The sequence below is a fragment of the Loxodonta africana genome, chromosome 5 (genome assembly GCF_030014295.1).
Source record: "Loxodonta africana isolate mLoxAfr1 chromosome 5, mLoxAfr1.hap2, whole genome shotgun sequence".
In the NCBI taxonomy this organism is placed as follows: Eukaryota; Metazoa; Chordata; class Mammalia; order Proboscidea; family Elephantidae; genus Loxodonta; species Loxodonta africana.
The window spans coordinates 81,389,393-81,450,340 of NC_087346.1; the positions used below are offsets into that span (position 1 = coordinate 81,389,393).

The 60,948-nt window shown below is 38.6% G+C and overlaps 1 protein-coding gene across 1 annotated transcript; it reads left to right on the forward strand.

Moving 5' to 3' along the window:
• Positions 1-45,712: 45,712 nt before the first annotated feature.
• Positions 45,713-59,928, forward strand: LOC111751711 (afamin-like). Its single transcript, XM_064285706.1, has 7 exons — positions 45,713-45,953; positions 47,736-47,833; positions 49,919-50,051; positions 50,829-51,052; positions 51,873-52,005; positions 54,361-54,422; positions 55,125-59,928. Exons 2-6 carry the CDS (start codon positions 47,775-47,777, stop codon positions 54,403-54,405), a joined length of 594 nt encoding a protein of 197 aa, XP_064141776.1. The 5' UTR covers positions 45,713-45,953; positions 47,736-47,774; the 3' UTR covers positions 54,406-54,422; positions 55,125-59,928.
• The last annotated feature ends 1,020 nt before the right edge of the window (positions 59,929-60,948 follow it).

Below are 60,948 nucleotides of genomic sequence, written 5' to 3' on the forward strand. Positions count from 1 at the left end.
GTAAATCCTAACCCTTATAAAAAAAAAAAACCCTTATACTGTGGATGTAATCCCATTTGGGAAGAGAGTTTTCTTTGTTATGTTAATGAGCCCACATCTGTGTAGGGTGTGTTTTAAACCAATCACCTTTGAGATGTAAAGTGAGTAGATTAGGAACAGAGAAGCAAGCTGAGATGGGCAACAACAGATGCCACACCACATGACGATTACCAAGGACAGGGGGAACAGGAGCTGAAAAGAGCCAAGGCCCTTCCCCCAGAGCCAAAAGAGAAAGAATGTTTTTCTCTAGAGCTGGTGCTCGGAATTCAGACTTCCAGCCTTCTAAATGTGAGAAAATACACTTCTGTTTGTTAAAGCCACACACTTGTGGTATTTCTGTTATAGCAGCGCTAGATTACTGAGACAGAGTCTCTGAGGCCTTAACTTATACACTCTATTCTTCAATTATAGACACAGTTTTTACACAATTAGTTATCTAATTTTCTCCAAGGAAGGAACCAGAGCTTCGGGAAACAGATATCCTCACAGCAGCAAGAAATGACCCATAAACATCCTCAAAGTGAGGAAGAGAAGAAAGAGCTCTATCTGACTTAAAAGCATAGCAGCAGATTAAGAAAAAACTGTCTATATGCATCCAGTGGCCCCTGGAGGCACCTTTGAATACAGCACAGTTTGTAGAGCTGACACCACATTGTCAAGACACTTGTTCTTAGGTGCTATCAGTCAACTCATAGTATTTGCATTTAGTCTTAAGAAATTCATCAGAATAATTATCAAACTACCACTCTTTTTCAGCACAACCTTTGGAAAATCTATCTGGTAGCCTCCTCCAGTAAAGACAGTTATTTTATGCTGATATTTTGAAACTTTAATGAGCATTGCACAAAAAGTACTTTAATCATGAAACTAATCACTGATTTACACCTCTCCAACGAAGGAGAAAAGGCCACACCAGTAAAATTAAGTGTGGCAGATTGCATTTTCCAAAGTTGGCTACAACAATATCTCCCATCCTATGCTCTTCTTACAATGTGACTTTGACAATCCTCCCACCAAGAGGTGGGGTTTATATTACCCTCCCCTTCAAACTGGATGTGGTTTTATGGTGTTTCAACTAACCCAGTATGTCAGAAGTGACTCTATATAACTTCCGAGACTAGATCATAAAAGGCCACGCAACTTCCACGTTGCCCACTAGAATAGTTGTTCTTGAAGGCTTCAGCCACATGTAAGCCTTCCAACTGCCCTGAGGAATTGATGCTGTAAGGAATCAAACTAGCCAAGGCAGAGAGACCACATGGAGAGGTGCTAGGATAATATGAGAAGAAAGAGATATCAAATCAGTCCCAGATGCTCCAGCCGCCCAGTGTCCCACGTCTAACCATTGTCTCACTGGAACCCTATGAAAGACCATGATAAAGAACTGCTCAGATGGGCCCTTCCTGAATACCAGACCCACAGAAATCATGAGAGATAACCGTTGTTCAGACAGAACAAGGGAATACCTAATAGTTTAGAGTCAGGAAAGGTGTGCACCGGGGTTGTGTCTTTCACCATACCTATTCAATCTGTATGCTGAGCAAATAATCTGAGAAGCTGGACTCTATGAAGAAGAACAGGGCGTCAGGATTGGAGGGGGATTCATTAACAGCCTGCGTTATGCAGATGACACAACCTTGCTTGCTGAAAGTGAAGAGGCCTTGAAGCATTTACTGATGAAGATCAAAGACCACAGCCTTCAGTATGGATTACACCTCAACATAAAGAAAACAAAAATCCTCACAACCAGATCAATAAGCAACATCGGATAAATGGAGAAAATACTGAAGTTGTCAAGGATTTCATTTTACTTAGATTAATAACGTCCATGGAAAAAGCAGTCAAGAAATCAAACATTTGTATTGCATTATGCGACTCTGCTGCAAAAAGATCTCTTTAAAGTACTAAAAAGCAAAAATGTCACTTTGAGGACTAAGATGAGCCTGACCCAAGCCATGGTATTTCAATCACCACATATGTATGTGAATGCTGGACAATGAATAAGGAAGACCCAAGAAGAATTGATGCCTTTGAATTATGGTGTTGGCAAAGGATAATGAATATACCATAGACTGCCAGACAGAAAAAACAAATCTGTCTTGGCAGAGGTACCCCTAGAATGCTCCTTGGAAGTGAGGATGACAAGACCTCATCTCATATACTTTGAACATGTTACCAGGAGGGGCCAGCCCCTGGAGAAGGACATCATGCTCGGTAAAATACAGGGTCAGCAAAAAAGAGGCAAACCTTCAACAAGATGGATTGACACAGTGGCTGCAACAATGGGCTCAAGCATAACAACAATTGTGAAGATGGCGCAGGACTGGACAGTGTTTCATTCTGTTGTATATAGGGTCACTGTGAGTCAGAATCAACTGAAAAACACCCAATATAGAGCCTGAGCACCAAGAACAACAACAACAACATCTATTTATTATAAAGTCATATCTATGCTCTATAACACTTCTCAAACTTTAATTGGTATACAAACTACCTGGGGATCCTGCTAAAATGCAGAGTCTTAGTCTCTAAGTCTGAAGAAGAGCCTCCGAGTCTGCATTTCTAAGAATCTCCTGGATGATGTATGTGCTGCTGGTCCACAGCCCACATCTTGAGTGGCCAGATTCTAAATCACAGTTGAGATATGAATGTTATACCTGTATCCAGAGGCATTCAGTTTTATTTTCTTCTTGGCAGCATGACTGAATAGCTGTCTCATAACAAGCAGACAAGGTCAGAATAGTGGGTCCATACAAGAATGGATGTTTTCTAGAAGTTTCATACATGTATCTATAATTGGACAAACACAAAATTTTATAATTTGGAATTCAAGAACATTTGCTGACGCTGTTTTTAAACAATTTAGGATTCATTCAGTTTTGTTGACTTGAATCTTCTAGGACCTCATGGTGATGGAGATGAGGTAACACTATACTTAAATGCATCAAATGTTTACTCTGGACAGATCCCTGTGAGGTTGGTCAGACATTCCCAGAGTGCTCCTGAAGTGACTCACCGAACCTTCCCAGCTGGTGAGAAAGGAAAATCAGTAATTTAAATATTTCACTTTTATATGGAAGTGGGAGGAAGAATGTTGGACAGTCTCAGTGAATTGTAAATATAGGATTGTAGAGTTGGTGCAGGTGAGTTAAATTTTGAAAATATTGAAGGATAGAGAGAAACCTCTCCAGATCATGCAGAAGTTCTTTCTGTACTTAGTAATCACAACCCACAAACACCAGTAGAACCCTCATCTAAGGTAAGTTAATGCCACTGTCCTCCAAGATTCAATATTTTGGTTTAAATGACCAGTCTTTATTTCCCTCTCTCATTCATTCTTCATACTCAGCGTAGAGCCTGAGCACCAGACTCACCTTTCATTTGTAATCATCTCTCTGCATAGTCGTCTGCAAAGCTTGTTCAAACACTTACCCCCTACACGCACACACACACACACACACCTAACAACATTTTGCATTACTGACAGAGACTGACTTAGTGCTCACACCGATCCATTTTTTTCTTCCTTTCTGTGCAAGGAGACTATTTTCTCAGCATCCTTTGCAGTTAAGTCAGAAACATGTAACTGAATCTGAATTTAGGCTTAGACATACATTTCTTTGTACAATTCCCTACACTCTCTCTCTTTCTGCTCCACAGTGACTTTGGAAGAACATGCTTCAGATGGTATATCCCCAAGATACCTGTTGGAGAAGAGCCACCTAACAAAGCAAACCAACACATTTTAGACTGAGAAATGACAAAAAAAAAAATGTTTATTGAATTAAGTCACTGAAACTTTGGTGTTTACTTGTTACCACAACATAGCCTAGTCTATATGGACTAGTATAATTTATGGCTTATGAAGGTTTAGGATATAATGTCTACTAAGTAGGCCTATGTCACCAGAAAAATGATCCCCTAACCAGGGTCATTTTTATTTACTTACTAGACATTACAAGATTAGTGATAACAGGAAAGTGATAAAGAAGGACTTGGTTCTTGTTTTGAAAACTTCCTCCCACCTTAGTTTCTTGGATAATATATATACTCTTGATTGCTACAACTTCCCTAACTCCCATTGCTCTTGTGACACCAATTAAGGACACAGTTGTAGCAGTCCTTGAAGTTTGCCATGTTTCCTTGCCTTTAACAATTGAAGAAGAAATTGTATATCATGCAAACACTTGAATTGCTTGAAATATTTTAATAAGTTCCCTAGTTATACAGAATGTAAAAAACTGAACCACTGCAAATGAGCAAGCTACAGTTTCTGTGGTCAGGGGCTATGTTGATATGTAACTGCATCAAAAGGGTATTTCTTGCTGCTCTGTGGAGAGCCAGATACAGAACAATGGTGCCATATTGAAAGAATGGAGCTTTTCTAGGAGGCCTGAAGTGCTAACCAAACATCAGTAGAAACCTGACCTAACAACTGATGTGATAGCAATCCTATATAGATATTTCCTTTGTTTAAAAGAAACCTTTATTGTTGGTGGATGATTGACGCAGTGGCCTTTAAAGTGGTTTCCCAAATATTTCCAGTGCCTCTCCTTCCAGGCACATGGCAGGACTGCATGGTTCACCCTCTGAAGTGAGGCATGATAATGTGACTTGCTGTAGCTAATGGTACGTGAATGGAAATGATGAGTGTTACTTCCATATTGGAGCTTAAGAGCCCATGGATGATTTACCATCACCCCCTCCCTTTGCCACAGTAATCAGTAAGATAAATGTTGAGATGGGGTGAGTGATGAGCCTGGGTCCCTAAGTGACTGTGATGAGTGGACCTCCCACTGATGTAAATTGGACAGATAGCATAAGTACAAAATAAAACTTTTGTTATGATAAGCCAAAAAAGCCCATTGCTGTCGAGTTGATTCTGACTCATAGTCACCCTATAGGACAGTAGAACTGCCCCATATGGCTTCCAAGGAGCTCCTGGTGGGCTCGAACTGCAGACCTTTTCGTTAGCAGCCGTAGCTCTTAACCACTATGCTACCAGGGTTTCCTTGTTATGATAAGCCACTAAAAATTTGAGCTCATTTGCTACCATGGCATAACCTAACCTGTCTTGAACAATACACAATGGGGATTACTGTTTTTGCTTTTTTTACAAACCTATAAAGGGAAAAATCAGCCACAGACCTGGAGGGATAAAAATAGGTCAGATACTAGAACTGAAGCCTCACTCTTCAGCAGCTGGACAGGGCTGTACCTCTGCATAAAACCCATCTTAACTGACACCAAGGGAACCCAAACATTGCCCCTGGTAATTCAGTCAAAGGGTTGGTATCAGCAGAGTTTATCAAGCCCAACTTATATAAACCAAATAGCATCATCAACATCTACCTTCCTCCTAAGATAAGGCAAAATTCTTCGTCAATTTCAAATTTCATTGGAGCCGTTCTATACCTCTGCTTTCTATCAGGTACAATGATGAATTAGGCGTTCATTTTTTCTCTGAAGTAATTTCCTTAGAGAACATTCAAGAAGAGCCAATCTCATTTCAAATCTCCAAAGGCAGAATTTAACTTAATATAAGGAAAAGCTTTCTAATAAATAGAGCCATTTGAAAGTGGAATGTTCTTATGGTAAGGTAAAGTAGGGTCACACTTGGTTTGGATTCAGGTACCAGAGTCAGGATATAAAATAAAAACTTATAGTGATCAGAACTATTACTGAAAATTTCTTAAATAATTCAAAGATACAGTAACCATGGTTTTGTATATATGTGTACTACGCGATCTTCTGTTCAGTCGAAAATTGCCAGCATTTCCTCCAGCTTTGAAATAGGTTACTGTTTCCTTGGTTGAAAATTAAAGTTATTAGCCTATAATTATGAGGTAAGAAGTTACAAAAAACTTTTCCCCTGAGTGTTTATAGTTATATGCACATAATTTTAAAGTAGCATATACGATAACTCCCTAATATCATTATAAGTAGTCAAGAAGACATTGGATTCACTGACTCTTGGTAACATTTTGTAATCTCTAAACTTTCAACTTAAAAACTGATCTATAATACCCACCAAGAGAGAGTAGCACCATAGCAAGTGGGTAGGCAAACTCATATTTTGGTTCCCATTGGTTTCCCCTAATGTCAGACATGTTGGAATGATAGCGAGTACAGCCAGCAGCTGCTCAGCCACAATCAAGCAAGACCACAAACCTCCTATTCCATCATCATCAAGACCCTGAGTGCTGCCTGTAGTTCAGCTTCTGCCTTAAATTAGTTAAAATTAGTTCACTAGCCACAAAAGTGTACTAAAAGTAATCTAAGCCTCGTTATAATAGCAAAATCTCCACCCAGGGTGGGACTTACCCACCATTTTCTATACAAAAAAAAAAAAAAAAGTTGCCTTTGAGTTGATTCCAACTCATAGAGACCCTATAGGACAGAGTAAAACTGCCCCATAGAGTTTCCAAGGAGTGGCTGGTGGATTCCAAATGCCAACCTTTTAGTTAGCAGCTGGGCTCTTAACTACTGTAGCACCAGGGCTCCTTTTCTATGCATACTAAGAAAAAAAAAAAAAGTAATTTGTCTTACTGCATCTGTGTGCCATGAAAACCTATGTAATCGATGATGTTTATGTGTATTTCCTTGTGAGAGACTGTATAAAATGTTCTGCCTCCCTTTGCTCAGGAAGAAGAACTTGAGAAGCTTCCTCTCTGTTGCTTGCTCTTGCACTTGAAATAAATGCTCTTCCTCACTCCTCACCTCGGTCTGTCTTTATTGAGGAAAAGCCACACTGGACAGGAACTGCTTCAGGCAACAGGAATGTGCCTGGTTCCTTTTCACCTAGTCCTTTCTTCCAAGTGGCTGGGGCCACTTACCTCCTTTTTGAAAACTCAATAATCTCTGGGCAATTCTGCCCCTGTATGGGAGAATTAAAGGAGTTTAGGCAACTCAGCAACAAGTCACCCTGTCTGCTCATTGACCTGTGGTCTAGAGATTCATGTCTAAAATCTCTCAACTGACAGACTTCTCTTGTGCCAACTGGGAAAACAAAATATGAGTTCAGCTACCCATTTACTGCAGTGCTATCCACTCAAGGTGGGAATTGCAGAATTAGAGTTTTTGCATTGAAACTCATCTCTATCTGATCTCAATTATTGCTGGTTTCTAGGTTCTCAATGACAGACTATCTCCATGCTTATCAGATACCCTTCTTGCTATACCTTGATGAACCTCCCCAATACCAGCCCCTTGCCTGAACTATTACCTGCTATCTGACCCCAGTACTCTGTTTATCATGCTTTGCCTGCTTGACTGTACATTTCAACCTCATTTGCTACTCATCTGCCTCATCTAACCCTTAAGGAAATGGATTCCTTTACAGATGCTGGCCATTCCTAATCTGCCTTGTGGCACAGACATTCCCATGCCCTATTGGCTCGATAAGATGGTAACCATCGTTCTGAAGGAAAAGTAATATATTGTAGCCCAAATTTTCACTTTAATCCCATGCCAAAAAGCATTGTTTTCTCAGAGGCTCCTGTATAAATAAGACCTGTCTTCAAAATTGGAAAGCACTATTTCTTAACAACAATGGCAAGGAGAAATGGCTTACCTCTCCTTCACTGACACCTGATTCTCTTTGTCCATCTCACAGATCTCAGGATTTGGAATTTGGAATGTGTCTCTGCAACCTGCATCATCTTTTTTATGTGACAGGAAGCATTTGTGCCTTGCTGTGCTATTTTTATTGCAACAGTCAGAAAACCCATATTTGTCAGCCATTCCTTGGGTGCTACAAATACGTTCTAGGAAGGTAATCATCTGTAGGAGGAAAGGATAGCTTAAAGGGGAAGTATCTGCAGTCCACATTCCTTACCACAGGAAAGTTAAGACAACTGAGTACATACTGTTACATTTTAGACCCAGTAAGCCCCAGACATAGGCTTTTTGAGCAAAAGGCATCTAGGTTTTCATTTTAAATTCCCACATAGTAGGCCTCAACCATTTATCGTTTCTCCTCTTCTTCCATCTAATTACTTTATTTTCACACAGCTGAGGGTTATTAAAATACACATAAACCAGAATGTCCAGGGCCTAAAGAAATCAAGGTATTTGTAAAGAGAACTATCCACCAAAAAGTAGATGGTAATCTGTTTTTCTGCTTCCTAATTGTTTTTAGTTTGCTTTCCATGGGAACTTATTTTAAGAATTGAACTCTGAACCAACGCACATTCAGTGTCAAATACCCAAATGGAAATGTAATAACTCTGTTTTGAATACCTTTCAATGGCAATGAATGTGTGGAACACTGTAAACCCCAAATGACGTTTATGTCCAAATTTGGAGGATAAGACCAAAAACGAGTTCTTTTCTGAAAAGGAAATCAGTAAAAATCACTATAAAATAAGTGACACTGGCCATTGGCAGGACTTCATTTAAAATGTGTTTCTAATGAGACTGATGATTTTTCTGTATCTGCTCAGAGTCTAGTCAAAGGCAGCCAGATTTGAGTCCCAGGAAGGTGGAGTGCAAGAACTATAAATAAAGAAGAAAACTACTCATTGGTATTTTAAGTTGTTTGGTATGAGAATAATTGGTCCAAAAAATATGTGACTATAAGAATATGTTAGTGTTTATCAAGCATTTTCCAAAACAAACACTAGTTTTACTGCATTTTCTAATCAGGAGATAGATTTACTTTTTGACATAATAGCAATTTGCCATGATTTTCTACTGACTGGGAAAAATAGCCCATAATAATATTCACTTCTCTCTTTTTACTGGGTTTCTCTCTTTTCACCTTCTTTAAGAAACTATTTTAAATTCATAGTTCGATTTCCCTGGAACTTTTCTACAGGAGTGTCAGACAACAGCATTCTAGTGACAGAGACAGAGCAACCAACTTAAATTCACAAATTGGTGTTCTGGGTTATGATTCATTCTATTGAATGTTTGGATCTCAGAGCCTGATCTCCCAGAGATGAACTGATAAAATGTAGGTTTATAAACCTACAAAGATTACATCTCGGGTGTGATCCATCTACATCATTGCCTTTGAACTGTCTGCCTAATTTTTCAACCAGCCCCCCTTATAACAGCATGTTCTGGTTACAATTCAGTTCAAAAAAGAGAAAAAGGCAGAATACGATCCACCTACCAGTTGGTGAGAGCATGCAGAAGGTGGCTCATGTGGCTTGAGGCCCTTGCACTTCTCTGCAAGACCTAGCAGCTCTTTAACAATGGTTTCTACTTCCTCATAAGTTGCTTTCTGAAGAAACTGGGCAACCATAATGCTAGTACTGAAACATAACACTTGGAAGCATTAACCATAGAATCAAACCAGTTTTCTCCTTCATGTTTTGTTTGCATCACTGCCCTGTTCCCCTCCCCCAAAGTAACTCATTAGTATGATTTCAACTTTTAGATAAAAGAATATTAGTGATAAAACTCACATGTCTTTTAAGTTCTCCTCCAAATAATTCTGGCTATAAAGGTGCTGCATGGCTGAAAATAAAAGAGATTTTATTTGCATAAGAGGGAATTTTCCAAACAGAAATCCCCCTTTTTAATTCTGAAATCTGTATTTAATCACATATAAATTTCTAGGTCTATTTTTATCTACCACGAATAAATTATCTTCACTAGTATTTAAAATGTATTCTGTAAGGGACTAATTTTTATACTTAAATACATTGCTGTTGTTGAAATCTATCATTGGCCCACAGTAGCTGTATTTATTTATGTTGACACTTCCGAATTAATTAAGCCTGATGATTTGGTTATTTGTGGCTGTGTTGTTGTTAGCTGCTATTGAGTCAATTCGAACACATAGAGACCCCATGTGTGCATAGTACAACTGCTCCATAGGGTTTTCAAGGCTGTGACTTTTCAGAAACACATCACCAGACATGTCTTTCGAGGTACCTCTGTGGTGGGTTCCGACTGCCAACCTTTCACCCAGTAGTTAAGTGATTAATTGTTCGTGCAACCCACGGACTCTACCTATCAGCATGTCCAAGGAATACTAAGGAAACAAAAGTTAACCATTGGGAACAAAAGTTTAAATATTAACACTCTTTCCCAGACTTCATTTGGCAGAGACAGTATCTCACATATCTTAGACTGCTCATCACCTCTACCCACTCACCACAGACACACCAGAGCATTTATCAAAACCCATGGGAACAGAGAGATCAGGTGTGTTCCTTTTTATACCAATAGCTCTTAACGAGCTTAAGGGCTATCTATTAAAAAAGAAGGCATTATTATTCTCTATATCAACATAGGGAAAAGAGTCTTGGTTTTGGAGACAGCTATTCTGAGTTCAATTTCAGCTCTGGTTCTATATGTGACCTTGGGAGAATAACTTAGCCTCTCTGAATTTGTTTCTCTATCTGCAAAATTTAAATAAATTCTAACACATTAGGATTAAATGAAAGCATCTTTGTGTAGATCTGAGTACATTTCTAGCACATACAGGGACTGAATCATGTAGCTCACATAAAATTATTCCTACTATTATTTACACAGTTGCTGTATCTAAAAGCACGTATCCAATTTTGAATACAAATTTGAAATGTAATATTCCCTCAGCTAAAGTAGAAGTCACTCAACAAAAGTAAGATATTCCTATGTGTTGCTCTCTTTTTGTATTCGTTCCACAAGTTAATTTCTAGGGATTGACAATGACTCTATTGACCAAGGTCTCTGCTGAGAAAGACAAGCCTTTCATATACATTTCAGATGTGAGCCTGCCTTATCTCCTGGCACATGAGATTTACAGATTGTAAATAGCAGTGATTTCCTACCTGCATCTTGTAAACTTCTCTGAAGAGTTTTGCATTTAATGTAACTTGAAAAAACAAGAAAAGATAAGAGTCTCACAGTCTTCATTATTTCAGATGAACGTCTCAATCTTTTGAGAGAAGTGAACGATCCCTTTATAGTATTTCCAAGTAATTACTATTAACAATTAACCTTTCTCTGGTGATTTTTTTTTTTTCCAGGCCACGGTGACCCTGAAAAATTGAGAAATTCACAACAATGAAAAATTGAGGTGATTGATATTCATTAATGAATACTGGATTTAAAAACAAGCCATGTCAATCTAGTTGTTTTTTTCAAGATTACAACATACATGTCTTGTACTAATCAATAAACACATTGGGTAAATACTGGTCTGCAACATCTCATTTCCTAGAAAAATTTGTTGACATGTGCAAAGTTTTATAAGTAGCAAGGGAGAAGGTAAAGACTTACTACTACAGATCAAATAAATGGTCAGGGCCCAGGTTCCTGTGCTGGTCATATTTTCAAGGCCCTGAGGAGCATAGGGAGTTAAACCCAAAAGGAAAGGGACCTAATTTATTGACTTTATAAGACTTTTAGGTAGAGAGCAATGTTCTGATTTCTTAAATGAGAAATTAAGACCCAGGGACATGTAATTTACTCATGAACTTGGAGGCAGACAGCCAGATCTAACTTCAGAGGCCACACTGACCAAGAGTGAGTGTTAAAAATGAAATCCCTTAGGGGCATGTTGCTAAGTGAAAGATGCCAGTCTGAAAAAGCTACCTACTTGATGATTCCAACTAGATGACACTCTGGAAAAGGCAAAACTATAGAAACTGTAAAAAAGATTAGTGGTTTCCAGAGGTTCAAGGGGGGAGGAAGAAGGATGAATAGGTGGAGCACCGGGGATTTTTCTGGCAGTAAAATTGTTCTGTATGATACTGTAGAGGAAAAACCACTAAGAAAAAAACTTCTTCATTCTTTGCAGACTGCCTCTGGGCTAGGGCAATCCTAAGCAGGCTCACACTGAACCAGGAGATCCACGCAGGGAGTTTTGGATTTCTTCAGATTTTTCTGGGTTTGTGTGTGTGTCTCCAGATTAAACACTCGAGTACCTCTAAATGTCCCAGTTTCCCAAGTAAAACTTCTCTCTGGAGTTTTTATCCCAGCATCTCTATTACCCTCCATTTCCCCAGGCTGCCACAGGCTCTGTTGTTCACCTGTTAGAGTGTCCCAGGCTACGCTCACCACTCCTTTGTTCCAGCGAACTCCAAAATGGATGAAACAGAGGGAAGCACTGATTCAGTCAGTCAAACACCATTCTCCGTTAATGAAGTGTTCTCGCTCCCGTCATAAAGTAACGACGTGTGGTCTATTTAAAGTGAAATCAAGAGGGATTTATTGGAAGAAAAGACAACTCCAGTTGAGAGGTGCTGAGTCTCACAACGTGAAATCCAGCACATTCAGAGGAGTTACAGGCATCCAGGCAATATTTATATTGTTACACCAGGAACTAACAACATAATATCTGATTGGCTTACTACTGATTTGTAAAAGTCAAACGAAGGTTAACAAAAGTGGGGGCTTTACGGTCATTGGTTTAAAAGTCTTTGTTGAGAAAGTCACCAAGACATGTTATAATCGAGCTTGCCAAAACCAAAAATAAGGAGACAATTGTAAGAGCAGCGAGGTATAAAAGAAAAGTCACCTACAAAGGAGAGCCAATAAGAATAAGCTCGGATTACTCGGCAGAAACCATGCAGGCAAGAAGGCAATGGGATGACATGTTTAAAAAATTGAAGGAAAAAAATTGCCTGCCAAGAATCATATATCCAGCAAAACTGTTGCTTAAATATGAAGGTGAAATTAAGACATTTCCAGATAAACACAAGTTGAGGGAATTCATAAAACCAAACCAAAACTACAAGAAATACTAAAGGGAGTTCCTTGGCTAGAAAATCAATAATATCAGGTATCGACCCAAGACTAGAACACTGGGCAGAGCAACCAGAAGTCAACCCAGACAGGGAAAAAAAAAAAAAAAAGCCCAACACAGGGTAACGGCGACGTTATCATATAAAAGAAGACAACATTAAAATAATAAAGAGGGACTAAGAAATGTAATCTTACAACTTTCATATGGAGAGGAAGATATGGCGATACAAAGAAATAAAAGTTGGTTATAAATTTAGAAAAATAAGGGTAAATAATAAGGTAACCAAAAAGCAGACAAACTATCCTACTCATCAAAATAAAATACAAGGGAAAAAAACAGACTCAGCAGAAACAAAATTAACAACACCAAATGTGAAGAAAGGACAATATATAAAGAAAATCTACTCAGCACATAAAATCAAGGGGGAAAAAGAAGCTGTCAACACACAAAAAAAGACATCAAAACAATAGCACTAAAATCATACCTACCTATAATTACCCTGAATGTAAATGGACTAAATGTACCAATAAAGAGACAGAGAGTGGCAGAATGGATTAAAAAACAAGACCCGTCTATATGCTGCCTACAAGAGACACACCTTAGACTTAGAGACACAAACAAACTAAAACACAAAGGATGGAAAAAAATTTATCAAGCAAACAACAATCAAAGAGCAGAAGTGGCAATATTAATTTCTGACAAAATAGACTTTAAAGTTAAATCCATCAGAAAGGATAAGGAAGGACACTATATAATGATTAAAGGGACAATACACCAAGAAGATATAACCATATTAAATATTTATGCACCCAATGACAGGGCTGCAAGATACATAACACAAACTCTATCGGCATTAAAAAGTGAGATAGACAGCTCCACAGTAATAGTAGCAGACTTCAACACACCACTTTCAGTGAAGGACAGGACATCCAGAAAGAAGCTCAATAAAGACACGGAAGATCTAAACGCCACAATCAACCAACTTGACCTCGTAGACATATACAGAACACTCCACCCAACAGCAACCAACTATACTTTCTTTTTTAGTGCGCATGGAATATTCTCTAGAATAGACTACATATTAAGTCATAAAATAAGCTTTAGCAGAATCCAAAACATGGAAATATTACAAAGCATCTTCTCTGACCATAAGGCCATAAAAGTGCAAATCAATAACAGGAAAAGCAGGGAAAAGAAATCAAACACTTGGAAACTGAACAATACCCTGCTCAAAAAAGACTGGATTATAGAAGACATTAAGGATGGAATAAAGAAATTCAGAGAATCCAATGAGAATGAAAACACTTCCTATCAGAACCTTTGGGACAGAGCAAAAGCGGTGCTTAGAGGCCAATTTATATCAATAAATGCACACATCCAAAAAGAAGAAAGGGTCAAAATCAAAGAATTATCCCTACAACTTAAACAAATAGAAAGAGAGCAACAAAAGAAACCCACAGACACCGGAAGAAAACAAATAATAAAAATTAGAGCTGAACTAAATGAAATAGAAAACAGAAAAACAATTGAAAAAATTAACAAGACCAAAAGCTGTTTTTTTGAAAAACTCAACAAAATTGATAAACCATTGGCCAAACTGACAAAAGAAAAAGAGGAGAGGAAGCAAATAACCCGAATAAGAAATGAGTTGGGCGATATTACAACAGAACCAACTGAAATTAAAAGAATCATATCAGATTACTATGAAAAACTATACTGAAACAAATTCAAAAACCTAGAAGAAATGGATGAATTCCTAGAAACACACTACCTACCTAAGCTAACACAAACGGAGGTAGAACAACTAAATAGACTCATAACAAAAGAAAAGATTAAAAACGTAATCAAAAAACTCCCAACAAAAAAAAAAAACCCTGGTCCAGATGGCTTCACTGCAGAGTTCTACCAAACTTTCAAAGAAGAGATAACACCAGTACTACTAAAGGTATTTCAGAGCATAGAAAAGGATGGAATACTATCAAATTCATCCTATGAAGCCACCATATCCCTGATACCAAAACCAGGTAAAGACACCACAAGAAAAGAAAATTATAGACCTATATCCCTCATGACTGTAGATGCAAAAATCCTCAACAAAATTCTAGCCGATAGAATTCAACAACATATCAAAAAAAAATAATTCACCATGACCAAGTGGGATTCATACCAGGTATGCAGGGATGGTTCAACATTAGAAAAACAATTAATGTAATCCACCACGTAAATAAAACAAAAGACACGAACCACATGACTTTATCAACTGATGCAGAAAAGGCATTTGACAAAGTTCAACACTCATTCATGATTTTGTCTCAGCAAAATAGGAATAACAGGAAAATTTCTCAACATAATAAAGGGCATTTATACAAAGCCAACAGCCAACATCACCCTAAATGGAGAGAGCCTGAAAACATTCCCATTGAGATCGGGAACCAGGCAAGGATGCCCTTTATCACCACTCTTATTCAACATTGTGCTGGAAGTCCCAGCCAGAGCAATTAGGCTAGATAAAGAAATAAAGGGCATCCAGATTGGCAAGGAAGAAGTAAAAGTATCTCTATTTGCAGATGACATGACCTTTACACAGAAAACCCTAAGGAATCCTCCAGAAAACTACTGAAGCTAATAGTTCAGCAGAGTATCGGGATATGAGACAAACATACAAAAATCAGTTGGATTCCTCTACACCAATAAAAAAAACATCGAGGAGGAAATCACCAAATCAATGCCATTTACAGTAGCCCCCAAAAAGATAAAATACTTAGGAATAAATCTTACCAGAGATGTAAAAGACTTATACAAAGAAAACTACAGTACACTTCTGCAAGAAACCAAAAGAAACTTACATAAGTGGAAGAACATACCTTGCTCATGGATAGGAGGACTTAACATTATAAAAATGTCTGTTCTACCAAAAGCGATCTATACATTTAATGCAATTCCGATCCAAATCCCAATGACATTCTTTAATGAGATGGAGAAACAAACCACCATTTTCATACGGAGTGGAAAGAGGCCCCGGATAAATAAGGCATTACGGAAAAAGAAGAACAAAGTAGGAGGCCTTACTTTACCTGATTTTAGAACCTATTATACCGCCACAGTAGTCAGAACAGCCTGCTACTGGTACAACAACAGATACATGGACCAATGGAACAGAATTGAGAATCCAGACATAAATCCATCCACATATGAGCAGCTGATATTTGACAAAGGCCCCAAAACAGTTAAACGGGGAAAAGACAGTCTTTTTAACAAATGGTGCTAGCATAACTGGATATCCATCTGCAAAAAAATGAAACAAGACCCATACCTCACTCCAAGCACAAAAACTAACTCAAAATGGATCAAAGACCTAAATATAAAATCTAAAACGATAAAGATCATGGAAGAAAAAAGAGGGACAACCCTAGGAGCCCTAATACATGGCATAAACAGTATAGAAAACATTATAAAGAACGTAGAAGAAAAACTAGATAACTGGGAGCTCCTAAAAATCAAACACCTATGCTCATCCAAAGACTTCACCAAAAGAGTAAAAAGACTACCTACAGACTGGGAAAAAGTTTTTAGCTATGACATTTCTGATCAGCACCTGATCTCTAAAATCTGCATAATACTGCAAAAACTCAACTGCAAAAAGACAAATAACCCAATTAAAAAATGGGCAAAGGATATGAATAGACACTTCACTAAAGAAGACATTCAGGTAGCTAACAGATATATGAGGAAATGTTCACAATCATTAGCCATTAGAGAAATGCAGATCAAAACTACAATGAGATTTCATCTCACTCCAACAAGGCTGGCATTAATCCAAAAAACACAAAATAATAAATGTCGGAGAGGCTGTGGAGAGATTGGAACACTTGTACACTGCTGGTGGGAATGTCAAATGGTACAACCACTTTGGAAATCGATTTGGCACTTCCTTAAAAAGCTAGAAATAGAACTACCATATGATCCAGCAATCCCACTCCTTGGAATATATCCTAGAGAAATAAGAGCCTTTACACGAACAGATACATGCACACCCATGTTTATTGCACCACTATTTACAATAGCAAAAACATGGGAGCAACCAAGGTGCCCATCAACGGATGAATGGATAAATTATGGTATAGTCACACAATGGAATACTACGCATCGATAAAGAACAGTGAGGAATCTGTGCAGCATTTCATAACATGGAGGAACCTGGAAGGCATTATGCTGAGTGAAATTAGTCAGTTGCAAAAGGACAAATATTGTATAAGACCACTATTATAAGCACTTGAGAAATAGTTTAAACTGAGAGGAAAACATTCTTTTGTGGTTACGAGAGTGGGGAGGGAAGGAGGGCAGGAGAGGGGTATTCACTAATTAGATAGTAGATAAGAACTACTTTAGGTGAAGGGAAAGACAGCACACAGTACGGGGGAGGTCAACACAATTGGACTAAACCAAAAGCAAAGAAGTTTCCTGAATAAGCTGAATGCTTCAAAGGCCAGTGTAGCATGGGCAGGGGTCTGGGCAACATGGCTTCAGGGGACATCTAAGTCAATTGGCATAATAAAATCTATTAAGAACACATTCTGCATCCCACTTTGAAGAGTGGTGTCTGGGGTCTTAAATGCTAGCAAGCGGCCATCTAAGATGCATCAGTTGTTCTCAACCCACCTGGATCAAAGGAGAATGAAGAACAGCAAGGACATGAGGTGATTACGAGCCCAAGAGACAGAAAGGGCCACATGAACCAGCGACTACATCATCCTGAGACCAGAAGAACTAGATGGTGCCCAGCTACAACCGATGACTGCCGTGAGAGGGAACACAACAGAGAACCCCTGAGGGAGCAGGAGAGCAGTGGGATGCAGACCCCAAATTCTCATAAGACCAGACTTAATGGTCTGACTGAGACTGGAAGGACCCCGGGGGTCAGGGCCCCCAGACCTTCTGTTGCCCCAGGACAGGAACCATTCCCGAAGCCAACTCTTCAGACATGGATTGGACCGGACAGTGGGTTGGAGAGGGATGCTGGTGAGGAGTGAGCTTCTTGGATCAGGTGGACACTTGAGACTATGTTGGCATCTCCTGCCTGGAGGGGAGATGAGAGGGTGGAGGGGGTTAGAAGCTGGCGAAATGGACACGAAAAGAGAAAGTGGAGGGAGAGAGCGGGCTGTCTCATTAGGGGGAGAGTAACTGGGAGTGTGTAGCAAGGTGTATATGGGTTTTTGTGTGAGAGACTGACTTGATTTGTAAACTTAAAGCACAATAAAAATTATTAAAAAAAAAAAGTCTTTGTTGACTAGTTACTACTTGGTGATATGTGTGCTTTGTTGATTAGCTACTGCATGGTGACTCTAGGGGGTTTCTTGATTGGTTTGATATTGTTTGCATCAAGGCTCCTAGGAACAACCTGTAAACATTCTTTCTTAACTTGGCTACAAAGATAAATATTTCTGTAGATAGAAGATCAAGTCTCCACAAGATTAACTGTTGCTAAAGCAAAGGCAAAGGTTTGAAATGGGGTAGGGCCTAAACAAACCATTTAAGATATGCCAGACACCTCTATTTTAAAAGCCCCTATACGTCCCAGAACCAGAGGCCAATCTCCCAAGCTGAAAATGTGTCTGCCAGCAACATGATGCTTAAGCCAGGATTAAAAAAAAAAAAAAGGATTAAGAGAAAAAAAAAAGTCTCAAAGCCTTCCTACCATTCTGCAAATCTTTGTCCTGCTACCATGATCTCTTAGCTGTTCTCACCAGCATCTGACAGGGTGGGAGTTGCCATTTTCTGTTTGATTAAAAAAAAAAAAAAAAAAATTTTTTTTTTTTCTGTGGGAGGAGGGAAGTGTGGAGCTTCCTACTGCACCATCTTCCTTCTGGTATCTCCTGCAAATTAATATTGAAAGCAGCCTGTTCACATCTAGGAGTAATAACCCTATAAAATTCCTGCCTAAGCTGGCCTATTTTACGACCACATTCATGGGACCACCACATCCTGCTATATATTTATCCTCTTTTCTTGCCTTCTTGCCCTATATTCTTTACTCTGTCTGCAAAGAATCACTAGTACACACCTGCCCCTGTCTTGTTGTCTTCTTCCTCTCTCTTTTTCCTTTTTTTTTTTTTGGTCCCCACTCCCATTACGTTCTAGAAGACACAGCCCCAAAATGCCAATCTCATGGTAGGGCTGTGTTTCAGTAGTAAACTCAGGAGTAACAGCCTCTGGCAGAATCTTGCTTTGGCTCTTGGATGAGAATCCTAGACAAGAATGTGCTATAATTTATTTAGATAGCACTTGATTTTGAACTGGCAAAAGAATGCTACTGCCTTAGCAATTTGCAGAGCAAAGCATATTGTTACTAAATTGTCACCATTTAACCCCTAAAACTGCCAAACTTGCCTCAACGTAGACCAGAGGTGATTTTATTCCTTAGGCTAATTGGGGAAAAAGTGCCCTGGAGTGGTGGGGAAGAGAAGAGTCCATCGAAGTTTGAAGTGAAAATTCTATCCGATACTCTTTTTCTCTCTTTTTTTAAAACATATATTCTCCATTTACTTTAATGGTGAAGTCATGCAGTTCACAGACTTTGACCTGGTAAGTAAACAAGGCAATCTTAAAATTAAGCAAGAGTATTCAATATGCCAGGTACCAGAGCGTGAGTTTTCAAGGACTAGACACCTTCCCATGTCACTGGTGGGAAGTGAAAAGGACAAGGTTACCAATCATTCCACACAGTGCAAAATCCAGTAGTCAATTCTGTCTTTGTCTTACCTGAATTCTGTCAATAAAATTTGACACAACTGTTCACCTGCTTTTCTTTGAAAGGTTTTCCTCACTTGGCTTCTGAATTTTACTCCAATTTCAATTGTCTGCTTCACCTCAGTCTCCTTTGCTTCACCTACCTCAACAATCTCACCTCTAAACATTGGAGTCTCAAAGCAGCCCTTCCTGAATCTAAACTTCCTTTCTAGGTGATCTCATCCAGACTCAGTGCATTAAATACCTTGTAGAGTTTAAGAACACATACTTATATATCTAGCCTGGATTTCTTCCTTAATTTTTATACTCCTGTGTCAGCTTCCCTCCTGACATCTCTGTGGTGAGAATGCACGGACAACTTAAACTTAGCATATTCCAAACTGAGCAAAGCTTTCAAGCTACATCTAGAATTTTTTTCTCAAAATCTCTAGTATTGTTTTCAATTTTTTCCCCTTCTTTTAAGTTTTTTTTTTTTTTTTTTAATTTGTTAAATGTGTGATTCCAAAGCTAAACTCTGTAACAGATTCCGGCCAACATGGCGCCATAGACAAAAGCACCATGCCCTCCCTCCACAGCAAAGGCCCATAAAACTGAGTAAAACATAGGCAAACATCATTCCTGGAACCTGAAGTGCCAAATGAAGAGATAGAAAGCTCAGCCAACCGCGGAATGGAATAAGAAACTGACAGAGGACAGAGAGTGAGGAGAGATATGTGGGGAAGGCCCCATTAGCTAATGCAAAACGGATCTGCCATCTTGGACTCCATTCGGGAATTGGCAGACAGGGAGCATGGAAAAGCAGCTTTGTGAAACTCCCAGCAGGAGACAGAGCACCCAGTAACCATCGATACATGTTTTCCCACCCCCCATTCTCTCCCCGACTGCTCTACCTCCCAACTTCCTTGCTGGCTTCGGTGGCTTAGCCAGTCAGGAAGTGCAACATCCCTGCTGCTTGGATTCGCCCCACCCACGTTGGAGATCAGCAGACAGGGAGTAGGGGAGCGCAGCTTCAGGAAGTTCCCAGCAGGAGACAGACCACCCAGTAATGAGAGAGATGTACTTTCCTAGTCTCCTCCTTTTCCCCAACACCCTTGGCCTCCTCTGCTTCCCACCAGCCACAGTCTCTTGGCCCGGAGGCAACTGCTTTGACCTCAGGCTGCTTAGATTTGCCCTGCCCACATTGGCCAGGCTTCTGAGCTGGTATTGTTTCTTTTGGTTTCTTCTGTGCCTCCTACCACCTTCCTCTCCTTTCTCTGGAGCATCTGGCTCTGTGTGCCGTCTTTGCTTCTTCTTGAAAAGCTGTGAAGCCACACTTGACTGGGAAACCACTCCCCCAGCACACAACACCAGGCTGGTGGGATCCTTGGGACTTTTTTTTTTTTTTTTTTTTTGCCTTGTTTTGCTTTGTTCTTTTCTGTTTGTTTTCTTTTTCTTTTCTCAGCTTGGGAGCCTCTTCTAGTCCGGCTGCACTGCACAACTTAGGAGCCACTCCCCCAATCTGAGCAGCTGCAAAGGTGGGATCCCTAGGGGCATTTCTTTCTTTCTTTTTTTTTCCTTTTCTCTCTCTCTTTTTCCTCTTTCTGTCTGTCTTCGTTTCTCAGTTCTTGTCTTTCTACACTTATCTTCTTTTCCTATCTCCTGAATATCTGGTGCTGTGTGACATCTATACCCCTTCTAGCTAGGCTATACTGTGCAGCCTGGGAGCTACTTCCCTGGTCTCAGAGCTCCACCAGTGGGACTCCAGGACTCCTGGGGCCTTTTCTTTTCCAAATTTTTATCTAGGGTTTTTTTTTTTTTTTTTTGCTTTTCTCCATTTCTCATCTCTCCACTCCAACAGCACGCTCCCTTAGCACTCTTTTTTCTTCTTCTTTCTTTGTTTGCTTATTTGTTTTTGTCTTCTTTTTCTCTCCTCTCTCTCCTCTTTCCCATACCCCTATTAGCTCCACATATCACAACCTCCCCCCTCTTTCCTGCCTACCTGCACTGTGCACTAAACATCACACCTCCAAGCAGCATAGGCATGGCCCACTGGAACCTGCCCAGCACTGACTCCTGGTCTGCCCTGTCAGCCCTAGTAATGCCACAAACAACCCATTGCAGCCCCTCCCCTTCAGCTGGACCTGCTCTGCTGCACCATAGCTGAATGACTGGCCCTGCCCATTGGAAAAGGAGGTGAAAGGTATCGTGGCTACAGACGAGCAAATAATAAAGAATGCACAGCCCACCTGCTCGAACATAACCAAATAAAGCAAAAAATCAGGATGAAACAAACAAATCTATAATCAAGAAATGAAGAAAATACTGAATGTCTCGAAGACAGCAGACAGTATCAAAACATATATAAAAAAAAACAGGACAGCATGGGTCCAGTAAGCACCCAAAATAAAACACCATATGACTTTCCAGTAGAAGAAAAGGCACTAGAACTACCTGACAGGGAATTCAAATCTCTAAAATTCAGAACAATCCAAGAGTTGAAGCAAAAAGCAGACAAAAATGAGGAGAAAATAGACGAATTTTTGGAAAAGGTAGACAAATTCATGGAAAACACAGACAAAAAAAGTGGAACAATTCAAGAAAGTAATACAAGAACAAAATGCCAAAATAAATTCACAACTAGAAATCACACAAAAACTACAATTAGAAATCCAAAATATAAACAACAATTAGAAATCCAAAATATAAACAACAAGGTCTCAGAAATGGACAGTGCCATAGAAGGGCTGAGGAGCAGGTTTGCAATGAAGACAGAATCAGCAAAACTGAAGACAAACACTTGGATACAACTCTGAGGAAAAATTAGAAAAAAGAATGAAGAAAAATGAAGAAACCCTGAGAATTATGTGGTATACAATTAAAAGCAAACATTTGCAAGTGATTGGAGTTCCAGACCAGAGAGAGAAAATGGAAGACACAGAGAGGATCATTGAAGAATTGCTGACAGAAAACTTACCTAATATCGTGAATGATGAAAAGCTGACCAGCCACAAGAAGCTCAATGAACCCCAGATAGGGTAGGCCCCAAAAGAAAAACACCAAGACATATCATAGTCACACTTGCTAAAACCAAAAATAAAGAAAAAATCCTGTGAGAAGCTCGAGAAAAACAAAAAGCCACATACAGAGGAGAAACAATAAGACTAGTTCTGATTATTCAGCAGAAACCATGCAGGCAAGAAGGCAATGGGATGATGTATATAAAACCTTGAAAGGAAAAAAATTGCCAACCAAGAATAACATATCCTGCAAAACTTTTGTTCAAATATGGTGGTGAAATTAGGAATTTCCAGATAAACAGAAATTAAGGGAATATGTAAAAACCAAACCAAACTTACAAGAATTATTAAAGGAAGTCCTTTGGTCTGAGAACAAACAACATCAGACCACAGCCTGAATCTAGGACTCAAGATTATACCAGCCAGATACCAACCTAGGAAATGAACTCTCAAGGACTATCCAAAACCAAAACAATTGCAACAAGGAACTAGAGAGGTTAATCTGTAAATGATAACAATGTCAGAACAATAAAAGAGGAAATAAATGGTATAGCTATAGAACTTTCTAATGGAAAGGAAAGCAAAGTGATACCAAGTTATAATAGGCTGGTTCAAACCTAAGAAGTTTAGGGTAAATTTCAAGGTAACCACAAGAAAATTAAAAAACCTACTCATTGAAATAAAGAAGAAAAACATAAAGCCTCAATAAAAACAGAACCTACAAAAAATAAACTCTAACAAAGTGTATTTAGAGAAGTCTCACTTCATTCCTATCTACTCCACCCTATCCCCCATTTCTCCTATAGACAACAGCTTTTCTTGGCTCTTTTTTTTACACACTCTTTTTTTCACACACTCTTTTTTTCATTTTTAAAATCTATGTAAATGTATATACACCCATTCCTCACTTATTGACATGGTTAAGTTCCAAAGACTGGGTAGTTATGTGAAAACTGACATTATGTAAAAGTAGAGGATGACCATATAAGATCACAAAATGGAGGATGACTACATCATTACATAACTGCCAAATTACATCATCATATAACTGCCAGATTGCATCATTACATAACTGCCAAACCATTAAGAATCATGGCCCAGCCAAATTAACACTTAACCGTAACCATCTCAACCACCGTCACTCTTACCTTGCACCTCAGCATGAATTATTGCCAGACGTATGTCATTAATGCACAAAATAATTGGATAGTAGATTTTTTACTGTTATCATAAATGCAAAATGTCAGATAATGAGATAGTCAATAAGTGAGGAGTAGGCGTAATCCTTTTATACCATCATAACGTTACCACACAAGAATTTGTATATTATATATATTATTCTATATCTTGCTTTTTTGCTGAACAATACGTCTTGAAGATCATATCATATCCTCCACATATTTTTCCTCAGTTCTTAAAAAAAAAAAAAAAATTTTTTTTTCAATAGTTTCAAAGAATTGTCTTGTGTGGAGGTGCCATAATTTATTCAACCAATCTTCTATTGATGATCATTTGAATTATTTCCAGCCTTTTGCTAACGTAAATAATGTCACAGTGAATAATCTAGTGCTGAAGTCATTTTCTAATAGTGGCAGTGTATTTTTAGGGTACATATCTATTAGAGGGTTCATTAGTTTAAAGGAAAAATGCATACTTTTTTTAGATCTTAAAAAATTCCTATACATAGATACTGTACCATTTTGCTTTCCCACCAGCAACAGTTGAGAGGACCCATTTGCCCATAGTTTTGTCTTACCTGTATGTAGTTGAACTTTTACATTGTTGCCAATCAGCTGAGAACTCGTGATGTGGTACTGTTTAGATGTGTTTTACGAGCATAGTTTCTTATGCACAAGGCTCATTTATTTTTTTTTATGCCCAATTTTGAATCAGATTGTTGGTCTTTTTTTTCTCTTCAGTATTTCAGGAGCTCTTTTGTATATTATAATATAGCTTGCAGATACCTTTTCTCAGCTTTTTGTGTTTTGACTTTGCTTATGGCATTTTTCCTATACAAAATCCTTAAATATGTTTTTATGTTATCGAATTTATTACTGCTGCTGTATTTTGCATCATAATTAGGAAAGTTTTCCCCATTTCAAGCTTACAGAGAAGTATATTAGTCTCCTATATTTGCCATAATAAATTACCACAACCGTGTGGCTTAACACAACAGAATTATTCTTTCACATTGCTGGAAGCCAGGATGTGAAATTAAGGTGTTGGCAGGTTGGTTCCTTCTGGAAACTCAGAGGGGTAACTTGTTCCATGCCTGTTTCCTAACTCCTAGTAGCTGCCAGTAATCCTTTGTTTATAACTATATAACCTCAATCTCTGCCTCTGTCTTCACATGACCTTCTCCTCTATGTCTTCTTCCCTTTTCTTTTCTCATAAGAGCACTTGTTATTGAATGTAGGATGATCTCATCTCAAGATCCTTAACTTGATTACATCTACAAAGACCTCTTTTCCAAATTAATATTCACAGGTTCTGGAGGACACATGGAAACCCTGGTGGTGTAGTGGTTAAGAGTTTGGCTGCTAACCAAATGGTCGGCAGTTCGAATCCAACAGGCTCTCCTTGGAAACCCTATGGGGCAGTTCTCCTCTGTCCTATAGGGTTGTTATGAGTCAGAATCGACTTGACTGCAAGAACAGGTTTGGTTTCTTTTTTTTTTTTTTTTTTTGGAGTACACATGAGATTGCCATGAGTCAGAATTGACTTGATGTCTTTTGGAGGGGGCATATCTTTATATGGGGCCACCACTCAACCTACTACAAGGAGTCTACCTTTGTTTTCTTGTAGTACTTTTATGGTTTCTTTTTTACATGTGGGTATCAAAAAAAAAAATTTTTTTTTTTTTAATCTGATCTATTAGGAATTATTCTAGTGTGTGGGCATATGCATTTGAGTCTAATTTTGAACTTTTTATCAAAAAAAAAAAATTTTTTTTTTTTTAATCTGATCTATTAGGAATTATTCTAGTGTGTGGGCATATGCATTTGAGTCTAATTTTGAACTTCTAGTCTGTTGTATTGGTCTGCCTATTGATTGCCAATACCACACTGTTTTGATTATGATATTATCGTGCTGCACTAGCCCTTTGTTCTCTCCCCCACCCCAGTAGTTTTTTTTTTTTTTCCCCCTTCAGGGTTTTCAGGTTGTTCTTCTTTCTCATGTATATACTGCGGTCATTGGGTAAATGCCTCTAGCTTCCCAGTCCTGTGGTGGGACAATTCTAGAGCTTCTTCCACACAGTTTCTCAGACAGTTCCTAACAGGATTAAGCCCCAGTTGCCTACAGTGTTACCCTACTCACCAGCAGTGGCTCTGTTGGCTCTTTGCCCTGCTGTCTCATTTCCTCCCTTGTGACTCCTAGAATTCCCTTTCAGATAGATTACCTGCATCCAAGTCTTTGTCTGGAGGTCTGCTTTTGGGGAACCCAAACTAAGAGAGTCACTTTTGGATTTTGACCTGGAGTCGCAAGACCCACTGTGTGGTGCTGTTGGGAAGCGCCAGCGGTGTCCGCTTCTAATTCAGGTGTTATTTCCCCATGGCCCAAGCCTGTTCTTTATATTCTTTAGGCTTAGAGCTTCTCTGGGATGTTCTTTGGAAGAACTGATCTCTTCCATGGTTTGAGCTGAAGTTTCCCTTTATCTATTTTCCCCACCAATTTAATTCCATCTGCTTTAGTTTCCAGGATTTTCTCAGAGTTTCAAGCATACCACTGGCCTTTCATTTTTCAGTGTTGTGTGTGTTGAAGCAAAATCTGTCAGGCATACTTATCTGAGCAAGTCTCAGAATTCATTACTCGTTAATGGGAGAGGTAGCAGTCAAATTAATTCCAGACAAATTGAAAGTGACAAGGAAGAAAACCAGTTTAAGCGCATAAAGCTTTAAACTAGGCATGGACTGCTTTTTGAATTCATATGGTCATTAAAATACTAAAATTTTTTCAGTAGTAAGGAAAGTTAAATTTGTGAAATGGGTGAATTGGAGCCATCTCATAACTGCCAAGTATGAACCAGTAATCAGAAATAATAAGTAACACAGCTGAGAAGAAAATAAAAAGCAAGTTGATCTCTGACTAATAATTAAATCTGTCTCACAACATTGGTTTTACCCACCAATAAAAAGACAATTAGGTCAAATAGAGGTCAGCTAGCAGAAGCCCCGAATCACGAGTTCTCCGGTACTGGGTCAGTAACATTTGCACAGCTGCAAGCAAACTTGTTGCTGACCACGTAGTCGCATAATTCTCAGTTTGGGGATAAAATCCATCTCTCTCTCTGCTTTTGGTTTGATGGATTGTTCAGCCTTCCATTTTCTACATCTAGCATAAAAAATTTGAGATTCTGCTCTTTCACTAAATATTCTAAGTATGTCCTCCTGTTATTATATACTCTTCATATTCATTCACCTTAAAGACAATAACCCACAGAGTGACTATATCACTATTCACTTACTTATTTCCTCTAGATAGATACTTAGCTTATTTAATATACTGTCATTTTCCTCAATGTTTTTGTTTGGAAATATTTCCAAACTTCATAAAGTTACAAGAATAGTAAAATGAACATCCACATAAATTTCACACCAATTTTCTAATTATTAGCATGTTGTCACGTTCGGGCTCTCTTTCTCTCTCTCTGTATATATATACATACACACACATATATGTATATATATTTTTTCTGCACTTTTTGAGAGTTTGGGAAACCCTGGTGGTGTAGTGGTTAAGCGCTATAGCTGTTAACTAAAAGGTTGGCAGTTCAAATCCGCCAGGCGCTCCTTGGAAACTCTATGGGGCAGTTCTACTCTGTCCTATAGGGTCACTATGAGTCGAATCGACTCGACAGCAGTGGGTTTGGGTTTTTTTGGGTTATTCGAGAGTTTGTGGCAGGAATTATGACACATAAATACATGAGCATGTATCTTTCAAGAACACAATATTGTCTACATAACCACATACAAATATCATACATGAGTAATTTATCAGTGACACAAAATCTAATACACAGTCCAAACTACAGATTTCTCAAATTGTCCCAATAATCCTTTATAGTTATTTTTAATTTCAGTTCAGGGTCTAACTAAAGACCACTTATTACATTTAGTTGTTAGGTCCTGTTGGCAATGTTCTTTAATCTAGAATATTTCTCCAGCTTCCTTTCCTTTGTTCCTTCTTTTGTTTCTTTCTTTTTTGCCTTTCAAGACATTTTGGAGCCACCTAGGGCACTTGTTTTACAGAATGTACCACATTTTGGATTGGTCTGATTGTTTCCTCACGATTAGATTCAGGTAAAACATTTTTGGTATATGCATTATGTAAGAAATATTGTAGCCTTTTTCATGCATAATGTCAGGGGCATCCAATACCACTTTTTCCATTACTAATGATGAAAAATTTGATCATTTGGTTATGGTGGTGTTCACAGCATTCTCCACTGTAAAGATGTCTTTTTCTCTTTATAACTAATAAGTGATCTGTGAGGTAATACTTGGACACCATAACTATCCTGTTGCCCAAAAATCTTTCACCCAGCAATTTTAGCATCCATTCATGAAACTGACCTAAATTGGTTATTACTATGGGGGCAATATATTCGCTATGAGTCAGTATCGACTTGACGGCACTGGGGTTTGTTCATGGGGGCAATGGTGGCTCGGTGGAATAATTCTTTTTTTTTTTTTTTTTTATTGTGCTTTAAGTGAAAGTTTACAAATCAGGTCAGTCTCTCACAAAAAACTTGTATGCACCTTGCTACATACTCCCAATTGCTCTCCCCCTACTAAGACAGCCTGCTTCCTCCCTCCACTCTCTCTTTTTGTGACCATTTCGCCAGCTTCTAAACCCCTCTACCTTCTCATCTCCCCTCCAGACAGGAGATGCCAACTCAGTGGAATAATTCTTGCCTTTCATGAGGGAGACTCGGGTTTGACTCACGGATAAATTTACCTCATGTGCAGCAACCACCCTTTCGTCAATGGAAGCTTATGTGGTTTGAATAGGTTTCAGCAGAGCATCCAGACTAAGACAAACCAGAAAGAAAGGCTTGGTGGTCTACTTCCAGTATCAGCAATGATAACCCTGTGAATCAAAATGGTTCGTTCCACACCTGGTGATGGGGCTGGCACAGGACCAGGAAGCATTTTGTTTTGTTGTGCATGGGGTCACCATGAGTTGGAGCCCAACTCAATAAAAACTAATAGACTCAACAACATCGTAGTTACAATTATGTTTTATTTTTAACTATATTTTATTCAAAACATTTATTTAAATCAATACCTTATTTAAAATAAGGCTCCAGGAATTGACAGAATACTAATTGAGGTGTTTGAACAAACAGTTGCAACGTTGAAGCACTCACTCACCTATGCAAGAAATTTGGAAGACAGCTATCTGGCCAACCAACTGGAAGAGATCCCTATTTGTGCCCATTCCAAAGAAAGGTGACCCAACAGAATGCAGAAATTATCCGATAATATCGTTAACATGCCACGCAAGTAAAATTTTGCTGAAGATAATTCAAAAGTGGTTGCGGCAGTACATCAAAAGGGAGTTACTAGAAGTTCAAGCCAGATTCAGAAGAGGCCATAGAAAGAGAGATATCATTGCTGATGTCAAATGGATCTTGGTTGAAAGCAAAGAATACCAGAAAGATGTTGATCTGTGTTTTATTGACTATACAAAGGCATTCAACTGTGTGGATCGTAACAAATTATGGATAACATTGCAAAGAATGGGGATTCCAGAACACTTAAATTGTGCTTGTAAGAAACTTGTACATAGACCAAGAGGCAGCCTTTCGAACAGAACAAGGGAATACTGCATGGTTTAAAATCAAGAAAGGTGTACATTAGGATTATATCCTTTCACCATACCTATTCAATCTGTATGCCAAGCAAATAACTCGAGAAACTGGGCTACATGAAAAGAATGCGGAATCAGGATTGGAGGCAGACTGATTAACAGCCTAGGATATGCAGATGACACAACCTTGCTTGCTGAAAGCAAAGAGGACTTGAAGCACTTATGGATGAAGATCAAACACTACAGCCTTCAGTATGAATGACACCCCAACATAAAGAAAACAAAAATCCTCACACCTGGACCAATAAGCAACATCATAATAAACAGAGAAAAGATTGCAGTTGTCAAGGATTTCGTTTTACTTGGATACACAATCAAGACCCATGAAAGCAGAAGTCTGGAAATAAAACAACATATGGCAGTGGGTAAATCTGCTGCCAAAAAAAAAAAAAAAAAAACCTCGTTTAACGTGTTAAAAAGCAACAATGTCACTTTGAGGAGTAAGGTGCGCCTGACCCAAGCTGTGGTATTTTCAATTGCATAATATGCATATGAAAGCTATGCAATGAATAAGAAAGACCAGAGAAGAAACGATTCCTGTGAATTACAATGTTTGCAAAGAATATTGAGTATACCATGGACTGCCAGAAGAACGAACAAATTTGTCATAGAAGTACAGCCAGAGTGCTTCTTATAAGGATGGCGAGACTTTGTCTCAGTACTTTGGACATATTATCAGAAGGGACCAGTCACTGGAGAAGGACATCATGGTTGATAAAGTAGCAAAAGAGTCAGCAAAAAAGAAAACCCTCAACGAGATAGATTGACACAGTGAATGGAAAAACGGGCCCAAACGCAGCAACAATTGTGAGGATGGTTCAGGACCAGGCAGTGTTTGTTCTGTTGTACATAGACAGGGTCGCTATGAGTCGAAACCAACTCAACGGCACCCAACGACAACATAGACTATGACCTTTTTTTTAATTTAATGGGTACATTCCATTCCTGTCATTGTTTATTTTAATTATCAAATTGGCCCACTGGTTTCTCTCTCCTTTTGACATGCCCACGTCTGTTTTTGAGAGCTTCCATATTTTCTGTACAGATATTCTAGGCTCACTTTATACTTTTCTTGTCCCAGCCCTGAAATCATTCATTTGTCTAAGAAGCCCAGGCTCTTTTTAGTAGAGAATACTGTTCAGAGATGTGGGCCCTAACTGTGCTCTTTGCTACTGAGTTGTTACTGCTTTTAGGGCCTTTCAGTGTCCAGAGCTAGGAAATATATATCTTCTTTTATCATATAATTAAAATATTTTTGTATTTAAAATTATGTTTTTAGTATCAAAAACAAACCAGTTGCTATGGAGTCAGTTTCAACTTACGACGATCCTATGTGTTTGCAGAACGGTGTGCCATAGGATTTTCAATGGCTGTAACCTTTCAGAAGTACATCACCAGGCCTTTCTTTCAAGGTGCCTCTGGGTAGATTTGAACCCCCAACCTTTCGGTTAGTGTATCTATTCCCAGAATTTAAGTGATTTGTCCACAGGAAATGAATATTTTTTGAGACTATTGATCTTTATTATAAACTTGTTTTCCAAAAGCTTTGATTTTATGAGGGTACCTGTTTTGCTATATGTTTACCAGAATTAGATATTCTCTTTTTTTTCTTTTTGAAATTTTAATAGCATTATTTTGAAATTTGAATTCCTTATTCCTTTTATTACCAGTGAAATTTAAAATCCTTCCTTTTTTTTTTTTTTTTTTTGGTGAATTAGCTATTGTAGTCTTCTTTTCTTTAGCGTTTGCAGTATTTCAAGATTTTTTTCCCCTTTTGTTGTCTATTTGATTAGGCATTGTGCATACTTAACCTGTATACTCTTTGTTTTTAACTCAATAGATTTTTTCAGTGAAACAGTAGCAATTTTTTCCAAGTTAATAACTAGCCAAAGACTCTACTGTGTAATCAAATAAAAATCAGATATGCAGTACATCAGAGATAGATTAAACAAGTTACTGTTTTACTATTAGTGTCAAAGCCTAGTATAAAGCTCCAAGCACACTACTCTCTTTGTGAATGTAATTTCTATAAAAATGAAACAGTTAAAACTTATAGGTTTTTTTATTTTCTTGTTCTTTTTGACTGAATCCCTATCAGTGCCCACAAAGCCTCCAGATACAGGTAAGGGATTTTCTTGTACGTTAGCTAAAGTATGACTAAAGTTGGAATAACTTTTCTTTTTTTAATCTTGTTTTCTCTCAGTTCTTCACTTGTTTTTTCTTTCTCCATCTAGTTTGTATATAATGGTCAGGTATTTCAAAATAACCTTCCCAGAATTTGTGTCTTGGTGGTCATATTGCCCATTGTGACCACATTACCAGTGACACAATGTGTATGGTTTATGTAACAGTGAGAAATATATATGAGTTGGGATCTTTCTGGATTCTTTGGTTGTATTTCCCAACTAGATGGTAAACACCTTGAGGGTATGCAGGACTCACTTCCTTCTTCTGTGTGAATAGACACCTCCTCAAGCCTGGCTGAGGCATTGTCAGCCTGGAAGAAAGGGTGACTTTTATATTTCTTCCATCTAAAGAAGGTATCTTTTCGCCCTCCCTCTCTCTTGGAAGGGCAGCTTTTTGTAACTTGAACAAAAGTCCTATAAGCATCACAGTGGCCCTGAAGATGGGGATTGTGTCTTACTCAGTTTGTCATCCCCCACAGTGCCTGTTAGTGAGACCAGTCACAGGGCTTGAAGAAGAGTGGTCGTTCCTGAGTTCTCCATATCCTTTGCCGCTTACAACGAACTTGTAAAACTATTGATTTTTGTCCCTTTGGTGTCTTTTGCATCTGTGTTTTCCTCTTCATGCCCATTACCCCTGCCAAAATTCAGATCCTTCCGATTTCTCAAGCAGGATAATTGCAAAAGTTTCTTAATGGTGTTCTTGCTTTTTTTTCATCCATCTGTGGGACAAATAATTATTGTCACTTTTTATTTGTCAGGCACTGTGAGATTCCTGATATATTAGATATACCACTACCTGACTGATATTTTTTAATCCATAGAAATGATCATATTCCTATCCTCTGTAAACATTTTCAACGGCTCTCCATGGCTTCCAATTGAAGCCCAAACTCCTTGGCTTTATATTCAGGTCCCTCATAATCTGGCCCAGGATCTTTCCATATTTAGGTCCCATTATTCTTCTTTATGACCCAATTTCCAATCAAAATGGATTAATCATCTTTCCCCAAACAGATTCCAAGATTTCTTACCTTTGTATTTTTAATCACTTAATTATCTCCACATAGAGAGACATTTCTTATTTCTCTGCTAGGTGAAATCTTACACATTCTTTCAGACTTGACTCATATGCCACTCCTACTGTAATTCTTTTCTGATCACTCACCCAGGGATCATAAAACATTCCTGTCATATACTTCCAGTTGCAGTTGACTCTGACTCATGGTGGCCTACGTGTGTGAGAGTAGAACTGTGCTCTATAGGGTTTCAATGGCTGGTTGTTTGGAAGTAGATCACTTAAAGGCTTCCCAAGACACCTCTGGGTAGACTGGAACCTCCAATGTTTCTGTTAACAGCTGAGTATGTTAACCATTCGCACTACATAGGGACTCCGTCTTATACTGCCTCCATTCTAAATTGGATTATAGTCATGTACACAAGTTGTTTCTACTCTAAGAGTGCTTAGCAACCTGAGGTTCAGGGGAGATATCTTAGTCATCATTGATTGCCTCGTAGTGTCCAGCACAACACATTGCAAAAAGTAGGGAGTCCATAAATGCAGTCTATGTAGATAAGTGTAAATCACTCTGATTAGTATATACTCACTGGGGAAAAATCAATGATTTTAGGCTAGTCCAAAGATTACCAAAGTATCCGCGTCTGGCTAGCACTGTAAATTATGCTCACCACCAGCATGCTATGACATCTTCCATCAGGCCCTGTCATGCCATTCCATCCAGTATCAGCAAATTTTCATATTACTTCTCTGATCGTAAATGATAGATACCTAGCCTGGAACTAAACCACAATCACTTGCCATCAAGTCAATTCTGACTCATGGCAACTCCATGTGTTGCAGAGTAGAACTGCACCCCATAGGGCTTTCACAGTTGCGGACTTTCAGAGGCACATCACCATGTCTTTCTTCCAAAGTTCCTCTGGGTGGATTCAAACTGCTAACATTTTGGTTAATAGTCGAGCTCTTACCTGTTTGTGCGACCCAGAGATCTGGTAATGGTGCTTGTATTTGACATTTGTGCCTTCAATGACAAATCTGAAATCTGTTCAATTTGAGATTACCAAAACCCAAAACTAAGCCCATTGCCATCATGTCGATTCTGACTTATAGTGACCCTACGGGACAGAGTAGAACTGCCCCATAGGGTTTTGAAGGAGCATCAGGTAGATTGAACTGCCAACCTTTTGGTTAGCAGCCAAACTCTTAACCACTGTGCTACCAGAACTCTAATTGGAGATTACTGCATGTCAGTTCAACCTAGTGAGTATTTCTTGAGCACATAATCAGCTGTAATTAAGATTACATGTGGTTCATATGACTTCTTTCCTTCTTATGAAATATGCCAAATTATTTTCTACCATCAGTTTTCTATTTTTTGAACACTTAGAAGTCATCAATAGCTATTTATTGGGAAAATGTTAAAATATCAGGAAATTAATAACCTAAATATTGTTGTTTTTCAGACAATTTCCAAGACACTCAGAAATTTATAGAGGATAATGTTGGATTTCTGTGAGTTTTGTTAAAGACTTTTTGATGACAATGTTTATTTCAATTCTATCTGATATATTCCAAAAATGTTAATGATGATCAAAAGTAATTTAATTAAATAGAGACAACATCAAAAAAGTAATTACAACATTAGTCTTAAAATCAGAGGAGGCAAATGAACTGTCTAGAAGTTGTAAAATTTATAGTCTTCACACTTCTTAGTTAGATAATTTCCCAAGACTAGGCAGTAAGTGGAAACCCTGGTCGCATAGTGATTAAGTGCTATGACTGCTAACCAAGAGGTCAGCAGTTCGAATCCATCAGGAGTTCATTGGAAACTCTATGGGGCAGTTCTACTCTGTCCTAAAGGGTCGGTATAAGTCAGAAGTGACTCAATGGCAATGAATTTGGTTTTTTGGTTAGTCAGTAAGTGGGTATTTCTATGAGTTTTTGTTGAACACAAATGGAAATTCTGCAAATGATAACTGTATTTTCTGTGGACTGTTGTAGCACCATCATTACATTTGCTCAATATGTTCAGAAAGCAACCTTTGAAGAAGCGGAAATGCTGGTAGAAGAGATGATGGAAATTAGAAATAAATGCTTGGCTGACAGAACACTTCCAAACTGTGCAGAATTAACCGTAAGTAAATTGCTTGCATTTCTTAAACAAACAAACAAAAAAAAGCTTATTTATGAACACTCAGAAATTTTCTGGATTGAAAATATGGAAAGATGACCTATGCACCTCATTTTTATTTTGCCTGACTTTGGTGTCTTAGGATAAAGCGGTTTCCCCTGGAGAGATGCAATTCTGTATTATGAAGCACAGGAGGACTTGCCTGTGTCCTTGCAGCCCATGTGACACGTATACAGGTAGAGGAGGTAGCCAGTAGCCTGGCAAAGAGAATGGAGGTAAAGGAGCACCCTCCTTAGCTGTCTCTCTCAGTATGTGCTCTATGGTCACGCTCCCTTTTCTGGGCTTCCTCTACACAGAGTCACCAACTGCATCTCTAGAAAACTGGTACTAATCACCATTACTAAATAATTTACCAGCACACTAATACACTGTCCTTGTCACCATGAGACAAGGAGAAAAGCCACTGTGGAAGGGAAATGTAGGCAGCATAGAAACAGTAAGAGGTTAAGAAGCCTGAGGCTAGGATAGAGAAGGGTCCCCATAGCATGGGAGAGTTGTCAACGGCATGGGCGATAGTGGGAAAACTGCCATCTCTTTCCCAAAGGGTCACACTGATCATTCCTTAAGTCTGTTGTGTCATCTCAGAAGGCAGAGAAGAACATGGCTTTACAATGAATAAAAAGTACCCTTTTCTCCTCTGTTGTCCAGAATGATGTTTTACAGGAAAATATATGTGCTATGGAGGGGCTGCCACAAAAATACAATTTTTCACACTGCTGCAGTAAAAGGGACTTTGAAAGAAGGCTGTTTCCTCTATAACAGGAAAGCTGTTGTAGGATTTCTACCTCCTTTCCCTATAGCGGATCCTAAAAAGAAATGCCAGGCTTATAAACAGAAGAAAGACTTTTTTCTAAGCAAGTAAGTTTATCCTTAGTAGAAAAATGCTCTAATCGAAGAATTTTTCTTAAACTACATCCAATCCCTATCCCAAAGGAACATGATTGGATTCACTGATTCATTCATTCAACATGTATTACTTATGATTCTGTGCTTAGTGTTAAGGATATCAAGATGAATAGGACAAGGACTCTGATTTCAAGATCCTTCCATTAATGGTACATATTTCTAAGGTGATAGGCCTTTGATGTGTGTGCACTGTGCCAAATTGCTAGGACGCACTGTGCAGGAAATAATATATTCTGCCCAAGAGGAAGGTGCAGCTTTTACTGAGATAAACATTAAATTACCGGATGTTTAGCAAAAATCTGTTTTCAACAGTGCAGTCATTATGGAAGTGGAGACTTTTTTCTGGAAAGCTACTATGCTCATTGGAACTCAAATCCCAAGTTTATTTGAACATAAGTGAAAATAACTCCTGCACCTGAGGGGGCATGTGAAGCTATAACTGAACATGAAAGGGAATGCTGCTGACCCCTGACAGCAAGGGAGGGAAGGAGCATAGCCACACTCCAGTGTTCAGGGTTCAGGATTAGAACTGCAATTTATGATCCTTATGTTGGAGTTAGCAACTTCAGTGATAAGGACTCTAAAGATATTTTATTGAGGATGGATAATACTGCCTTATCCTAAAGCCTTCTATTACGACAAACCCTTTTTCTTCTAACCTTCATTTTCACAATTTTCTCTTTTTACTTCTTTCTATCTTTCTTTTCACTTCCCTTTTCTTGCCTTGCCTTCCCTTCCCTTGTCTACTATTCCTTTTCTGTTCCTTCCCTTTCCCTCCTTCTCTCTTTTTTTCCTTTTAATTTTTTCTAGATACCTCTATGAAGTTGCTAGGAGGAACCCCTTCACCTTTTCTCCTACACTTCTAGATGCTGCTGATCATTTTAAGGAAGTGGCTGAAACATGTTGTGAGGAACAAGACATAGCCAGTTGTTTTCAAACAAGGGTGGGTATTTCCTTTATTTCGTTAAAGGATAAGGAGTCCCCCAACATCACAATCTTCACTTAACATTGAATCATAGCAAAAGGGTTGCTTGCCACTTATGACATTCTCTTGCCATGTTCACTGGTTTTCAACCCTTTGGTCTCCAGTTGCTGACCTAAATGTTCTCATGACCTGAGACCCTTGAAAGACAGTTCCCCATTTCCAGGAGCTTTCTTCTGGCTTTGTCTTCCTTGTAAATTGGAAGAAATACAAGAGAATGAATAGGCAGCTGAAAGATGGCCATTTTACTTTGTATCCTAGGAAGTCCTCTTTGGCTCCCCATAAAATGGAATTATCCCAGGAGAGATAGCTGAGCTCATAGAGTGCCCCATGAGATGAACACCGTGCACCTTCCCACCAAGTATAATTCAGTCATCAGGAAGACTGACCCACTCTTTATTATGTGCCACAGATTCATATTTCTTTTGATATATACATTTACTAAGATTTAAAATCTCCTTAATTTTCTAAGCACATATCTGAATAGCTTGATATATAGTTAAAAAATAATAATAGTAAGACCACAGTCGGGTTGCGCTTGCTTTGACAGAATTTTTTCTTTCTCCTTCAGGCAGCACCTGTCATACAATATTTAAAAAAAGGCTCTGAGGATGAAAAAAATACCTGTGGGGCATTTTTGAGATTTGGACCAAAAACCTTAAGCTCTGTGTGAGTTTTATAGTCTGTATCTCTTCTCTACTTGTGTTTCCTTGTCTGTGTCCCTTTGTTGTTTAATGGTTGATTACTTCTTACCTATACCCTTTCTGGTTCCCCAGGGATTTTGAGGTGGGTCTTAGTCTATGTGGATAGCTTAGAACCAGATGCTAGGTCAGGATAAGAGAACTGGGAGGTGGGGGACTCCAGAGAAAAAGGGGACTACTTCTGAGATATGTATGCGTGTGTGCTTGTGTTTATTAATTGGGAATCTTAATAGGTCCAGAAATTCCCAACCAGGGTTCCGAGACCCCCCAAGTGCTTTAGACATGATTCATCCATCCCTCTCTGCCCTTAATGACTAGGAAACAACTTACAAAGATAAATGTTATTTCTACTGCTAACAGCCCCAATCAACTAGTGATGGCGCTATAGCAATATATTCAGAAAAGTCCTGAGACTTCAACTAGATCAGCAGAAAATAGTCCTGTGATGGATTACCTATGCCTGCCACAGGCTCAAAACAGGAAGCGGGTGACACTTACACCTTTTGGTTTGCTATAATAATTGTGGAAGACAGCACATCTCTCTGGCCTTTATTTGCTCTGACCCAGGGACCTGGGTGTCCCACAATATCAGCATGGAACTTTTAAAGTGATCTTGCGGGCCAAGCAGCATGCAAACAGCTGTTTGGTAAAAACAGCTATGAAAACCCAAGGGATCAGTGCTTTTTGCAGCTATTTATACTGTAGTAGCAAAGAACTCCCTCTTGTCATACTTCTTCAGACTATTTTAGTGGTTCATCATTCTCTTTCCAGATGCACTGCTATAAAAATATAGTCAGCCAAAAATTCCCCCAGATCGAATTCAAGGAAATTATTTCCCTACTAGAAGACATCTCTTCCATGTTAGATGGATGCTGTAAAGGTGATACTGTGCAGTGTATTCTACTCGTGGTAAATATTCTCTAAAACTGAGAAAAAATAGTGAATTTTGGCAGCCAGTTTTTTTTTCTGAGATTACACTCATGTGTCGCTACTTTGTCTCAATTAAATTAAAATGTTAGTAAATTGTCAAATGAACTGTAATTTTTTATAAATGGGATTTTTTTAAAAAGATTATCCAGCAGATTATATGTTATATAGCTAAATGTCCTTGAAATAAAATTTCAGGAACCTAGAATTTTTAAAAATCCATTTAGGCCAGATTGGAGTTTTGTTTTGTTTTGTTTTTGCATGGCAAATCCCCTTTTAGAGATGTTAGAAATTAGTAGTAAAACTCCGAGAATGTCTAAATAGCTAAATAGCTTCCTCAGGCTATTTACAAAAAGGCATTTCCAAATAAGTTGATATGCTAATTACAAATAATGTTTATTTTTAAAAATGATTGTCTAAGGGCATATAATGGTGAATACATTGTTGGCCTAATTTAAGCTGTCCATACAATCAAAAGCAATAAGATTTCATTAAAAATATCCTGATTTTTTGGTCTCACCCATTCGGGAGCAAGGAATAATGAAGAAAACTAAAGCAACAAGGGTAAGATTAGTCCAAAGGATTAATGGACCACATCTACCACAGCCTGCACTAGACTAAATCCAGCAAATCTAGATGGTGCCTGGCTACCCCCACTGACTGCTCTGACAGGGATCACAATAGAGGATCCCAGACAGAGCTGGAGAAAAATGTAGAACAAAATTCTAACACAAAAAGAAAGACCAGACTTGCTGGCCTGACAGAGACTGGAGAAACCCTAAGAGTATTGCCCCTGGACACCCTTTCAGCTCAGTAATGAAGTCACTCCAGAGATTTGACCCTTTAGCCAAAGAGTGGACAGGCCCACAAAACAAAACAAGACTAAAGAGGCACACTAGCCCAGGGAGAAGGACTAAAAGGCAGGAGAGAACAGGAAAGCTGGTAATAGGAAATCCAAGGTTGAGAAGGGAGAATGCTGACATGTTGTGGGGTTGTTAACCAATGTCAAGAACGATATGTGTCTACACATTTAATGAGAAATTAGTTTGTTCTGTAAACCTTTATCTAAACTATAATTTTTTTTTTAATTCTGATTTTGGGCTTGAAGTTTGAAATTTGGCTTCGTCTTAGTGATTTTCCATTAGTTTGTCTACTTTTTTTTTTTTTTAGTTTGTCTACTTTTGACTCACGGTGAAAACAGAATGTTAATTAAATAACTTGAATTTTAGAGACCCACCCATTGCCATCGAGTCAATTCTGACTCATAGCCACCCTATAGGACAGAGTAGAACTGCCCCACAGGGTTTCCATGGAGTGGCTGGTGGATTGGAACTGCCAACCTTTCAGTTAGCAGCTGAGCTCTTAGCCACTTGTGCCACCAGGGCTTCATAAGATATGTCCATTTTATTTCAAGCAGTGGAAAACACATGCCCCAAGAGTTATTTTGTCCCTAACTGTACCCCAATTAAAAAAATCTCACTCTGTATTTATTTTTGTATTGTTTATGAGATTGTGGGTTTTAGTTTTTAAATAGATGTATAGAATTAGAATATAACTGAAGATTTTCTGTGAAGTTTGAAACGGAGACTAAGGGATCATATGATGTCCCAAATTAATGCCTTTATGGAGAAATAGGAGGAATTGAATTTTGGTTTATTCATAATAGAGGGAGGATGGTCTTTGAGGAGCTATATATGTGCTTGCAAAGATTGCCTCCCTGGTTATATGTGGTTTGTTGGGACGTGGTCCCTAACCTACACTCATTTCTCACCCCATCCCTGAGCTTCACCCCATTCCTCACCCTCACATTCACCAATGAGATAAGAAGGGGATTGCAGCCCTGGGGAGCAGCTTGAGCAAAGTTAGGGAGGCCTGAAATAGCCTGGTGTATTGATGGAACTCAGCTTAGTTCAACTGAGGATGGAGCAGAGAGTAGGGTGAATGTGTGGATGGTGATCAGTCTGTGGAAGGGACCAGGGCCAGATCAGCTTTTAAAAAAATTATCCAACTAATTTGTAAATAAGATTACCTCATCTTCCTCAATCCCCACAACTTCACGTGGAGGCCAGAACTGGGATGAAGAATGGAGATGGGGGAATAGAGAAAGGTTTTCTATTTTGTACATTATTTGATACTTTGAACAGCTCCAAATAAAATATATATATAGGAAATCGATACAATTATTGGAATAGCTTCTTATATTTGAGAGCTGTTCATTTGGTGTTTGCTATAGAGGTTCATTTGTTTATCATTCTTTCATTTGCTCACCAAGTATTTATTGTCTACTCTGGGCTTTTTTTAGTATGTAGTTCCAAGCCATAAGAGAGGGAATTCAGGATGAGGGGTACTACGGTAACGTGTCTTTGGTGGCTCCCATTGAAGACACAGATGAAATCTTACGGGAAAAGAAACAGTATTTAGGATAAAAAAAAAAAGATGCCAATATTTCAGAGGAATGGGGTAAATCATTTAAAAAATCAATACTTAATAATGAATTTAAGTTTATGATAGAACTCACTTTTCATAATTATGTCACCTTACATTCTGAGAAATAAAGTTTGCATTAATTTGAAACTTCATCATGTGTATTAAAAGAATAAAAAATGTAAATAAATATTACCCATTAAATTAGCTGATAAAGTGATTGTATATGTTACACTCATGGTTGTTTTTGAATGTAAACATTCTATTATATAGGAAAACCTAGCCTTGAAAGACATAAAAATAAAGTCATTCTTCACTCTTATTTTGTACAGAACAAGTTTATAAAACATCTCTGTACAGGACAAAGTTCCACCTCCAGCAAAATCAAAGAGTGCTGTGAAAAGAAAACATCAGAGCGTCATGACTGCCTACTTCACTTAGACAAAGAGAAACCAAAGGACTTATCTCTAAGAGTAGCAAAATTTACTGACAGCAAAGATGTGTGTCAACACCAAGATGCTGATCAAGAGAACTTCATGAATGAGTAACGTACTCTATGTTGAAATATATAAGGCAAACAGAAAGAAACTTATAAGATTTGGCCTATTTTGCCTAATTTAGCTGGAATGAAGAGCGATTTAAATCATTAGGTGTCATAATTTTTTAAAAACATGTCTCTAGGTTATAGTATTTTGTATAATTTTCCGAGTAGGCAATTCGTTATTACAGCCATGACTAACATATACTGAGTATTTGAAATATGCCCTGGTGGTGCAGTGGTTAAGACCTGAGCTGCTAACCAAAAGGTAAGCAGTTCAAATCCACCAGCCTCTCCTTGGAAACCCTATGGAGTAGTTCTATTCTGTCCTATAGGGTCATGATGACTGGATGGCAACGAGATTTTGTGTTTGGTTTTGATGTGTGCCAGGCAAAGGACTTTATATAGATTGTCTATTTTAATCCTCACAACAATCATGTAAAAGAGATACAATTTTCCCCAGTTTTTCTGTTCAGCAAACTGAGGCGCTAAGAAGTTTAGTGATTTGTTCAAGGTTCACAGCTAAAAAATGGCAAAGTAAGGATTTGACCCTAGGAGGTCTGGCTCGAAAAGCTGCAGGCTTAAGCCCCATACTGCACTAGCCTGTAAGTGTGAAGGGAAAGAGTAGAGGGCTTGGAATCAGAGGAACTAGGTTTGAGTTCTGGTTCAGTCACTGGGACTAGTTAATCTCTCTGTGCTTCGGTTCATCATACACAAACATTCACATAAAAATATTCGTTCATTCAAGGTTCGTTGGGGATGAATATATTTCAAAGACTTTACTAGGTTAGACAGGGTTTCTACTCCCAAGAAGCTTTCATCTATCTTGAGAGAGATGTGGGAAGAGACAGACTTATAAATAAAGAAGTGTAAAAATGGTTCTTTTAGTTCCGACAGCACTGTGTGCTGGGTATTGTGGGGACAGAGGAGGAAGTGGTCTCTTGTACCTGGGACCCTGGAAAGGCTTGATAGGGGAGATGGCACTTGAAGAAATTTTGATAATTTAGACAGGGGGGCAGAGATGGATAGAAGTGTGAAACTGCTTGGTGTGTATATGGTAGTGATCACACAGCCATGCTAAGTAACAGGATGCTGCAAAAGGGTTTTTACTGAAGAATGAGGAAGGACAAAATCAGTTTTGTTTTGTTAGAAACTTCATCTAAACGGAATCTCAGTTTGGGGCTTAGGTGACTGCGTGGCTAGTTTTCACATTCAGTGAGATGTGAACACAGGTTAAGATGTTGGTTTTGTTGGCAAGATAATTTTTGTGTCTAAGAGTGGTGACTTTGAGGTACCTGTAGAGTTAGTTACTAGTTGGGAATATCAGGAGGCAGCTTTATATATGGAACTGGAACTCTGGAAGGAGGTCTGAGTTGAAGACACGTTATGATTACAGCTAATGTTCACTGAATGCAGGAAGTCCCGGGGTTACCAATGAGATCTGTTCCTCAGTGTGTCTTTAAGTCAAATTTGTCAGTAAGTTGGGACAGGTGCATGCAGTTCTTATTTAGCCTCACTTTAGTGCAAGAAAAGGCCTGAAGACTTTTCAGTGATTTAAAAGCTGTAAGTGCAGCAAGCAAAGGTGATTGTGATGAAGAATTTTTTGGGAGTAGGAATGGATTCAATCATTTCAAAGTGAGGGCAAATTTGCATAGCATTAAAGGGCAAGTATGAGTGTCCTTGAGTCAGAAGTTCATAACCTTCTGAAATGTTACTTATGAAATTTTAAGTGTTTCTTGTCTACCAACAAATTTAATTTCCAAAACAACCCTCTGAGGTTAGTTTATTTTTATTATCCCCAGTTTACAGGTGAGGAAACTGGGGCACAAAGAGGTTGAGTACGTTGTCCCAAAGCCATCCAGCTAATATGTGGTAGAATCAGGATTTAAATGCAAGCAGTCTGGCTCCAGAGCCCAGTTCTTATAACCACTAGGCTATATTGCTTCTCATGAATCGTGGATAGTAAGTCAAATTAAACTAAACAAGATGATAGCTGTAAAGCACTTCACTTGTACCTGACATAGGCTCATTGAATAGAAGTGGTTTTTGTCATCATCATCATCATCATCATTACAGCACTAATAGTGGTTGAATCCATGGAGAGAAAAGATAGAGCAACAATGGGCACATTGAGTCAAGAGCAGCTTCAACTTTCTGAATGTGAACATTTGAGGCAAAACCTCAATGGATCCGCTAGCCTACAGTAGACTTCCAGGTGTTTTGGTTTGCAACTTTTAGGGATGCATTTTTAGCTGTAATTTTTTTTCCTGGGGTAAGGGTACATGGTTTACAACAGATTTTGAAAGGAGCCTTTGTTTCTCTGAAGTTTAAGATCCACTGCTCTAAGGTACAGGAATATATCCCACAAATAAGACTGAGAAGACAGGTGGAGAAGCTGGAGAGACAGTGCCAGGGAAACCAAGATTAATCAAAAGGATCAATGGTTAAAAAAAAAAAAAAAAGGGTGGGTGCTGAAAAGAATTCCCTGAACTTGTGCTGTTTTTTGTGTTATTTTCACAAAACATGAATGATCATCTAAACTTATTTTGAATGAGTAGATAAGATTCTTTTATGAAGAAGACTGTAAATAATGCAGCTGAGGTACTAAGAGAAGACACTTGTCTCTTGAGAAGAGAGTCAGGTTGGTATAAAAAAAGACTGAGCTGGGCATCCCTTGGGACCTAGGTTCAAATTTGTATCTTCCAGTTACTAGCAGGGTACTTAACTAGTGTGAAACTTAGGTTCCTTCACTAGGAAGTAGTGCTTATCCTGAGGACTAAGCAAAGTTAAACAACAGTGTGTATAAAGACCAGGAGTGTATCCTTATCTTGATCCAGTGCTTAGCACCTACCCACTGCCATCGTGTCAACTTTGACTCGTAGTGACCTCATGTGTGTCAGAGTAGAACTGTGCTCTGTAGAATTTTTCAGTTACTGATTTTTTGGAAGTAGATCATCAGGCCTTTCTTTAAAGAGCCTCTGGGTGGACTTGAAACGCCAAGCTTTTTGTTAGCAGCAGAGCATGTTAACCATTTGTACCACCCAGGGACTCCCTGCCTAGCACCTAAGCCAAACCAAACCAAATCCATTTCTGTCGAGTTGATTCCAACTCATACTGACCCTATAAGGCAGAGTAGAACTGCCCCATGTGGTTTCCAAGGAGTGGCTGGTGGGTTCGAACTGCCAACCTTCTTGGTTAGCAGCTGAGTTCTTAACCACTGCACCAGCAGGGCTCCTACCTAGCACCTACTAAGGGCTTAATAAGTGCTGGTCTCTCCCTTTTCCACATTCTCCCCAAACAACACTCTCTTCTGCCACTGGAGTCTCTATGACCATGCAAACCACTGATTTACAGCTGAAGGGTGATCAGGCCTATATTTAACCATTTGTACCACCCAGGGACTCCCTGCCTAGCACCTAAGCCAAACCAAACCAAATCCATTTCTGTCGAGTTGATTCCAACTCATACTGACCCTATAAGGCAGAGTAGAACTGCCCCATGGGGTTTCCAAGGAGTGGCTGGTGGGTGGATGGATGTGGCAGGATGAAGTAATGGCAGGACGGCAGGATGAAGTAATGGGCCAAGGCTGCTCCCCAATCCCTCACTGAGGCTTCACTGGGGTTGAGATGAAAGACATTCCCACTATCCCTCTTTGTAATTCTGAGTGCATTTTCCAACAGAATTACGCCTGATACTTTCTAAAGTACTGATGGCACAATATAGTATTTCTGATGCTTTATGAGTGAAATCTCTCTAAAAAAAAATTAAATAACTAAAGAACTCTATTAATTATATGACTTAGAATCGACTCTATAGGAATGGGCTTGTTTTTGGTTTCAAAGTAAAAGCATTGCCAGTTTAAAACCAAACATGGAAAAGAAACTTTATAAATGATCCGCCATCACTCCCTGACCAAACCATGTTGTTGTTAGACGCCTTCAAGTCTGTTTCAACTCATAGTTACCCTATGTACAACAGAACGAAACACTGCCCAGTCCTGCTCCATCCTCAGGATTGTTCCTGTGTTTGATCCCATTGTTGTAGCCACTGTAGCAATCCATCTTGTTAAGAGTCTTCCTGTTTTTTGCCGACCCTCTACCAGTATGATGTCCTTCTCAGGGACTGGTCGCTCCTGCGAACACATCAAAAATATGTGAGATGAACTCTTACCATCCTTGCTTCTAAGGAGGATTCTGGCTGTACTTCTTCCAAGACAGATTTTTTCATTCTTCTGGCAGTCCATGGCATACTCAATATTCTTCAACTGCTGCTATTTATAAGGTTTTCACTGGCCTTTTTTTTTTTAGAAGTAGATGGTCAGGTCCTTCTATCTAGTCTGTCTTAGTCTGGAAGCTCTGCTGAAACCTGTCCACCACGGGTGACCCTGCTGGTATTTGAAATACTGGTGGCATAGCTTCCAGCACCACAGCAACATGCAAGTCACCACAGTTCAACAAGCTGACAGACACGTGGTAGACCAAACCACAGGAGGAACTTAACATTTGGAAGCAGATTTCCTCTTAGCAGATCTGACTAGACTAGAAGATTGCAGAGTTTGATGTTTTGCTTGTTCTCTAATATATAAAATATTTTACACAAAGTAGGTTTCTTTATGAATACTCAAGGAGATATCAAGATCTGTCTATACCAGAGCTTTTAAGAATTGAGGAAGTATATGAGAATCTCCTGGGAAATTGCTGCAAAACAGAAAACCCTCCAGATTGTTACGGCCACACGGTAGGTTATGTTACTGTAGGTTCAGAGAGTTTAAAAAAAAAACTTGAAAATTGATATCAGAGTTTTGGTCTAGGCTAGGGGATAAAGATTGTGACTGGCCAATCTGAGTTCACTTTAAACTCATGTAGACTGATCATTGGGAAGACTGGCATTATGAGTTTGGTTTATGCCTAATGTTTTGAATTATGAATCCAGTGCATTGATTCAAAAATTTCTGCCAATTAAATATTTTGTACTCACATTTTTATTTATGTACTCTTATCTTTGTTATCTCTTGCTGCTATAATAGAAATATCACAAGTGGGTAACTTTAACAAATAGAAATTTATTCTCTCACAGCATAGGAAGCTAGAAGCCTGAATTTAGGGTGCTGCCTCTAGGGGAGGGCTTTATCTCTGTCAGCTCAGAGGAAGATCCTTGTCTTTGGAGCTTTTGTTCCCGGGTGTTCTTCACGTGGACTGACATCTCTCTTCCCCCATCTTCACTTCTATCACTTGCTTGTTTAATCTCTTTTTAATCCTCATTGATATAACCAGTCCTGCTTCATTAACATAATGAACACAACTCGTTCACAAATGGGATTATAACCAGGCAGAGGCTAGAATTTATAACATATCACAAAATGAAGAATAATTATATCAGATCACAAAATGAAGGACAACCACACAATACTGGGAATAATGGATTAGCCAAGTTGACACATATTCTGGGCAGAATACAATTCAATCAATGACAGTTCAGTATGTTATTTAGCCATATTGGAGTCCTATTTGGTTATAAAAGCATTATATGATTATTGCAAATGATTAGAAAATACTAAGTGTTCCAAAAAATGTTTAAATCTTTCTGATTCAATTATCGAGAAATAGGTACAGCTAACATTTTCTTTCTTTTTTTTCTGTGCCTATAAGCCTTTTATATTTTAAAATTTTTTTCAGATGTTAATAATTCCTCATTTCTGATTTGTTTCTCTTTCCTTTGATGCATGTTGCATTTATTTTAAAATTTTCTTCCATTTGTCATAAAAATCGTTTTCTTACCAGCTTACCACCATTCAAATTTGGGCAACGGAATAAAAGGATTTGAGTTTCAGTTCCTGCTCTGACACTGTCCCTAAAGAGCCAGACTGTCTTTTTTAAATGAACCATATCACTAGAAAAATTATTTTTACCCTGAGAAACAATTTGTCCAACAGTATCCATCTACTGGTGTGTAGTTCTCTCTGTGGTGACTACTTAATAGATGTTCAATTTTATGCTACATGACAGAAAATTTATCAAATATTTGAAGATAACTACTGAGGGTTTTCAGTTCCTGTTCTAAATGAGGAAAAAGAAAGTATAAAATAAAAATGACTTAAAATGCTCTGTCGCAATACTCACTAGTTGGGTCATTTTGGGCAAGTTACTTAACTTCACAAGGCTGGTTTCCTTTCCTTAAAAATGGAGCTAACAACTGCTTTGGCCACTTCAGAGTGAGAATCCCATGTGATAACATTTGAACCATGCTTTGTAAACTGTAAAACTCTAGACAAATGTACAGGATAATGATAATGATGAAAAATTTAGACTTGGAATTTAAGCAAAAACCGTATCTATGGATATAATTGAAAAGATTCAAATTCTTACACATATGTAAAAAGTATCCCCAATTTAGTGGGTAATAAATGATAATTGTTGGAAAATGTGGTAAAAATAAAAAAAGGTATTTAATGAGTTGGCATGAAGGTTATGATTAAATTTGAGATAAAATGATCACAAACATGACTGCTCTTATTTTCAGGAAGAAAAATTCAATGAGACAACTGAGAAAAGCCTCAAGATGGTACAACAAGAGTGTGAACGTTTTCAGAATTTGGGGAAGGATGACTTGAAATACCAGTAGGTTGTTTATCAAAGCAGATTAACACCTGTGACCAGGATAAAATAAAGTCACATCTAGATTAGAAAATTTAGCCAAGTTATGGCCAATTTATAAACTTTGGGAGGAATAAAGACACAGGTAAAAAGTCAAGAATGCACACTGAGCTGTCACAACCCTCCATCAGAAGTGAGGCTCAAACTAAAGGTCATGCAACTGAGAAAGAAATGAGGCAAAGATTCTGGACAAATTGTTTCTCTATTGCTTTAGTTTCTATTTGGACTTCCCTTTCTTATTTCCAATTGCAGTCAGCCCTCCCTGGATTCTACCACCTTTGGGATGAATGGAACAAACTTCAGGTTGTCACAGGTTTCTGGGAGAGAGAGCTGATCAGGACTTACACCCAATTTAACAGAGTTTGTAGAAGTAACTGGATTTGTTTAACACTTGCATATTTATTAGTGTTTTTGTGAGCACTGACGGAAAATATGCAGTGTATTTGACTTTTCTCAATTATCATACTAGCATAGTGTTTGATAAACCCAAACATCTTTAAATTCAAACAAAAAGACAGTTTAAAAAAATATGCTTTCACAGTTCCTGCAACCTGGCTATTAGCTGAGAATTCAAACTCAGCCCACAAAAGAGCTTAGTTTCCTTCTCAGATTATCCTTTTCCAACTGTTGTTGTTGTTAGGTGCCATTGAGCCGGTTCCGATTCATAGCAACTCTGTGTACAAAAGAACAAAACACTGCCCCATCCCATGCCATCCTCACTATAATTTCTATATTTAAGCCCATTGTTGCAGCTACCAGGTCAAACCATCTTGTTGAGGGTCTTCTTATTTTCTCTGGTCCTTTACCAAGTATGATATCCTTCTCCAGGGACTGGTCCCTCCTGACAACATGTCTAAAGTACATGAGACGATGTCTTGCCATCCTCTCTTCTAAGGAGCATTCTGGCTGTGCTTCTCCAAAGACAGATTTGTTCATTCTTTTTGGCAATCCATGGTACTCTCAATATTCTTCTCCAATGCCATAATTCAAAGCCATCAATTCTTCTTCTGTAATCTTTATTCATTGTCCAGCCTTTGCATGCATATGAGGCAATTGAAAACATCTTGGCTTGGGTCAGGCTCACCTTAGTCCTTAAAGTGACATATTTGTTTTTTGGGTTTGTTTTTTTTTTTTTAATACTTTAAAGAGGTCTTTTGCAGTAGATTTGTCCAATGCAATGTGTTGTTTGATTTCTTGACTGCTGCTTCCATGGGCATTGATTGTGGATCCAAGTAAAATGAAATCCTTAACAACTTCAATATTTTCTCCATTTATCATGATGTTGCTTATTGGTCCAGTTGTGAAGATTTTTGTTTTGTTTATGTTAAGGTGTAATCTATACTGAAGGCTGTGGTCTTTGATTTTATTAGTAAGTGCTTCAAGTTCTCTTCACTTTCAGCAAGCAAGGCAGTGTCCTCTGCATATTGCAGGTTGTTAATACGTCTTCTTCCAATCCTGATGCTGCATTCTTCTTCTACAGTCCAGTTTCTCGAATTATTTGCGTAGTATACAGACTGAATACCTATGGTGAAAGGAAACAACCCTGATGCACACCCTTACTTATTTTAAACCGTGCAGTATCCCTTTGTTCTGTTCCAATGACTGCCTCTTGGTCTATGTATAGGTAGGTTCCATGTGAGCACAATTGTTTTGGACATGAATTAAGTGTTTCCAATACGAATGTATTAAAATCTCCTTTAAAATAATCTACTCACTATACAAAGGGTTTCAAGCAGGGTTTTACAGAGTAGTCAAGGTCTATTGCCAAGCAGTTCCTATGTTCACAGGTGAAACAGGACAGGCAAACATGAGAGCTTCTGAGATTCCCACAAGATTAGAGAAGAAGTCAAAATGCAGAGATATAGGAGGCAGAGTGCAGGGAAATGGGGAGTGAAGAGACATTTATTTTTCTGCCATTTTAAAAACAGAGCTGAGGTTCACGTTGGACTTACATTAGCTTCTCTAATCTGTAAGAGCTTGGGTTTCAATGTTAGAGTAGGGTACATGGGTATATTCTTTCATTCAAACCACAGAAAAATATTCTTTCAGCTACCTTGTCAAATTCACAAAGATGGCCCCCCAGCTCTCCACCAACGAATTGATCTCTGTCAGCAAGGAAATTGTGGCAGCTTTGGCCATGTGCTGTGCACAGAGTAAACAGTTTGCCTGTGTTGACTATTCGGTGAGCATGTCCCATTTACCTACTGTCCTTTAAAAAAGCAAACAAAAAAAGAATATTTGTACTCTTTGGTTTGTAGGTATTATCTATCTCTGTCTTCCTTTCCTTCTCCCTCTTACTCTCTTCATTGTTTTGCACATCATCAAGCGAAGAACATCAAATTTTCCTTTTGGCTCACTGCATCAAAACACTAAGAAGCAAAAAAAAAGAGTCTTAAATATTTTCTTGGGATCCTGAAACCATTGGTCTCACTTATTATTTATGTTAGAAGTGATTTGTCAGGGAAAATGATAAGGAATCCCAACATTGTTCCAGAATGATATAGGAAACATTATTATTTTAAGTAATGTTACAAACCCTTCCTCCTCCCTCACCAGTTCAGTAAAATTGCAGCTTCCAGCACAATCAAGTGCTGAGTGTATCTCTCTAGGGTTTGGGAGGAGAGTGCACTGGGGACATCCCAGGAGGAGAATAAACCCAAGAGCCCCAGTGTTTGTGTACCACTTTCAGGTAACTATAGCTCTCTGCTCATAGTTACAAGTTCATGTATATGTTAGGAAGAAATTAATCTGTAGGCATTTAAATTGACATACTTTGAATTTTTGTCATAATGCCATTTGAAACCCCTCCCTCTAATTAACTTTGTACACAGTGTAGCATTAGAGTGCATGTGATTTTTTGAGTAAAGTTATCAATGATCTAACTATTCATCTAACTACTATTTCAAAAGTTCAGTCAAGTTTTAAAATAATGTATGAGTTCTAATTCTCATTGGTACAGGTGGATTTAGTTCTTGGAGAATTATGTGGAGTGAATAAAAATCGAACCATCAACCCTGCCATGGACCAGTGTTGCAAATCAAGCCCTGCTTTCGGAAGGCATTGCTTTGAGGGTCTGAAAGCTGATGAAACATATGTGCCACCATCAGCCTCTAAAGGTTTATTTACCTTTCACACAGACTTGTGTCAGGCTCGAAATGGAGCATTCCAGAGAAGGAAAGAAAGGTAGAAATAGTCTCTTCCTTTCACCTTTTCCTTCAGTCTGAAGACAAACCTTGCATTATCGAGCAGGTTTATTGTACTAGATATGTACAGTTAGTGTCACAACCCTGTTCCTTCCTTCAAGATGCCTAGTCCCTCCAGTTCAGAAAAAGAGTAGAGAATACTTATTGTCATTGTTTACAAATAAAATCCTAGCTTGTCTTTTCCTTTGCTAAAGACTTGGAGGGTCCACTGAGCTGTAGTTTGGAAAGGTAAATTAGGCAGCCAGATAAAAGACTCACAGGCAGGTTCATTATGAATCAGATTTTCCCTAGAGAATGACATAGGTGTTTGCCTAGAGAATCTCCCTTATGTTTGAAAAAAGGAACAGGAATTTTACTTTTGCTCTCTCAGGCAATGCTATAAATGCCAAGAAATAAGACCTTTTTTTGGATTTAGGCAGTGTCTGTACCAAGAGGAGTGGAAACAGCATTCAGCTACTGAGGAATGGGGATTGGAGGTTGTTTTGAATCTGAATTTTCTAGAAAGATCAAATGTAGTCAAATATTCTACAATAACGTGCATAAAAAGAACTTAATATATGTTCACATTTTTATATCATTTGCCTGTGTTTACATAACCCTCCAAAGTATGTTACCATGGAATCTATCCCATAACTTTAAAACAAAATTTTCAAGGGACCCTTTCAAATTTTAATATTCTAACTCTTTACACTTACCCAAATTGAGACCCCTAAGACATGTGATTCTGTGAAAATCACTTTGGAGGAGCTTTGGAAACCATTCGTTAATTGATTCTGTTTGATGATATCTGTGGCCCACAGGTATTTTGTTGAACTGGTGAAGCTGAAGCCTCAACGTACAGAGGAGGAGCTGCGGTCACTGCTTACAGATTTCATCAATGTGGTGGAGAAGTGCTGCAAAGCAGAGGGGCCTGAAGCTTGCTTCACTAAAGAGGTAGTTATATTTCCTTTCCATTGAAACTCAATTGGCTCTCATGGTAAAATAAAATGAAATAGAACTCCCTGTCAGACCCTGCTTCCTCCCTACAGTGTCTACAAAGTCTATTCCTGAGAGCAGAGTTACTACATAACTGGTATGCAGACATGTCTCTGGTAGGAGTTTAGCACTGTCTTCTTGGTAACGATGAGTGTAGGAAAAGATGTCAACAAGACGTGGATTCTATTCCCAGAAAACTTGGTCAAGTAACTTAAACTAAACAGCTATTCATTATAAATGAAGATGATCATTATTATCCTTGAATTACAGCATTTATCCTTACTGTTCTTTTTTGAGGAAACCCTGGTGTCATAGTGGTTAAATGCTACGGCTACTAACCAAAAGGTCAGCAGTTCGAATCCACCAGGCGCTCCTTGGAAACTCTATGAGGCAGTTCTACTCTGTCCTATCATGTCGCTATGAGTCGGAATTGACTCGACAGCAGCAGGTCTTTTGGTTCTTGGTTCTTTTTTTAATTACCCAGTATCTTGATAAAACAAATTCTCAAACTGACTTGCAAAGGAAATCACAATCAGCTGCAAAGACAGGACAACAGGAAGTGAAGTCTTTCAGAGGGTAACTCTTTTAGCTTTCCATGCTGTCTTAGTCATCTAGTGCTGCTATAACAGAAATACCACAAGTGGATGGCTTTAACAAAGAGAAATTTATTCTCTCACAGTCCAGGAAGCTAGAAGCCCAAATTCAGGGTGCCAGCTCCAGGGGAAGGCTTTCTTTCTCTGTTGGCTTTGGGGAAAGTTCCTTGTCATCAATCTTCCCCTGCTCAAGGAGCTTCTCAGCTCAGTGAGCCCAGGTCCAAAGGAAACGCTATGCTCCTGTGCTACTTTCTTGGTGGTGTGAGGTCCCCATGTCTCTCTACTTGCTTCTCTCTTTTGTATCTGAAAAGAGATTGGCTTAAAATACAACCTAATCTTGTAGATTGAGTCCTGCCTCATTAACACAACTGCGTCTAATCCTGCCTCATTAAAATCATAGAGATAGGATTTACAACACAGGATAATCACATCAGATGACAAAATGGTGGACAATCGCACAATTCTTAGAATGATGATCTAGCCAAGTTGACACATATTGTGGGGGACACAATTCAATCCATGACATGTGCCTTGACCCAACATCCCTCAGTTGAGAATACATGTGTGCGAAGTGAGGAAGTAGAAGGTAAGGGTAGCAGCGGGAGGAGAGGAAGAAATGTTCCCTGCTTGTTTTTACTCTAATTGTTCTCACTCAGTTGCTTCCGAATGTCAACACCAATTGGTGGGTCCTTGGAATGTCTGTTCATTGTTTTTCAACTTCCTTTCTCATGGTTTCTTTCCTAGTAACACCCACTGCACTCTCAAACTCACTCAAAATTCACACACACACACATAGACACACTTCATGAATACTCACATGCACAGCCGTACACATGCACTTCATGAACACTCACATACACACCCACACTTCATGAACACTCACATGCACACACTCACACACAGATCACGAACATTTACATGAACACACACTCACACAAATCTTTCATTCTGATTGAGAACCCTCTACTTTCCTGAGTGGGTCCTTAGTTTTTGGAAATTTTCTTAAACAAATTGCACCTACTCCTCACTTACAGATTACCTCGTTATAGGACATTACTTATGACAATAGTAAAAAAATTTACCACCTGACTATTTTGCACACTAACAACATATTTCTGGCAGTAACGGAAAGCCGAGATGCAAGACAAGAGGAATGCTAGCTGTGATGGCTCAGGTTATGTGTCAGGTTGGCTGAGCCATGATTCTCAGTGGTTTGGCAGTTATGTAATGAAATAATTTGGTTGTTAGGTAATGATGTAATTTGGCAGCTGTGCAGTGAAATAATTTGGCAGTTATGTAATGATGTAGCCATCCTCCATTTTGTGATCTGATGTGGTCATCCTCCATTTTTGCATAATGCCAATTTTCATGTACCTACCTGGTCTTTGGAACCCAACCATGTTGATTAAGTGAGGAGTGGATGTATTAGTTCTTTAAAAATGTGCTTTCATTTAATTAGAGGTTAATAGTTCCTATCATTTATCTAAGTGAGTGTATACATGAGGATTAGGTAAAGGCAGGGATGGGTTTATTGGCAGTTCATAAAAACCTTGGAGATCTGTTTTCAAGCTCACTTGAAAGAAGAGTTTTAACCATCTCACTATTCAATATGAGAGTGGTTTAATTTTTCTTTCCCATATTCAGGGCAACCTGTATCTCTAAATATAAAAAAATAGTAACATAATTGTTTATTCCTATTGGTTCTTTTCTGTCCCCTCAGGGTCTAATATTGGAAGCCAAAAGCCAGGCTGCCTCAGAAGCATAAAGTAAAAAGCACCAAAGGTAATATCTTCCATCTCAACCAAATGCCAAGTATATTTGCAGCTTATTTGACCTCTCTGCCTTTTTTACTTTCACCCTTCAATGTTAATTTCTGCTCATCTCTCATGCCTTGCAGCTAACAGACCACGAATACTGGTCCTGGAGTATTTCTCTGGGCATCAATTACTCAAATGTGGCTATGCTGCATGCATGCTAACATTTTTCTCACTGTTCAAGTAGTTTTCTCAACAGCCAAAGGCATCAATTCCGATGCCTTTTTGCTACTGCACTCTGCTGTTTGGTTCAGAAAGGAGAGGCAATCACATCTCTGAATGTTGACAGAGAAAAGGGTAACGCTGTGGGGAGAGTGAGGTGCACAGATAAGTCTCAGTAATGCTGTCCCGGGAGACTTGCTGCAGCATTTACATGTACAAGGAGCTATATGTTTGTGAATTCAAAAAGATATATAACGTATGCCCCTTCCCCTGCAGTTTATGTACAACTCGTATCACAAACTTGAGGAAAAAAATGGTGGCATAGATAAAGCATATGATATATGACATCTCAGAGGAGATACCTGAATCCCAATGGAGGGTAGGTTTGGATTTACAAGAGGAGAAACATAGTGACCACTAATGGTTTTTCAAACACACAATTTTCCATCACCCAATTTATAGTATATCATATTCTTTTCCTGCATAAGATACAATTTTTTCTTCCCAGGCTGCAGAGGAAAGAGACGAAGATCAACTTATCTGCTTCCCATCTGTACTGTGTTGAAGGCCTGAAATCATGTTATTGCAGCACCAAGAAACTCAAAGTTATAAAGTTTTTTCTCTAAGACTGATGTTATATATTAATTTGTTAACAAAATTAATTAAGCAGTCATGAGTCATTCATTCATTCAACATCTTTTGCTCACTGGTACTTACTCTACTGCACAGAAGTTAGGTGTCCATAGTAGGAAATGTGTGGGCAGAGTCTTTGTGGATCCCACTCATGCTGCCACTGGGAAGGAAATGGGGAGGTGAGTGAGCATGCGCCATTATTGATAATAAGAGCTGACATGTATTTAACATTCACAATGTATAAAGCATTTCCATAGGTATTTTTCATGCATCATTTTATTTAATTCTAACGACTCTTTGAAGTAGGCATCGTTATTATTCCCATTTTACAAACAGGGAGCATGAAGCTTGGGGAGACAAACTAACATGTTCAATGTCATACAACTAGTGTTTGTCAGAACCTAGGTTTCAATTTGGTCCTCTAATTTCCGAACAATACTTTTAACCACTAACTCATAGGCGTGGCATAGGTATTATGCCTAACAAAATTTTATTATTCAGAAAGGGGAGGAGCATTCAATGAATCAGGAACATGGCTTTCCTCTCCTTCCATTCCAAGCCAAAATGGCTGGTTATGTTGGAGCTGTGCTTGCCAGCGATGCCAGAGAGAGGGACTGATAGGAACAGTGAGGCCATGAAATGAAGGTTGATTGTGGGTTCATGGCTGATTACCCTTACTGTTCTCTCAAATTTTAAGATTTTCAGTTTCAATGTCTAGCACTGAAGTTGATGACCATTTACTAAATAATACATAGAAGTTTTTTTTTTTTTTCCAGTATAGTGTTTACAGCACAGTCTTTGGAATTCTCATTTATTTACTCAACAAATATTTATTAGACTCCTAATGTGTGCTAGAAATCATGGACACAAAGGTGAGCAGGATGGACACAGCTCCTGCATCTCACTGAGCACAGGAAATGGACAGTAAGCAAGCAATTACATGCAATACCATAGGTGCAGTGATGACAGTAAAAGACCTCTTCTGTGGGTGCACATTGCACAGGCACCCAGCCTAAGCTATGGATGCAGGATGGGAAGTGGATGGTGGATTTCAAATTCCTACTGTCGTTAACTTACTATACAGCCTCTGACAAGTTTCCTACACTCTGCAACCTCCCTTTCTTTTTGTAGAATGGGATGATAATCTCCATGTCACAAAGGCTTTAGAGGAATATATTAAATTACTAAATAGCACCAATACAATATCCACCAGATAATAGGTGTTAATAAAAAAAAAATTTTTTTTTTTGCATGAAGCTATTTTATCCTTTTACCATTTTTTACAAACACTTCACTTGCCAATGAGTATAAACAAGGAATAAAGTTTTACTTAAATAATGGGTAATAGCTTTTAGAATACAACATAAGTGTAATGCTTCACAACCTATGTTTTTGACAATGGATTCTTAGATATGATACAAAAAACACAAGCAACAAAAGAAAAAAAAATAGAGCTCCATCAAAATTAAAAACTTTCGTGCATCAAAAGATTTTATCAACAAAGTGAAGAGATAACCTATAGAATGGGAGGAAACATTTAAGAACTGTATGTCTGATAAGAGTTTAATATCCACAATATGTAAATAACCACTATGACTCAACAACAAAAAGACAAATAATCCAAAAACCTGGGCAAGTTGCTTGAGTAGCTGTTTCAACAAAGAAGGTATACTAATGACCAATAAGCACATGAAAAGATGCTCAACATTATCAGTCATTCCAAAAAAATCCCATTGCCAACTCATAGTGGCCCCATAGGACAGAGTACAACTGCCCCTTAGGGTTTCCAAGGAGTGGCTGGTGGATTTGAACCATCAGCAGCCAAGCTCCTAACCACTGCCCCACCAGGCTTCCTGTCAGTCATTAAAAAAAAAAAAAAAAAAAACCCAGTGCCGCCGAGTCCATTCCGACTCATAGCGACCCTATAGGACAGAGTAGAGCTGCCCCATAGAGTTTCCAAGGAGCGCCTAGTGGATTCAAACTGTCAACCCTTTGGTTAACAGCTGTAGCACTTAACCACTATGCATGCCATCGAGTAAATACAAATTAAAACCACAATGAGATGCCTCTTCACACCCACTAGAATGGCTTTTACTAGAAAAACAGAAACCAACAAGTGTTGGCTGAGATGTGGAGAAATTAGAACTTTCATCCATTGTTGGTGGGAATGTAAAATGGTGCAGCCTCTGCGGAAAGTAGTTTGGTGGTTCCTCAAAAAGTTAAGCATAGAATTACCACCTGACCCAGGAATTTCACTCCTAGGTGTATATTCAAAAGAATTGAAAGCAGGGACTCCGACAGAGACTTGTACATCAGTGTTCATTGAAGAATAATTTACAATAGCCAAAAGGTGGAAAAAAAAAAAAAAACCTAAATGTCTATCAACAGAAGAATGAATAAACAATATGTAGTATATACAATATTATTCAGTCATAAAAGAAATGATGCTGTAATACATGCTATGATGTGAAATAAGTCCATCACAAAAAGACAAATATTGTATGATTCCACTAATATGAAATATCTAGAATAGGCAAATGCATAGAAACCAAAGTTTATTAGTGGTTACCAAGGGTAACAGGAGAGAGAAAAAATTGGGAGCCATTGCTTACGGAAGGAGCCCTGCTGGTGCAATGGTTAAGTGCTGGGCTGCTAACCAAAAGCTGGTGATTCAAACCCACAGCTTCTCTGTGGGAGAAAAGACCTGACGATTTGCCAGATACACACCACAACCCAGGAAACCCTATGGAGCAGCTCTACTCTGTCATACAGGTATGCTATGAGCCAGAATTGACTCGGTGGCGTACAACAACAACAACATTGCTTGAGGAGTACTGAGCTTCTGTTAAGGGGATGGAAAAATTTGGAAGCAGATAGTGTTGAGGGTGGTGCAACATGACAAATGTAATTAATGTCACTGAACTGTACCCATGAAAATGATTGAAATGGCAAATGTGTGTTACATACATTTTACCACAATAAAATGATAAACAACAGATAATAGATTTAGGGAACAGAATGAAACAGAGCAGAGTTAGCTAATTTAATTTCATACCCGATAATGAGTTCTGCTCTGTGTCTGACACTATGCTAGGAACAGCAGATACAAGGCTGGAGACCTAAGAACCTGCTGCCATCAGGGGAGGCAGTCAAGCAACTCTCTCTCCATCCTCCCAGCAGGAGAACACACCGATAAAGGCAGGTTATCAATGCAGCAATGGGAGGGAGGGGTGAGAGGAGTGGTTTGATCAAGACACGTATTTTGCTTGGAAGTGAGAGGATTTAGGGTAAGGGCAAGTCGAACTTACTCAGTATTTTCAGACAGAACTCAGACCAATGAATAGAACATACCTGGACTCGGTGCAGAAAGAATTTTCTAATCCTAGAGATGTTTTTAAATCTAACAAGCCTCATGGCCAGTGCCCAGACAGCATGTATGTGAGCAGCCACTACCCTAGTGGGGTTCTGGGATCCTGGCCCTGGTCTCTCCATGGTGCCTTTGAATTCTGTTTCAGTGACTTGGCAAGAATTAGCTTTGCTGGGAACATAACGTTTAAGAATCATCACTATGTACTGATGTACTCCCTATGTTTAATCTAAAAGCTAGAATTGTCGGCCCACCTGAAGAGTTTACTTTCTTATCACCAAACCCTCCCCCTTGCCTTTGCTTAAATAATTCCCTCTGCTCATGTCTCATACGGTCTGGAATTCCACCATTAGTCACTATAAGGGATTTAATATCTTTTTTAAGCTGGTTATGTGAAGAACAGGGCATCAGGATTGGAGAAAGACTCATTAACAACCTGCATTATACAGATGACACAACCTTGCTAGTTGAAAGTGAAAAGGACTTGAAGCACTTACAGATGAAGATCAAAGACCACAGCCTTCAGTATGAATTACATCTCAACATAAAGAAAACAAAAATCCTCACAACTGGACCAATAAGCCACATCAGGATGAACGGAGAAAAGACTGAGTTTGTCAATATTCAATTGTTAATCGAATCCTGAGTCAATTCTATAAATTCTGTTTAAATAGGCATAAGTCCTGATCATCTGTCTCTCCCAGGAACCTGTGACAACCTGCAGTTTGTTCCATTCATCCCAAAGGTGGTGGAATCCAGGGAGCGCTGACTACAACTGGAAGTAAGAAAGGGAGGTCCAAACAGAAACTAAAGCAATAGAGAAACAATTTGTCCAAAATCTTAGCCTCGTTTCTTTCTCAGTTGTATGATCTTTGGTTTGAGCCTTATTTCTGGTGGGGGTTAACGTGACAGCTCAGTGTGCACTCTTGACTTTTGTCTGTGTCTTTATTCCTTCAAGAGTTTATAAATTGGCCATAACTGAAAGATGGAGCGATTTTTCTTTTTACTGTAGATGGCACTCTTTTATCCTAGTCACAAGTACTAACCTTCTTTGGTAAGCAACCTACTGGTATTTCAAGACATCCTCCCTCAAATTCTGAAAATGTTCACATTCTTCCTTTACCATCTCAAGGCTTTCCTCAGTTGTCTAATTGGATTTTTCTTCCTGAGAATGAGAACGATCATGTTTATGATTATTTTATCCAAAATTTAATAATAAATTTCATCCAAACTTGTCAAACAACTTTATTTATTTATATGATATTTTCAAATGGTTGTTATCATTCATTTCCCATTAAAGATACTTTTTATATATGTGTGTACAAAGTTGAATCTTTTCAATTATATACATAGATAAGCTTTTTGCTTAAATTCAAACTAAATTTTTCTTCATTATCATTATTGTGTACATTTGTCTAGAACTTTCCAGTTCACAAAGCATGATTCAAATCTTATGTTAACAGTGATCACATTGGATTCTCACTCTGAAGTGGCCAGAGCTGTTGTTATTTCCAATTTAAAGTAAAGGAAACAGGCCTGTGAAGTGACTTGCCCAGAATGCTCCACACAGTAAAAATTGCCACAAAGCAGTTGTAATCATGTTTATCTTTATTTTTACTCGTTTAGAATAATAACCATAAACCTCCAATAATTATCTTCAAATATTTGATGAATTCTCTCTCATGTGGCATAAAATTGGACATCTATTAAGTGGTCACCAGAAACAGAACTAAACACCAGAGGATGGATGCTATAGGAGAAATTATTTCTCAGTATATTCTAGCAACATGATTCATTTAAAAAGGCACAGACTGCCTCATTAGGGGTAGTGGCGGAGCAGGAACTAAAACTCAAATCTTCTTACTCCTTTGACCAAATTTCAATGGTGGAAATATGGCTTGAAAATTGATTTTATGGCAGGTGGAAGAGAATTTTAAAATAAAGCAAAAGCAACACATATCAAAGGAGAGAAACAAATGAGAAATGAAAGCTATTAATTTCTATAATATATTGTTGTTGTTAGGTGCTATCTTAGACTGGGTTCTCTAGAGAAGCAAAACCAGTAAAGCATATAAATGTATGTAGAGAAAAATTTATATCAAGGAAATGGCTCACATGGTTGTAAAGGCTGGAAAGTTCCAAGTTGTTGGGTCAGGAGGGAGCCTTCTCCTGATTCAAGCAGCTGCAGGGGCTGGGGAACCCAAGATTGGCGGGTCAGACTGTAGGCTTCTGATTCAGGCTGTGGAGGCCAAAAAATCTCAAGATCGGAAGGCAAGATGATAAGTAAGCTACTACCTCAAGTCCCAAAAACCGGAGGTCAGAGGAACAGGGT

Bases quoted from the DNA above. Each gene is read 5' to 3' on its own strand.
- LOC111751711 (XM_064285706.1), top strand. From the start codon at position 47,775: ATGGTACAACAAGAGTGTGAACGTTTTCAGAATTTGGGGAAGGATGAC. The intron at 47,834-49,918 runs GTAGGTTGTTTA...ATATTCTTTCAG, and splicing joins AAGGATGACTTGAAATACCA to CTACCTTGTCAAATTCACAA. The intron at 50,052-50,828 runs GTGAGCATGTCC...TCATTGGTACAG, and splicing joins TTGCCTGTGTTGACTATTCG to GTGGATTTAGTTCTTGGAGA.